Consider the following 59,095-nt stretch of genomic DNA (forward strand, 5'->3'; position numbering starts at 1 on the left):
GGGGGGGGGAGTGGGGGGGCTGGGGGGGAGTTGCGTCCAGCTCCAAGAGCAGCCATGCAGCACATTTTAGATCAGATGTAGTGAAATTCATGTGTTAACAGACATCGGTTTCTCCACAAGGGGAAGGTTATTGGGAAACCTACTCAGACAGGACAGGAGTTTTACCCACCTGCCTTTGACAGAGCTCAAGGACGAGGGGAAAGGCTGGAATCCGGCAACCAACAGGAGGAATGCGCTGTGTGGACAGCTCATAGCTTCTGACCAAGGCCCGGGCATTTTCCACACAAGGCAGGCCATGAAAGGGTTCAGTCCACAGTCCAGCCCCTGAGAAGTGGCATGATTCACACACACTGGATGCCGGGCTTTTTCTTGGGAAGCAGAGAACATTGCAAAGCACTTTCTAAAGTTCAAGGGCTGAGCTAAGCTCCCTCAAGGGCCGAACACATTGAATGTTCCCTTTCTCAGGGCTGAGAATGTGGTTCTGTAATCTCCAGCCGCTGCAGCAACACACACACACACACGCACACGCACACCCACACCATGAACAGTCACATGAAGGCACAGATGAGCTGTGACATGCAGTTCCCCTCCACAGAAATAAATGCAGAAAAGTCTTTGCTGGAGAGATGGCTCAGTGGTTAAAAGCCCTGACTGTTCTCCCAGGGGACCCAGGTTCAATTCCCAGCAACCACATGGCAGCTCACAACTGTCTGTAACTCCAGATCTACACAGATATACATGGAGGCAGAACACCAATGCACATAAAATAAAAATAAGATAAAATCTAAAAAAAGGTCTTTGTGTTTTATTTATTTTTAAAGATGTATTTATTTTATGTACGTGAGTACACTGTAGCTGTCTTTAGACACACCAGAAGAGGGCATCAGATCCCATTACAGATGTGTGTGAGCGTGTTTTTATTTTCATGTGTGTGTGTGTACTTGTGTGCGAGCTCACGTATACCACGTGTGTGCAGCAGCCCTCAGAGGTCAGAAGAGGGTGTTAGATCCCCTGGCACTGGAGTGGTAAGCAGATGTTATGTGAGTGCCGGGAACCGAACCCAGGTCCTCTGTAAAGGATAATGTAATCTTAATTGCTAAAGTATCTCTCCAGTCCTAAAAATGAACAATCAGGCAATCGCAAGACACAAAGTAGAAACTACAGGAGAAAAATGAAACAAGAGACCCAGGCAAGAGGCTGTTCGTCCAGAGGACCCAAGTTTGATTCCCAGCACCCTGTTGGTGACTCACAATATCCTGTAACTCTAGTTCCAGGGGCTCTGGTATCCTTTTCTGGTCTCTCAAAGCACAAGGTGCACAGATATGCTTGCAGGCAAAACACCCATACACATAAAATAAAAATAAAACTTAAAAAAAATAATCAAACAACCTTCAGGTTTTTGTTCATTTATTTAATTGTTTTGGTGTTTAGAAAACATGGTTTCAGCCGGGCGGTGGTGGCGCACCTTTAATCCCAGCACTTGGGAGGCAGAGGCAGGCGGATCTCTGAGTTCGAGAGTTCGAGGCTAGCCTGGTCTACAGAGTGAGTTCCAAGACAGCCAGGGCTAGACACAGAGAAACGCTGTCTCAAAAAAAAAAAAAAACCAAAAGAGAGAGAGAGAGAGAGAGAGAGAGAGAGAGAGAGAGAGAGAGAGAGAGAGAGAACATGGTTTCATGCATCCCAGGCTGGCCTCAAGATTTCTACAATGAGCTTGATGTTCTGATCCTCCTGCCTCATCTCCCAAGTGCTGGATTACAGAGAGGCACTACCAGGCCTGATTTATGCAGTGCTGAAGAACTCAAACTCTGGCTGTCAGGCATTTCGGCAAAAGCCTCTACCACTGAGTCATCTTGCAGGCCCTTCTTGTTTGGTTTTTGAGACAGGGTTTCACTGTGTAGCCACGGTTATCCTGGAACTTACTCTGTAGACCAGGCTTGTCCTGAACTCACAGAGATCCGACTGCCTCTGCCTCCCTTGGGATTAAAGGTGTGGGCCACCATTGCCCTAGCTTGTCCGTTTTTAAGACATGGTCTCTCTGCATATTACAGGGTGGTCTTGTACTCTAAGCCTTCCTCCTTTCTCTGGCCTGCCCCTCCCCCCCCCCCGATTTCTGGAATTACAGGTGTGTGTCACAAACACTATTCCTCTTTACATCCTTTCCAGACAGGGTCTCAAAGTACCTTAGGCAGACTGGTACTTACTAAGTCCTGAGTGATAACCTTAAACTTTGGGTCCTCCTGCCTCCACTTCCGGGACTTCTGGCAAGCACAGGCCTGCTTTCCCATTGCATGGTTCCTTCTGAAGGTCTGTCTGGTTGAGTAGGCAGCAGCCCTACTGGAGGTGCAGGCACATGCTAGTGAGGTCAGACTCCAAGCACCTGGGTGTGGCCTCAGGTGAGAGGAACCTTGGCACAGGCCCATGGGCAAGTTCTGGGCTCTCCCAGCAACTCCTGATGGCCCTTTGTTCAGAGTCCAAGTTCCCAGGTCTCATTCTTGAGTTTACAGGCGTCCCCTCCTAGCAAGTGAGAGTTTGGGCCAGCGAGGGGCATAATCTCCGGCTGCAGGTCTCCTTCCGAGAGGACGCATTCCTGAGACAGGTGGAAAAGTTTCATGACCACGTCACTCTTTTGCGATGTTTTCTCTCTCTGCCTCTGCAGTGAACGTGTCTGATGAGCATTCTGCACACCCTACACACTGAGAAGTTGTTGAGAAGCCGGAGAACCTTGGCGCCGGGTATCAACTTGCTGGCTCATGCTGCCCCCTAGCGGCTCCACGCCACATCTGCCTTGACGGAGCCCAGAGCCTGCAGCCTGCTGGCTGGTTTCCCAGGACCCCTACGCTGGGAATGCATGTCCCTCACAGGAGTCCCGATGCACGTCACCACTTTATCAGCTTCCCTTTAATTCACATATATTTTGTTTTAGTGCAGGGGACGGAAGCCAGTGTCACAAATACACGCTAAATGTACTCAAACCACTGCGCTACACCCCCAGCCACCCATATATTGAAGACAAAGCCTCATGTACCTCCGGGTTTGATCCCTAGAAACATAATCCCAGAATACAGGAGGTGGAGACAAGGGATGTGAGGTCAACGCAATCAGGGACTATATAGGTAGTTCAAGGCCAGCCCGGGATACCTAAGACCCTATCTCACTCAAACAAAACCCAAAATAAAAACCACCAACTCCCCCCCACCCCAGAGAAAAAACAAGATGCAAGCAAGGAAAGCATGTTTAATTTTTCTATGTGCACCTTAGAAGTTACAAAGCACAAAAGTGATTTTTTTCTACTTTACATTTTATCTCTATTAGATGTGTGTTCCTGTGTGTGCACAGGTATGTATCTTTTTTTTTTTTTTTTTTTTTTTTGGTTTTTCGAGACAGGGTTTCTCTGTGTAGCCCTGGCTGTCCTGGAACTCACTCTGTAGACCAGGCTGGCCTCGAACTCAGAGATCCGCCTGCTTCTGCCTCCCAAGTGCTGGGATTAAAGGCATGCTGCACCACCGCCTGGCTACAGGTGTGTATCTTGGTATGCATGTGTAAACCAGAGGACAACTTATGGGAATTGGTTCTCTCCTTCCGTGTGGGTCCCAGAGACAGAACTCAGGTCATCAGACTTGGAGGCAAGCACCTCTACCGGCTGAGCCATCTTGCCAGCCCTAAAGTGAATTTCTTTAAAAGAAAGAATGTTCTAGGTGTGGCCTCACAGAGGCAGTGGTTATGGGCAGCCGGGCTGCAGAGCTGAGGTGGGGGATGGGGGGTACAAAAGGGAGACCAAAGAGATGTGACGTTCCCTGGCCTCATTCTGGTGTGTGTGTGTGTATTTGTAGAGGCCACAGAACCAATGAAGTCTGGAGGGAGGAGGCTCAGCCCCAAATTTGTTCCCTAGCAAATCAAAGGCACTGAATCCAAGTCTGTGAGCCAGTCACAAAAACTCACAGCAGGGTCTGGAAGCAGGTGGAGGCTGCTGACCATCCTCCTCTCCTCCTGAGCCCAGCTCCAAGTCAGCAGGAGTTCTAGCAGCGGGAAGGCTGGGTCGCCAATACCTCAAGTTCCTATGCTTGTATGGTTTGCTTGTTTATTTATTTCTGAGACAGAGTCTCTGATTGTGGCCAAGACTAATCTGGAATTCTGTGAAGATCAAGCAGGTCTGAAGCTTCTGGCCACTCTCCCAAACACTGGGATCACAGGTATGCGCCACCAAACCCAGGTAGGTTTGGTTTTTTGTTGTTGTTGTTTTTTGTGTTTTTTTTTTTTAAAGATTGTAGCTCTGGCTGCCAAATGCAGAGATCCACCTGCCTCCCAAGTGCTGGGATTAAAGGTGTGCACCATTAGACCTGGCTAAAGATTTTTTTTTTTTTAATGTATGTGTGTGTGCCTGAGTGTGTGTACACCATGTGCATTCAGGTTTCAAGGAGGTCAGTAGAGGGCGGCGGAGCTCTCGGAACTGGAGTTACAGGACAAGTAGTTATGAAATGAACTCTGGTCCTCTGCAAGACGAGCCATCTTGGCAGCCCCGCAAACCAAGGGAAGACATTTACTGATTTTACCCCACTGAAAAATTAAAAAGATTTCTCTCCCCCAAATCCAAAGAATATTGTTTTGAATCATTTAAATAGAACCCACTCTATAGATCAGACTAGCCTGGAACATAGAAATCCACAGGCCTCTGCCTCCCAAGTGCTGGGATTAAAGGTGTGAGCTACCATGTCCAGCACAAATTTATAAATTTTCAAAAAAAAAAAAAAACTTTTTGGAGTGGCTGGGAAGGCACACTTCAAACAACTCAGCTTTAGAATCTAAGCTGAGGTCTCAGCACCTTCCGCTAGGCAGCTAAGCATCATGGGTCAGAGACATAGGCATCATCCCGGGACTTTTCTGCACAAACATTATTAGAGCAGCACTAGGGATGGACCAGGGTCCCATTCTGGTGGCTGAGGGGCCTCCTGGTCAGTGGAGGGAGAGGACTTGAAAGTCTGGAGGGTGCTGTGTACTAGGAGGCCAAGCCTCAGTGTCTCAGGCCCATGCATTTAAGACACTGTGGGCTGAGCAGTGTGCTGGTGTCCAGTGAGGTTCAAAAGGAAAGTATGTAAGAAAGGTCAGGAGGGGAAATCAAGTCAGGGAAGGGCCGGCCATCGGGACTCTTCAGCAGCACCCAGCAGCACTCCGCTTCAGGTGGCAGGGCTTGCAGAAGAGGTGGTTATCCAGCGGGTAGCAGCCTTGGTCGGTAGGCTCCACAGACAGGAGGACACTGCAGTCCTGGGGATACAGAAGCAGGTGTGGGTGTCTCCAGGCCTGGATCCTGCCAGAACCAAGCTTTCCTAGGGGATCTCAGCTCCTCCTCCTCCTCCTCCTCCTCCTCCTCCTCCTCCTCTTCTTCCTCCTCCTCCTCCTCTTCATTTAAAGACAGGATCTTAAAGCTGAAACTGCCTTCAAACTATGTAGCCAAGGATGACTGAACTCCTGATCCTACCACTGGCTCAGCTCTGTTTTGAGACAGACTCTCTCTACGTATCCCAGGGTGCTCTGGAAAATTCAGTCTATCCCGGGCTGACCTGAACTCCTTGATTTTCCCACCTCAGCCTCCCAGTACTAGGGTGACAGGTGTTTGCCACCATGCCAGCTTCAGGGTTTTTTTTTTCCAACTTAAATGGGGACTATAAGCCATCTCCCAAGACTGCTGTGGTTTAGTAAAGGGACTCGTATGACAGTCTTTTATGATTAAAAAGCCCTTTCTACTTCTAAGAATACGGTCACCATTCCAACAACTGTAATAAAGACACAGACCAGAGTCAGGTGGTCGCGGGCAGTAGGCGGAGACCCTCTTCCCTCCTGGGAAAATTGGAACCCAGTTCTGTTCTAGGCTGCTACAGTTTGAGATTTTGTTTTGGGTTTTATTTTGCTTGTTTTAATATTTATTTATGTATATATGAGCACACTGTCACTGTCTTCAGACACACCAGAAGAGGGCATCAGATCCCATTACAGACGGTTGTGAGCCACCATGTGGTTTCTGGGAATTGAACTCAGGACCTCTAGAAGAGCAGTCAGTGCTCTTAACCACTGAGCCATCTCTTCAGCCCCTGTTTGTTTGTTTGTTTGTTTGTTTGTTTTTGGTTTTTTGAGACAGGGTTTCTCTGTGTAGCCCTGGCTGTCCTGGAACTCACTCTGTAGACCAGGCTGGCCTCGAACTCAGAAATCCACCTGCCTCTGCCTCCCAAGTGCTGGAATTAAAGGTGTGCACCATCACTGCCCGGCTGTTTGTTTGTTTTTAAGGGTCAGTTTAAGACAGGGTTTAATGCAGCCCCTACTGAAATGTAACTTTCTGGAGTCCAAATCCTGACTTACCAGGCAGCCTCAGCCAAAGTTACTGTGGACAGGAAGTGAGGGTTATTTGCTTAACCAGGCTTTTATGAACGCCTGGTATTGGTGGACTCTATCAGGGCTCTGGAAGAGCTAACAGCACCTGATCTTCCTCATTGGTCTTTTCAGATACACTATCAGCCGGGTGGACCTTGAACTCTAACTGACAAAGTCAGAGACCATAGGAAGCAATCGGCTTCTCTCCCAAGGTCATCTTGGCTCTGCGTTATCTTTTAAAACAAATACAAGTGAATAAATGTTTAGAATTACTCATTGGCTGACTGAGAGGCCCTGCCCTGGGACTCTCCATGCAGGTGATAACACAGAAGAACTACCACTTGTGTCTTTATCACCAGAGCATAGAAAGCGTAGAGCTACAGGGCTGGAGTGGGGGAGGGAATGGAGGGAGAGAGTGAGGGGTTTCTTGGACCCCTACTGCTGGACCAACTACAACACCTGCAGGGTTCAGGCAGAAGGAAAGAATACAGTCCTGAGATTAAGAACTTCAAAATGGCTGGATCCTGGTGGCAGCATACATCTTTAATCCCAGAGCTTGGGAGGCAGAGGCAGGCAGATCTCTGTGAGCTCAAGGCCAGCCAAGTGAGTTCCAGGACAGCCAAGGTTACACAGAGAAACCCTGCCTTGAAGAAAAAAAGTTGGCTGGAGAGATGGCTCAGCGGTTAAGAGCACTGACTGGTCTTCCTAAAGGTCCTGAGTTCAATTCCCAGCAACCACATGGTGGCTCACAACCATCTGTAATGAAATCCAATGCCCTCTTCTAGAGTGTCTGAAGACAGCTACAGTGTATTCATATACATAAAATAAATAAATCTTTTAGCTGGGCAGTGGTGGTGCACGCCTTTAATCCCAGCACTTGGGAGGCAGAGGCAGGTGGATTTCTGAGTTCGAGGCCATCCTGGTCTACAGAGTGTGTTCCAGGACAGCCAAGGCTATATGGAGAAACCCTGTCTGGAAAAAGCAAAACAAAACAAAACAAACAAACAAAAAAGTTGTAGTCATGGCCACCCCCTTCTGATCACAGGTCCCTTTGCCGGCACTGTCCAGCATTTCCTATACCAGTTCTAAGCAGCCTCCCATCGCAGCCCAGCCGGTTCCTTCCCACAGGCTGAAGCGCTCACCAGACCCTCCCCTTCCTGGTCCTATCATTTTGTCCCCCCCTTAGGCATTCTGCACCCAGACACACCTAGAACCTTCCATTTTCTGAGTCTTCAGAGTTGCTCCTCTAACAGTGGGTTGCCCCCCAACCTCCTCTGTATCCCCTTTCCCTACCTCCCCACCTTCCCAGCCCCTGTGATAGGCTCAGAAGATACGTTAGCTTCAGATGCTAACTTGACACAACTCAGAGTTATCTATCCATAAATCACAACTGGGGGGCTGCTCAGATCAGATCAGCCCGTGGTATGTCTGTGGGGATGGGCTCTTGATTGCTAGTTTATGTAGGAGAGCCCGGCTTCCTGCAGGCAGTGTCATCCTGAGGCAGGGGACCCTGGGCTGTATAAGAAATCTTCCTGAACAGATGTCAGACAGAGAGGGGCCAGTAAGCGGTATTCTTCTTCCATAGTTTCTGCTCCAGGTTCCTGCTTTGATTTCCCTTAACGATGGATTTTTTCCTCAACCAATCTGCTATTTTTTTTGTTTGTTTTTTGTTTTGTTTTGTTTTTTTGAGACAGGATTTCTCTGAGTAGTCCTGGCTGTCCTGGAACTCACTCTGTAGACCAAGCTGGCCTCGAACTCAGAAATCCGCCTGCCTCTGCCTCCAAATGCTGGGATTAAAGGCCTGCGCCACCACTACCCAGCAACCAATCTGCTATTGATTATGGTACTTATCATAGCAACAGACAGCATGTCAGGCCAACCAGGAACCTTCTTGGGGCAGTATGCCCCTCCCACAATGGGATCTACTCTCAGTCTCTTGGGGCTTCTAAGGATGTAAACCTGAGCCGTCTGTGCTCATGTGCTGTGTCAGTATTCAGAAAAGAAAGTAAAGGAAGGACCCGGAGGTAGAGTGATAGCCCGAGGCTATCATTTGCCACCGATGTGGTCACCACCCACCATACTGGCACACAGTAAGAGATGTGAGCACACAGTAAACTCTGATACATAGCCAAGTGTGGTCGGTTTGTTTTTGTTTTCTGAGACAGGGTTGATTTCTCTGTGTGGCTGTCCCTGGACCTGCTTCTATAGACCAGGCTGGCCTCGAACTCAGAGCTCTGACTGCCTCTGCCTCTGGAGTACTGGGATTAAAGGCGTACGCCATCATGGCCCGGCTGGCCACGTATGTTTTTATCTCCACTTTTCCCAGCCTCTGCTGCAGGCAGTGAGCAGGAGAGAGAAGGCTGCCCATGGCCCCAGCACGTAACCACCTCAGCTCCACTCACCTCACAACGGTAACAGTTTTCGTGGAAATTCCTTCCCATGCACTCGATTTTGAAGGCATCCTTCCCGTCTCGGGGGATGATGGGATTCTCACAGATGCTGCACACAGGGGCAAATTTCCTAGAAGGAGGGGAAGCACAGGCCAGTAAAGTCAGCTACTCACGCTAACAAAGGAATCAGCTGGCCGAAGGTTTTGGAGGCTGCAGGTCAACCCCTCAACACCCCCCACCCCGTGCGTCCGCCCTCGAGGTTGCTAGGTGACCGCATCTGCGGCAGCCAATGATGTCTAGGAGGAGGAGTCAGTGCCATGAATCCGGCTTCCCAGTGTGAATTTGGAACTGAGAAGAGTGTGGCAGGTCATCTTGTACTTTGCTTAATTAAAAAAAAATTAAAAAAAAACTTTTAGCATATTTATTTAGTTGTCTTTGGAGGTCAAAGACAACATGCAGGAGTCAGTTCTCTCCTTCCACCTTGTGGGTCCCAGGGATTGAACTCTCGGCATCAGGCTTGGTGGCAAGCAACTTTATCCACTGAGCCATCTTGGCAGCCCTGTTTGCGTATTTTTTTGTTTACCTGTTCTTGAGGCAGAGTCTCACTGTGTAGCAATGGCTAGCCTGGAACTTGTCACGTAGAGCAGGCTGGCCCGGGATTCACAGAGCTCGCCCTGCCTCTGCCTTCCAAGTGTTGCTGTTTGCTTATCTTTCAAGACAGGACTTTCTAGCCTAGGTTGACCAGACATGTGCAGCAGTGTCCTCCTAACTCCATCTTGAGTTCAAACAGGGGCAAAGCATGAGTAGTCTCCCTTATATGTCCATATGTATATGTAAATGTATATACACATGTATATTTATACATACATGTATACACACGTATATGTAAATGTATATACACATGTATATTTGTACATACATGTATACACACGTATATGTATACACACATATATGCATATGTATGTATATGTATATCTCCCCACTCCTCCCTCCCTTACTTCCCAGGGGACATGGTCTAGGGTCTGGAAAAAAGGTCCCAAATCAAGTCGTTTTTATTTTTTCTATAAATGTTGTTTTTTAAAAGTTTTTATATTTTGATTTATTTCACGGACACTGGTGTTCTGCTTGCATGAGTGTCTGTGTGTGGGTATCAGATCCTCTGGAACTGGAGTTACAGACAGTTGTGAGCTGTCAGATGGGTGCTGGGAACTGAACCCAGGTCCTCTGGAAGAGCAGCCATTGCTCTGAACCCCTGAGCCATCTCCCCAGGCTCTGTAATTTTTCTTGAGACAGGGTCTCATATAGCCTAGGCTGGCCTTGAACTTGCTAGGGTAGCCAAGGATAAGCTTAAGCTCCTGATCCTCTGGAATGCTGGGATTACGGGTGGGTTTCAGCACAGCATGGCTGTGTGGTGTTGGAAAGAAAACGCTGTACACGCTAGCAGACACTCCACCAACTGAGCCACTACCCAGCTCCCAAATTGTCTCCTTAAATGGAAGCTTCGTTCCACGTTGGGAACTGTGTGCCTCAGTTTCTACTTCTGCTAAAATGTACTCCTTCACTGTACTCCCTAGCCATAAAAAGTCTGACGATTAAGGCGCGTGTGGTGGCAGCCCTCAGGAGACTCTGCGAGGCAGATCTCTGTGAGTTCGAGGCTACCCTGGTCTACAGAGTTCCAGGACAGCCAGGGCTGTTACACAAAGAAAGAAAGTAAGTCTGAGGCTCTCATGGAGTACCTCAGATGAGGAGTCTATCAGAGCTCTGGGACTCGATGCCTCTGGCAGATGCCATGTGAATTAGGTGGGGAAGCTATCAGGCTTCTGTCAGCACAGGAGCTATAGAAAGTACTGGGCTGGTCGTGCCACCCTGTCAGAGCCTGGCCCTGCCTTCCCCAGTCCCCCAGCCCCACAGCCTCCTTCCTACCTGTAGAAGTCAGCCACGCAGTACACCTGGTTCTGGCTGTCCAGCGCGAAGCTCTCGTCGCTGATGCAGCGGGCACAGGTCACGCAGGTGAAGCAGGGCGGGTGGAAGGCCTTGCCCAGGGCCCGGATGATCTCCTCTTGGACCACTTTCCCACACTTGCCGCACTTCTCCAGGGTATCCTGGGGCAGAGAGCCTCGGTTTTGGCCCACCCGCAAACATGCCTGAACCAGGAGGTGTTGCCAGCCCTCTCTGTCTTTATCTTTCTATCGTTCTTCCCTCCCTCCATCACTCTCCCTCTCTCCCTCCCTCCTTTCTTTCTTCAGAACTTCAGTACTAGGGACTGAAATCAAGGCCTTTTGTGTGTCAAGTAAGAACCCTGACTGAAGTATGTGCTCAGCCTGGGACTATCTCAACAAAATTTTCACACACACACACACAGATACACACACACAGACACACATACATAGATACACACACACACACATACACACATAGACACACACACACAGACACACGCAGACAGATACACAGACATACACAGACACAGACACACACAGACAGATACACACACACAGACACACAAAGACACACACACACAGATACACAAACACACACTTTTTTTTTTTTGGCTAGTTTTGAGACAGTGTGTCATGTAGCCCAGGTTAGACTACAGAGTTAGATATGACTTTGAACTCCTGAATCTTCTGCCTCTACCCACAAGTGTTTAGATTTCAGGCATGTGCTATCATACCCAGCCCCCTTAACAAACCCTTCTGTGTTCAACACTACAGATGAATGGTATCCAAATTCTTTTGCTTATTGTTTTGGGCAGGGTCTGCCTCTATAACCCAGGATCCTGAAACTCTTCATCCTCCTGCCTCAGCTTTCTGAATGCTGGGAACACATGGACACCATCATAGCTGGCTCATTCCTCAAAAGTGGAGGAGAAAAGGTCAGGAGTTCAAGCTCACCCTTCCCTCTGTTTCAGTCTCAAAACCCCCCAAAAGAGGCCTGGTGTGGTGGCACTTGCCTCTAATCCCAGCACCTGGGAGGCAGTGGCAGGTGAATCTCTGTGAGTTTCAGGCCAGCCTGGTCTACAGAGAGAGTTCCAGGACAGCCAGGGTTATTACACAGAGAAACCTACAAAACCAAACCCAACCCAACCAACCAAAACTAAAAAGGCAAGCAAATGCCAGCTCCTCTAGAGCCTGAAGAGCAAGAAGAGGCGGCATCTTGATTTGAGTCCAAGGTAATTGATTTTTGAACTGACAGCCTCCATAACAACGAGAAAGAACTCTGAATTGTTTGAAGGCACCAAACTGTGGTTCGGTTGTTTTGAATGCTCTCCATCAGCCCATGAGGCCTGGGCTCCAGGGGGCACTGTTGGGAGGTAGGGGAGCCCTTAGGAGGTGAGACCCAATAGTGATCCATGGTATTGTGGTACAGCAATCACAGGAACTTAACCCTGCCGGCTTGAGTTTTCTCTTTTCTGAGTCTCAGCTTCCTCTGCTGTGAAATGGGCTCATGGTGTCCAGTCTCTTAAGAGATCCGTAAGGGATCCAAAGCTCTGTGCTCAGTGGGTGCAACCTGGGGGCTACCTGCAGGGGAGTACCTGGTAGCAGGGTTCGCACAGGGGGCGCCCATCCTTCTGGTAGAATCTCTGCCCAGCCAACTGGCGGCGGCAGGTACGACAGGTGAAGCACTGGGCATGATACTGCCTCTTCATGGCCTCCACAGCCAGTTCTCGAGGGGACACAGGCTTGTGACAGAAACCACAGACATCTGGGGTAGGGAGACACAGACTGTCAGCAGCCCAGGAAGGCAGGACCCAATCACCACCCAGAATATGATGCCCCAGTGTGTCCAGGGCCCAGCCTCAGAAACTTCCTCAACTGACAAATGAAGAGGGTTTGTTTATTATGATAGAGGCATCAGGAAGGAGGGTGGACCTTTGGGAAGCTAAACTCAAAGACACAGTATTGGGTCCGGTACACACCTTTTATTTTATTTTTTTTTGTTATTTTCAGAGCAGGGTGTCACTATGTATCCTTGGGTGTCCTGGAACTCACCAGTTACAGCAGGCTGGCCTCAAACTTAGTGAGAGGGAGACCTGCTAGCCTCTATGTACAGCTAGCGATGTCTATAATTCCAGGCTAGCCTGGTCTACAGAGCAAGACGGGGAGGGGGGTGTTGGCAGGGGGAGAGAGAAAAGAAAGCAGAGTTGGCATTGTAAAGTATAGCCCAGGCTAGCCTGGAACTCTGTCCTCCTGCATCAGCCTTTAGAGTGCTAGGATAACAGGGTGAGCCACCACACCTAGCATCAGAACCTCTTAGGACTTTTTTTTTTTTTTTTTTTTTTTTTTTTTTTTTTTGGTGGTGGTGGTGGCGGTGGTGGTTGTTTGTTTGTTTGTTTTAAGATTTATTTTAGGTCTGGAGAGATGGCTCAGCGGTTAAGAGCACTGACTGCTCTTCCAGAGGTCCTGAGTTCAATTCCTAGCAACCACATGGTGGCTCACAACCATCTGTAATAGGAACTGATGCCCTCTTCTGGGGTGTCTGAAGAGAGCTACAGTGTACTCATATACATTAAATGAATACATTTAAAAAAAAAGATTTTTTGTTTTTCGAGACTGGGTTTCTCTGTGTAGCCCTGGCTGTCCTGGAACTCACTCCGTAGACCAGGCTGGCCTTGAACTCTCAAACTCAGAAATCCACCTGCCTCTGCCTCCCAAGTGCTGAGATTAAAGGCATGCGCCACCACCGCCCAGCGAGAGTTCTTCTTTTTCCCCAGTATCCTTTCCTCTCTCCTATCTAGCGTTAGGGGGTTGAAAGGGTGGAAGAAAGAAGTCACAAAGTAGCAAAAAGATAGCTACAATCTACCTTAAGTCTAAAGATAAATAACAAACTTAGAAAAACATTTGCCTTCTGTCTCCGGGCTCCAGGAAGGAGGTCACTTGACTCAACTGTGTCTTCGGTGCCTGGGGCAAGGCTCTGAGTAAGCACTTCCTGGCTAAATTAAACAAGGCACACAGAGCTGTAGAGGCTTCTAGAAAACAGCTGGAACGTGCTGGTGGGTGCCCGTGGGCTGGGATGACTAAGGAAGGTGATTTGACAAAAATACAAAACTTAAAACATCAACCTTTTTATAGGTTACTTCCTCTTCTAGGAATTTACCCCAGAGAGCCCCCTACACAGTGAAATAACCTGGTAAGGTGACTCAGCTCTGTGCATTTACGGTAAGAAACCGTCTACAAATCCATCAGGAGGCGGCTTTGTAACCCATCAGGCTTACAGGCTTATGTTCCTACTGAAGACTGCCACACAGTCTTTAAAAAGGGGGGTGGGGCTAGGAGCCACAGCAGATACTGATGGGAAACGCTGGGGAAAACAGCAATGAAGAACTGCCCCAAAGCTTAAAAGACAAAAGCAGAAACTGTGTTTATTTGTGTGTGTGTGTGTGTGTGTGTGTGTGTACCGTGGTAGAGAGGAAGAAATAAGGTATCACTATGTAGCCTCTAGGTGACACAGAACTTTTTCTACAGACCAGGCTGGCTATATAAAGCTATATAGGCGACTCAGAGACCCTCCTGTCATTGTCTCACAAGTGCTAGGACTAAAGGCACGTGCCACCATGTGCCACATGTGCTTGGGTGGCTTGATTTTTTTCATTATTTTTTTATTTTTAAGACAAAGTCTTGGGCTGGAGAAGTGGCTCAGAGGATAAGAGCACTGACTGCTCTTCCAGAGCTGCTGAGTTCAATTCCCAGCAACCACATGGTGGCACACAACCATCTATAATGGAATCCGATGCCCTCTTCTGGTGTGTCTGAAGACAGTCACAGTGTACTCACATACATAAAATAAATACATCTTTGATAATAATAATAATAAAAAGACAAAGTCTTTTTTAGCCCAGGTTTAGCTCCCAACTTACTACAGAGCTAAGGATGAACTCAAACTTCTAATACTCCTGCATCATACACCCTGGTACAAAATAAACAATGAGAAAATAACAAAAAACCCTTAATTTTTATTTATTGATTGGTTGTGTGTGTGTCTTGAGCAGAGATCAGGGGAACAACCTCTGAGAGTCTGCCCCACCACACGGACTTATGGACAGAAGTGAAGTCACTAGTCTTGGTGACAAGTGCCTTTACCCCCTTAGCCTTTTTGCTACATCCCTCACCCCACCCCCACCAACAAAAAAGGAATTTAAAAAGCAAGCTAGGCATAGTGGCTCACATCTGCAATCCTAGCATTGAGCCTGAGGCAGTAGGATTGCCACAACTTTGAAGCCAGCCTGGCTTCATAGTGAGTTCCAAGTCAACCAGTACCAGCCATGGAGTAAGGTCTCATCTCAGAAACACAGAGAGACAAAGAATATTTTTTGTTGTTGTTGTTTTTGATGTTTCAAGACAAGTTAAGTCTGGCTGTCTGGGACCTCTCTGTGAAGACCAGGCTGGCCTCCAACTCACAGAGATCTGCTTGCCTCTGCCTTCCAAGTGCTGGGCCACCACCGCAGGGGGAGAAAAAGAAGTTTTAAAGGACCATGCCTACAATCGTAACAGTCAGGTAGCTGAGGCAGGAGGATCTCAAGTTGAACTCCAGATCTGGTTAGAGTGAGACCTCAAAACAAATAAACACAGACTAGGGAGGTCCAGCCAGGACTACACAGGGAAACCCTGTCTCAGAAAGGAAAGAAGGGAGGGAGGAAGGAATGAAATGTAGCTTGGGTGATTGAGTACGGATGAAGTGCTGGCTTCTTTCTATCTGCAGTACCATATGAGCCAAGCACAGAGGCAAACACCTGTAATCCTAGCTCTCAAGGGGTAAGGCAGGTGGAGAAAGAGAAGGTCATCCTCGGCTACATACTGAATTCAAGGCTAGCCTGGACTACATGAGACCCTATCTCAAAATCATCATCATCAACAAACCAGAAGCAAGCCCCTGGCTACAATGGAGATTCAGCTGTTACACACTGTATAGATAGTCCCTGTCATGTGAGTGAGGGGGGTTGGGGGGAACCCTTCTCTCCCACACTTCCCACAAGAAGCCCATTCTGACCCTGAAGACCCAGAGAGTAAGCACACAGCCATACCTGTGGATGCTTCTCTCTCTGGAAGAGTGACAAGCTCTTCTGGAGGAGGAGGAAGCTCCTCTTCCGAGGGTCTGACGTGACCAGGTGGAGGCTGGACAGAAGATCCCTTTGATGGAGCCTGGGGGTGGGAGGATACATATGAGGAGATAGAAAAGAGGTTGGCTGGTGGGGACCCCACTAGATCCTCCCAGCTTGACTCTTTGTCTGGGGCGGGATGCACTCCAAGTACGATTAGTCCCATTGTACAGATGAGGAAACTGAGACTGGAGGAGCAAGTGCCCAGCTTCTATAGCTCAGCAGGAAAGTTACCATGCAGCAAGAGCCAGAACCTCCCTGCTCCATGTCTGGAGCTCTTTCTGTCAAAGTGACTCTCTCATTCTGGCTAGTCAAGCGCTCTACCATTGAACTAACTATACCCCGAATTTTCTTTCTTTGTTTTAGTTCTTTTTTTTTTTTTTTTTTTTGATTTTTCGAGACAGGGTTTCTCTGTTTAGCCCTGGCTGTCCTGGAACTCAGAAATCTGCCTGCCTCTGCCTCCCAAGTGCTGGGATTAAAGGCGTGCACCACCACCACCTGGCTTGTTTTAGTTCTAGATAGTGTCTCACGCAGTTGCTCAGGCTGGCCCTGAACTTACTTTGTAAGATAGGCTATGTCTTATGATCAACCTGCCTCAGCCACCTCAGTATCTGGAATTACAGTCCTGCAACCATCCTGTTTCTAAGGACATCGTGGGTATGAAGTGTCCCAGCCACCAACAATGGCTGGAGGTGACAGAGACCTTAACCCAGCACTCCACTCACATTGATAACCCCCTCTATGAAGGGCAGAATTGATTAGCTTCTTAGGCAGTGTAGAGATTTCGGTCAGAACCAGAACACGTCCTGGAGCAGAGGGTCCCAAGGGAACAAAGGGGCTGGGGGACACGTGTCACCAGGGACTCTGAAAATTCCAGTTTCCACCAGCTGTGGAATTCGGCTTTGAAGACAGACTGTCTTCAAGCAGAAGGAACCAAAGCACCTCCACCTTGGTAATGCTGGGAAGGCCCCCAACCCCCAGCTGCCACCATGGGTGGGGGAGCCTTGGGGACACTCCTGTACCTGTAATGGGGGTGGAGGTGGGGGTGGAGGCAGGTGCAGTTGCTCCAAGTCAGAAATGAGTGATGTCCCAGGCAAGACAGGAGGCTCCTCTTCTGGGAGAGGCAGGTAGGCAGAAGGGGGCGGAGGAGGAGGGAGGAGGTCTAGGTCCTCATCATTCAGGGAAGGAGGTGGGGGAGAGCATCCTACAACAGGAAGAGAGAGGGGTTGCCCAGGGTCCCCACAGGGCACAAGGCAGAGCTACTCACCCAGAAGGCCAAGCAACAGTGGGTAAAAGTTCAGGTCTGGCTCCAGTCCACCCTAATGCTGCCCCTGGCTTGCTGTGGGTCCTTAGGCAAGGAAATCAACTCTTTGAATCTTAAATTGTTTTAGAAAGTGAGCCCCAAGTCCTATGGCTCTCGTCAGGGGGATGGACAGGTGATGATTTGTCTACACTGAGCAGCTGACCCAAGGCCAGAGCTTAGATGTGACGGGCACCTTCAAGGTTGTATGGCCAAGACTGTAGCAAGGCTGAGAAGACAGCCATGGGCCTGGCTGATGGGACCCGCCTCCCTATTTTGGGGAGAGGGGGCAGCATCTCTCTACATAACCCTGACTGTCCTGGAGCTTACTATATAGACAGGATGGCCTCAAACTCACGGAGATCCACTTGTCTCTGTCTCCTGAAGCTGGGATTAAAGTGGGACCCTGTTATTCCCAGCTCCCTGATGGGGTCCTTATACACCGCTGGTGGGATGTAAACTAGTCTAGCCACTATGGAAGTCAGCCTGGAGTCTCTCAAAACCCTAACAGTTGGGCCTGGAGAGATGGCTCATCAGTTAAGAGCACTTGTTGTTTTTATAAATTACTCAGGTTGGATTCCTAGCACCCACATGGTGACTCACAACTGTCTGTAATTCAGAGGATTCTAGATTCTAATTCCAGAGCCATTAGGCATGCATACAGGAAAGCACACATATACAGGAATAAAAATAAACATATCTTTAAGACAATCTAAGAGCTAAATGCAGTGGTGTATAGTTTTGATCATGTCACGCAGAGGCAGAAGCCGGTGGATCTCTGTGAGTTCAAGGCCAGCCTGGTCTACAGAGAAAGTTTCAGGATAGTCAGGGGTTTGTAAATATTGTCTCAAAAAAAAAAAAACCCAAACCAAAACCAAACAAACAAAATCAAAAAACAAAACCAACCCCCCCCAAAAAAACCCAAACAAACCAAAAAAGTAAAAACTAAGATAAAAAACTAAAAACAACAACAAAAAAAACTTAACAGTTGAGACAGTAATATGGCTCAGTGGGTAAAGGTGCTTGCTACCAAATCTGAGTTCCATCCCTGGAACCCCTGTGGTAAAAGAATAGACTCCATACGGTCCCAGGGCATGTGCCCCCTCCCCCATCCTGTGTACACACAATAAATAAATTAGAATACAAGAATAAAAAGCAATAGATCTTCTACGTGACCTAGCTATACCACTCCTGGGAATTTGCCCAAAGGCCTCCAGAGACACTTGCACCTCAGCGTTCAGTGTGGTCCAGCTGCAGAGCCAACCTAGGTGCCCACAACAGCATATAGATAAGGAAGAAAATGTGGGTTTTCTTTCCCCAACAAAATATTTTTCAGCTCAAAATTCATCCCATGAGAAAGATTCTCAGGAAAAGAATAAACAAATAAACATTCTATAAAAAGAAGAAAGCTAGGTATTGTGGCACTACACATGTGTAATCCCAACACTTGGAAGCTGAGGCAGGAGAAGGCAGCTCGGGTGGCATGTCCCTGCCTATAATCCCAGCATTTGAGTAGATGAGGCCGAAGGGTCAGGAAAGGAAGGTATACATTAAAACTTACGATCATTGAAACTGGATCTGGAGAGGCACGGGCTCTCCCTACTCCTGTGTAAGTGGGGGTTCCTGTGTTCGTGTGTCTGTGTGCATGCATGTTTGTTTGTTTGTTTTGGTTTTTTGTTTGTTTGTTTGTTTTTGGTTTTTCGAGACAAGGTTTCTCTGTGTAGCCCTGGTTGTCCTGGAACTCACTCTGTAGCCCAGGCTGGCCTCAAACTCAGAAATCCGCTTGTCTGCCTCCCAAGTGCTGGGATTAAAGGTGTGCGCCACCATTGCCTGGCTGTGTGCATGCATGTTAAGCTAAGCACACACTGTACCAACCCAGCTGCATCTCCGTAAGACAGCACACACAGACATTGCACAGGACCATCCCCTACCAGCAGAGGTAGTGTGGACTCCCCAGGGTGAGCTGACCAGGAGGAGGCCAGGACAGGAAAGTTAGGTCCTGGTTGTTGAGCACAGGCTTCTGTGTTCCTGAGGGATGAGGGGAGGGGGAGGGCTGGCCACCATGGCCATAGCTGTCTCCTACTGTTCAGGGTCCACTGTCACTACCAAGTTCACTACTGTGACCCTGCAGTCAGTAGGGTGTCACCTTCCTTAGAGGAGGTGACAAGGTAGGGGTGGGGCCAGGGTACAAGGTGTCTCAGGAAGGAACTATGATGAATTCTGTCCCCATCAGGTACAGGACAAGTACTGCTAATAGTGTCCCAGTGAGGCCAGCATGCTGGCACGGGTCTTTTTAGTCCCAGAGCATCGGATGCAGAGCAGGTGGCTCTCTGTGAGTTCCAGGCCAGCTTGGTCTATATATTATGAACCTTTCCAACAATCAAATGAAAGAGGAAGATGAGGGAGAGGATGGGAAGCTTAGTGGGTAAAAGGACTTGCCTGACAACCTGACTTTAATTCGATCTTTAGGACCCAAAGAATGGAAGAGGAGAACAGGCTCCTCTGAGTTGCCCTCCAACCTGTGGCATGTGTGTATCTGTGTGCACATATGTACACATAGACAAAGGTGTGTGTGTGTGGGGGGGGGGTGATAATGTCCAGAGAAGGACAAAGGCAAAGCAAAGAAGGTTCTAGATTTCCCAGAGTCAGAAAACCTGGGCTCTAGTGTCAGGCCTCTCCTCACTTTTCTGGAGTCAGGTTTCCTAGCCCACCCCGCTGCCATCCTTACCCCCCACGCCTCCCCAGAGCTGAGGGGACCTTACAGACAGATGTGTGTTCTAGACAGTGGTCCCTGACTAAACTGAGTCGCAGAATCATGGGAGCCTGGGGGGAGCTTGTACAAACCGCCAGCTTCTGGTGATTTCCCCACTGCTGGTCTAGGACCAGACTTAGATCACTGTCAGGCCGGAAGTCTCACCTACCAGGCAAAGCACTAACAGCATGCAAGAAACGCTCAATTCTCCTCCCGTCTCCCCTTTCTGACTGGTCCTCACCATGTTGCCCAGACTAGCCTCAAGCTCCCTCTCAGTCCTCCATCCTCGGCCTCCTGAGTGCTGGGATGACAGGTCTGTACCACCATACCCAGGAGAAAAAGCTTCTACTGCAGTTGACAACATTCAATCGTGTGGCAGAAATTTCCCTGCCCAATCTAGTTCCAGCGGGAAGCCTATGATTGGACAGGAAAAAGGGAGGCGGGTCTATGGGTGGCAGAGAGACAGAGACGCAAAAGTTGAAATGGCAGTGGACGTAGACCCACATGATTCAAGTAAATAGGAAGATGTGAAATCTAAAGGTTAGGAATAATGGGATCACTTTCTAATCTGTGTGGGCATCTTGTGTATTGAGATTTTATTGATATATATAAATTCCATTGGTTAACTTTAAGCATCTAGAGTTTTTATTTACTGGGTTACTGGAAGGTGGGTCCACCGACAACCGGGTAGTTATGGCTGTGAAGGAATTAGAGGCTCCAGGGATGAGCGAACCGGAGCTGGAAACACAGCGACCTGTTGTTATGGGGGCAAGCTAGAGAGAACAGCCCGGTGGAACCAGCTCAGGAGCTCCGGCCCATCTGGAGAGCCTACTGAGATGAGGACGCCCGGCTGGGGCCAGGCAGCCCGCAGGCGGTAGCCAGCATTACTGCGGGAAGTCGGTGGCTAAGGAGCCAGCCGGACATTTCATTTCTAATATCTCCCGCTACACAATTGGATATTTCAAAACAGTTAACAGGATTCTGAATGGTCCCACCACAAAGAACCTAAGCATCTGGGGCAATGGATATGCTAATTACCCTGACCTGAAGATGATATGCTGCCCACAAGCCATACAAGACACTGTATCACATAAACATGTACAATTACTGTGGGTCGAAAAAATTGTATTTTGTGGGGCTAGTAAGGTGGTTCAGTGGGTGAAGGGGCTTGCTGCCAAGTCTGAGGGCCTGAGTTCCATTCTCAGGGCCTACATGGCGGAGAGAATTGACTCCTACAAGCTGTCCTCAGACCCCCACATACAAATGCTACCACACACATACAATATATAAATGTAATCAAAAATTAATTTTAAAAATGGGGGCTGGAGGACTGGAGAGAAGGCTCAGCAGTTAAGAACCGTAGAGTGCTTACTGCTCTTACAGAGGACCTGAGTTCAACTCCCAGCACCATGTCAGGCAGCTCACAATCACTTCAGCTCCAGGGGATCCTGCGCCCTCCTCTGGCCCCTGGGGGTACTGCACTCACGTTTGCACAAACCCACATATAGCTGCAACCCACGTGACACAGGTATACACAAATAAAAATAAACTAAATCTGGGGCTGGTGGGGTGGCTCGGTGGTTAGTGAGTACTGCTGTTGCAGAGGACCCAAACTCAGTTTCCCAAGAGGCTCACAAACAGCCAGCCGTAACTGCAGCTCCAGAGGGGCCCACCTCTGCCCTCCATGAGCGCCTGCACTCACGTGAGCACACACATACAGGACACATGTACATAACAGTAAAAATAAAATAAATATAAAAGCAAAGGAATGCTTTGAAAGAAAAATAGTTTTTGTTTGTTTTTTGGTTTTGTGGTCTGGGGATCAAAACAAGAGCTTCAGACTGGACAGGCCAGGGGTGCAGCTGAGCTACAGTACCAGCCTGGGATACGGCTGAGGAGGTGTAGTACGGCTCAGGAGCCTTGGATTCAATCCAGAGACTGGAAAAGGATGAGAGGAGAGAAGAAGTTAATTAAAAGATGCTGAACGGTGGTGGTATGTGCCTTTAACCCTAGAATTCAGGAGCCAGAGGCAGGCTAGTTTGAGACTAGCCTGGTCTACAGACTGAGTTCCGGGACAGCCAGAGTTATCACACAGAGAAATCCTGCCTTGAAAAAAAAAGTTAGTTAAAAAAAAGAAAGAGAGGGCTGGAGAGATGGCTCAGTGGTTAAGAGCACTGACTGCTCTTCCAGAGGTCCTGAGTTCAAGTCCCAGCAACCACATGGTGGCTCACAACCATCTTTAATGGGCTCTGATGCCTTCTTCTGATGTGTCTGAAGAGAGCAATGCTGAATACATAAAAAATAAATAAATAAATCTTAAAAAAAAAAAAAAAAAAAAAGAAAGAGAGAGAGATTCACAAAGTGTAATTACTTCCCAGAAAGGTAGGAAAAATGCAAATTAAAGTTTCGACTTCAGCTTTGAGGTGGGGCCCAGCTAGCTGTGTTGGAACAAGCCCAGAGGTGACTACGGTGTGATTGATGGGCTGATGGGAGTGTGGGAACCTGGGAGCCGTGCTCCTGAGTCAGGACCTGAGCTCTCCGAGGCCTCACAAGCTGTATCCTCTCCCAGCTATGTCTCGCTCCTGGGACCATGATCTGAGGGGGTCAGCAAGAATGTAAGCGGGGAGAGAAGGTGGTTCAGTGGGTGAAGGGACTTGTTGCCAAGCCTGACAGCTAGAGTTTGCTCCCCGAGTCCCCGGACGCTTTTCTGTCTCTTTTCCCTGCCTTGGTTGAGTTGGCCTCTCACCCATATGTGTGGCGGTTTGAATGCAAATGGCCCCCATAGGCTCAAAGGGAGTGACACTATTAGGTGTTGCCTTGTTGGAGGGAGTGTGTCACTGGGGGAAGGCTTTGAGGTTTCAGAAGCTCAAGCCAGGTCCAGCAGCTTACTCTGTCTTCCTGCCGCCTGCCAATCCCCATGTAGAACTCTCAGCTTCTTTCCCCAGCACCATACCTGCCTGCACACCGCCACGCTTCCTGTCATGACAATAACAGACTGAACCTCTGAACCTGTAAGCCAGACCCAGTTAAATGCTTTCCTTTATAAGAGTTGCTGTGTCTGTGGTATTTCTCACAGCAATAGAAATCTTTACTAATATAATATGTGTCACACACACACATACACACATTATAAATAAATTAAATTGAGCCGGGCAGTGGTGGCTCACGCCTTTAATCCCAGCACTTGGGAGGCAGAGGCAGGCGGATTTCTGAGTTCTGAGGTCAGCCTGGTCTACAGAGTGAGTTCCAGGACAGCCAGGGCTACACAGAGAAACCCTGTCTCAAAAAACCAAGAAATAAAAAATTAATTAATTAATTAATTTAATTAAATGAAAAATCAATCCCAGAGCTAATAAGATGGTCCAGTGGGGAAAGACATTTTCTACCAAGTCTGGTGACCCAAGTTCAATCCCCAGGCCCCAAATGGGGACCGGAAGGAGATAAATCACAGACACACAGACACGCTGTGCACTGAGCTCCCTGCCCTGTAGCACAGCAGGAAATAAATCTCACAGCAGGCCAGCAGCAACGTCTTCAGAGTCTTCCAGACCCTTTGAACCCATGTTGACCTCGGTCTTTGCACGTTTCCATGCCCCCCATCCAGCAGAGGCCTCAGAGGAGCTGCCTCAAGGAGCTGCAAGAGGAGTCACTTCTCCACCTTGATGGCACCAGGCTCCATTGTGATCCTCTCTCTTTTGACATTTGGTATATTTTTGTCAATTCTTTTTTTTTTTTTTTTTTTTTGGTTTTTCGAGACAGAGTTTCTCTGTGTAGCCCTGGCTGCCCTGGAACTCACTCTGTAGACCAGGCTGGCCTGGAACTCAGAAATCCACCTGCCTCTGCCTCTCAAGTGCTGGGATTAAAGGCGTGCACCACCACCGCCTGGCATTAGGGAGGGACACTCTCTTACCTCCATTGGAGAGCTGAGGTTGGGCTTCAGGGAGTGAGGCATTGCTCCTGCCAGAGGGCATCCAGGTCTTGGGGCTCCTGCCCACTGCAGCCCCAGGTGTCTTTGTGGGAAGGGTCTCCCATGGCCGAGCACGTCGGGCTTCACAAGCTGCCTGGCTCGCTTCCTCAGTCACTGCTACGTCTCGGCGTGGAGGTGCCAGGGTGATAAAGACAGAAGAGGCCACCCGCTTCTCAGGCTTGGAGGCCATGATCGGCTCCTGCTGGGGCTGGGGAGAGAGGGGTTCAGGTTGTCATGGGGTACCCCTCTGGCCACCTAAGAGCTTGTTCAGAGTCTCCCTTCTCCCACAAGACAGCCTCACTGTACTGGTAGGCCCAGTCTAAACACTCGGCCTCACCAGAGAGGGGACTGAGGCAGGAGAATGGTGTGGTCTGGGCCAGCTTGGGTTGCACAGTGAGCAGAGAAGGCAAGAGGAGGAAACAGGAGGGACAGCGGGTGGCCTTCAGATAAGCCAGGTAGCCAGGTCACAGGGGCCCAGACACTCTGAAGGCCACGTGCTCCAGAGCACTGGACAGCCCTGCAGGAGTCAGATGTCTTCCCTGACAGCCCAGGCAGCTCACAGGCGCAGGCCCTGATACCCGCCCACAGCCCCTCCCTCACCTGAGATACTGATTTCCTACTGGAAGACAAGGTCCAAAGTTCAGGCCAGCTCCACTGGAAGAAAACAGGATCGTAAGAGTGGCTGGATGAGGAGAGGACAGGATGTACTCTGTCCCCACGCAGCCCGGAGCACCCGACGACACATCATCGTATTTCAGTCAGCGAGGAAACCGATGCGAGAAGTCAAGTCCCTTGACCGCTCTCTTCTCTTCTGCCCATTCCATCCAGTCCCAAACTGTCACATCCTTGACACTGTGTGTGTGTCTGTGTGTGTGTGTGTGTCTGTGTGTGTGTGTGTCTCTGTGTGTGTCTGTGTGTCTCTGTGTGTGTGTGTGTCTGTATGTCTGTGTGTCTGTGTGTGTGTGTGTATGTCTGTGTGTGTGTCTCTGTGTGTGTGTGTGTCTGTGTGTGTGTGTGTGTGTGTGTATGTGTGTGTATGTCTGTCTGTGTGTGTGTCTCTGTGTGTGTGTCTCTGTGTGTGTGTCTGTGTGTGTGTGTGTCTGTGTGTGTGTGTCTGTGTGTGTCTCTGTGTGTGTGTGTGTGTGTGTGTGTGTGTGTGGTGGCTGTGGGGAGCTGGAAGACCTCCTATCCTACCTCCTAACTAACCTTCATCCTTCCAGAGCATAAATCTGATTGTTTCTCTCCTGCTTAAAAGCTTTTTAAGACTGAGTGGGAGGGCTGGGCTGTGGTGGCGCACGGCTTTAATCCCAGCACTTGGGAGGCAGAGGCAGGCAGATTTCTGAGTTCGAGGCCAGCCTGGTCTACAGAGTGAGTTCCAGGACAGCCAGGACTACACAGAGAAACCCTGTCTCGAAAAAAAAAAAAAAAAGACTGGGTGGGAGGGCTGGAGAGACGGCTCAGAGGTTAAGAACACTGACTGCTCTTCCAGAGGTCCTGAGCTCAATTCTCACATGGTGACTCACAACCATCTATAATGGGATCCAATGTTCTTTTCTGGTGTGTCTGAGGACAGCCAAGGTGTACTTATGTACGTAAAATAAATCTTTTAAAAAAAATGAAGAAGAAGACTAGGTGGTGGTAGTGCACCCTTTAATCCCAGCAGAGGGAGGCAGAAGCAGGCAGACCTGAGTTCAAGGCTAGCCTAGTCTACAGAGGGAGTTCCAAGACAGCCAGGGCTAACCAAAGAAACCCTGTCTCTTACACACACACACACACAAATAATAAAAGTTTTAAAGGATCCCTGTTATCTCAGAGGAATAAACTCTAAAGTTCTGTGACCTCACCCTCTCTCAATCCCACCCATCTCTCTGATTTGGGGATGGGACTCAGGGTCTTGCGTAGTACATGCCGTACAGACATGCTCTACCACAGAGCCACACCCCCAGCCCACCTCAACTTCTTTTAACCACCTTAGCCCTTTCTTTCGAGCCTTTCTCTGTTGGAGGATGTCCCTACAGGGTTAATTTTAGCTCTTTCAAGGGCCCAGTTCAAACCTCACCTCATCCACGGAAGTGTCCCCTGACTCCCACCCTGGGGCGATGTTTGCTTCCTCATGTCGGGGATAGCTCATCCTAGGACCTGCTGGCTCTTTATGCATGTGTCTGAAACCCTCAGGTCACCTTGCCTACCTTCAGAGGTCTGAATCAAGAGCCAGAGCTCACAGTGCACGGGCTGAAGCACGGATCTGGGCAGAGGAAGCACCCTCATGTTGGGAAGGACAGGCAGCTCCTGCAGATAGCAGCCTCTGAGGTGGAGGCTTAGGAGGGTCACTGTGGGTGAACTGGCTGCATAGCACCAAAGTCCTCCCTGGCACTCAATCATAGTTCCCTGGCTAAAAATGTGCCTCTTATCTCCCGTTCTGGCTCTGTGTGGGCAACCATGACTCGACCCTGAAGCCCAGTCACGGATGCTTGGGGAGGTAGATGGATAGTCTCAAGCAGTGGGGTTGGACAGTGGGGAGGGGTGACAGACTCAGGGACCCTAGTGGGATGTGGATCCCACACGGTCACTCACAGCTCTGCCTCATTCTCAAGGTCCATCGGCCTCCTTGGGTCCTCTTGTGGGTTGACATCGACAAACACCAAGAAAATAGCTCTGGGGGCGTCAGGCACTGGGGCACATGCTTTTAATCCTAAACATGCCACAGGCAGGAGGCAGGGGGATCTCTGTAAGTTGGAGGCCAGCCTAGACTACATAGTGATTTCCAGAATAGCCAGGGCTACATAGAGAAACCCTGTTTTCCAAAAGGGTAAGCCGGGCAGTGGTGGGCTCTTGCCAGGCAGTGGTGGCGCATGCCTTTAATCCCAGCACTTGGGAGGCAGAGGCAGGTGGATTTCTGAGTTCGAGGCCAGCCTGGTCTACAGAGTGAGTTCCAGGGCAGACAGGGCTACACAGAGAAACCCTGTCTCGAAAAAAAAAATTGTATGTATGTGTATACACACACACATATCACCAGGAATTATGGCTCATACTTTTAATCCTAGCACTCAGAGGCAGAAGAGCAAGCAGATCTCTTCTGAGTTCAAGGCCAGCCTGGTCTACATAGCAAATCCCAGACTAGCCAAAAACAAACAAACAAACAACAACAAGAACTGTAACACATACTTGTAACTGTAATCTCAGCACTCAGGAAACCTGTGACGGGAAGATCATGAGTTCAAACCCAGTCTGGGTAACATAGTTAGACCCTATCTCAATTCCACTGACATTTATAAAGCCAAAAGCTCGGACTTCAAACCTCAGCTGTAGGGAGCCTCTGTCACGCGGTCCTAACAAGAGTTCAAGTGGATTTTCCTTGGCCCTCCGACAGGCTTGGAATCCTTTCAGGCTTGGAATCCTTTCAGAGAATCCAGCAACCTGAAAGTCCTGGGGCATCCTCGGACTTTTTCTTCCCTGGACCATACAAGCCTCCTCCCCCACTCCAAGCTCCACCCCTTCTCCCAAATAGCCCAATCCAAACCAGTTTCTTGCGGTCAACACGTTCTAGGCGGGTCCTCAAAGACAAGCTGTGGCTCTTCAGGAACCCTCCTCCACCTCCTTTCCCCCTACTCTGACCCCCATTCCGTTCTGCCTGCTTTCTCGGAAACATCCAGCGTGGAGGCCAGATGTTCGCAGCTGGGCAGCCATACTCGCCCTTTACGTTGTCATGCAGCGGTGGGGACCTCGGGGATGGAGCAGCGCTGGGGATTTTTAAAGCCCTGTCCGGTCTCATAAGGAGAGCCTGCTGGCGCTTCCCTTTGGCCCCACTGCCCCAGAGTTCACCCAGGCGGGGGTGGGGGTTGGGGGAGCATTGTATGACAACTTCCCAGCAGACCCACCACCCCCATCCTTCCTCCCCCGGAGGGCAAATCAGACACCCAGATCCAGTTGGGTAAGCGGAGAAAGTGGGAACAAAGGGAAAGAAAGTCATTTCCTGTCAAGAGGAAGGAAGGAGGCTGAGAGCCGGCCAGCCAGCCAGCCAGGGCCGGTCTTAGGCTGCAGCCCCTGGGAGGGGATAACTTTTGCCCGCACTCTGAGGCCCCCTCCGAGTCATTTCTAAGCATTGCTCTTTCACACAAACCCAATAAGCGATCTAAACTTAGGGCCAGAATTAAACTTCGCTGAAGTGGGAGAGTCTATGTCCCCCACTTACTCCCACAAGACACCTTGCGATCTCAGAAGGCTAAGGGTTTCCTCTTTCCTACACCAGAGAAAGAAGAAGCACAGAACTAGGATCTCCCCCAGGCTACCGGTCTTTTGTACTGGGCGACCTTGATACGGTCACTCAACCTCTCTGGGCTTGGCTTTTTATTCATCAAGAGAATAGAATTCTGCCCTGGAGGCTTGTTGAGAGGAGGCCAGCTGGTCATTCAGCTCCAGAGGGGCAGGCGGAGCCCAGCGGCTGGAGGACAGTGGTCTCCATTGTTAAAAGCAGGAATCTGGGCGCTGCCCAGTCTCTCCCCCTGGGAGCTCAGGTCTGGGCTGGAAATGGGGGAGTAGCTGCGCACACCTTGGGGATCGCCCGTTTCCACACCGCGCCAGGCCAGGCGAGGAGACCCCAGGACCTTCCTTTCCCACTCCAGACTGGAACTAGGAACAGGATCCGATAGGAGCAAGAGAGCTCGGGAACTATGCGCGCTGGTACAGCAGCAACGCGGGACAGTTGGCCGGGTCACCGCAGTGACTATAATTCGATCCATATGCGGAAAGCTGTCCTCTTTGTGAGGGAGCCTCTGCCCTGCTCAACCCGTCCCACTCGAGAGCAGGGACATGATCCCCGTGTGGTACCCCCACTCAGCTTCCTAGAGTCTCCAATGGCTGAGATCCTGGGACACACAGGGACAAGAGACAGTACCCGCCCCGATCCCTCCAGCAGCTCCAGGCTGGGTCCAGTACGGTGGCCCAGAGTTGCCCATGTGGCCACTTGAGGTTGACCCTGCTCAGGGCGCACAGCCAGGACCCCCACGCCGCACCCGCTTACCTGCCGCGCTCCCCATGCCCCGGCCTCCGCCGGCTCTGCGCCTCCGCCCCTTGCTCCCGCCCCAGCCTCCCTCTGCTCGCCGCCCCGCGCGCGCCTTACCATAAAAGGTGACGCTCGGGGAGGGGGCGCGGGCTCGCCCTACCTGCCCCCCCACCTGTGGCCGCGCCCCCTCCCTTTGTTCCCACCACTCCTCCCCTTCCCTGTGGCTCCTCCTCCGCTGCCCACCCCCACGGTGCACCGCGGAGGCGCGGGGCGGTCGGAGGAGTGGGATCCTTAACCACCCTCTCTCTAGGTCACCTGGATGAGCGGCCCCACCTGCCTAAGCTGGTGGAGAGGGGTACTTGCACCCAGACTGACTCTGAAATCCTTCAGGGTCATAAGTTAGGCTAGACGCGTGACCTGGGACTGTCAACTCGTTTCCCTAAACCTAATTCCTAAAATGGGGTCCGCACTGCCCACCTCTGCAATTTGGCCTGGAGTTAAAGCGATAATGCTAACATATACTGGAGTTGCGGGGCGTACTCAGAGAATGCCTGGGGTAGGGATCTTCATAGACCCCAGTGAGGCAAGTCACCTGGATCTGGTGTCCTGGGCTGTCACTGCCAGTCTGAGCCTATGAATCCTTCTACAAGTGGGTCTCAAGTCCTGTGGTGGAAAGAGGCCCCTACAGGAGACAGGGGAAACAATCAGGTCACCTGTTTGCTTCCTGGCCCTGTCACTGGCCCCTGAAGAAGCAGAGCACAGAGCCCTGGGGCCTGGGTAGGAGCTGCTCTGGGCTGCTCAGGTCCCTAGAGACCTCAGGACATTGCTGGGGAAAGGAATCTGGGTCTGATTCCCAGGCAAACAGATTGTTCTTTTGATTAGAGGCACAATGGGGGACTGGGCAGGGGAGAGCTGGACCCAGAGTCATCTGGGGGGTATAGCCAGGCAGGATTGGGTCCCCTTCTGCAACCTTCGCCCCGCCCCCACAACCGCTTCTCGAGGTGGTCCTGAGATTGCTGCGGAAGGGAGGTGTCAGAGTGGGGTGCCTTGGTGCTCAGCTGAGCTCCATCCTCCTCCTCCCCACTAGGCCCCACACCCCTGAATGGCCTTCCCAACCTTTGCCATTAGGTTTTTCCATTCGATTCTTACCACCAGTGTGGAGTCACGACTACAGTCACTACAGTAGCTGCCATTTCTAGAGACTTCCCTTGTGTCCCTTTCAAACCTTTCATCTAACCCTTCCAGATTCTACTCCAGGACTGATAGGTCCCACCCCACAGACCAGACACTGACGCCGGGGAGGATCGAGGCTTGTGCAACGGACGCTGGACAAGGCTAGACTGACTCAAGCCAGACCAGAGAGTGTCCCTTAGACACCCGGATCTGCTAGTCCCAGAGGCTGGATCGCTGCCACCAACCCCAGATAAGAGCCGAGGACGGAACCCAGAACTACACTGAGGCTACCGGTACCCAAGGGCTCCTTGGGTGCATTCCCAACCTGGCAAGGGCCTCTTCTCTGCGGCAGGTGTGAAGAGTCTTACAACCTCTGTTGAAAAAGGGGGCGCCACTGAGTCAAAACGATACCGAACAGCCGGGCAGTGGTGGCGCACGCCTTTAATCCCAGCACTTGGGAGGCAGAGGCAGGTGGATTTCTGAGTTTGAGGCCAGCCTGGTCTACAGAGTGAGCTCCAGGACAGCCAGGACTATACAGAGAAATCCTGTCTTGAACCCCCACCCTCTCAAAAAAAGGTACCGACCTACCTGTTTACCCCACGGCTCCATCCAGTGGAACAATGAGACGCCACACCGAAGTGTTGGTTGGGGCCTTAGCCAAGGTCAAAGGGATTAATCTAGGAGCCAGCTCTCCACACCCACTATAGCCTCGGGACAGTCTAAGGCAGTCTGGGGGTCTAGCTGCTACTACTCACCGTCTGTTCTGCACCCCTGGCCTCTGTTCTACCTCCCGCTGCTGATTTAAGCTGGGATATTGTCCTGGCGAAGAGTCGCCCGCACCAGCCTGGCTATCAGTGGCACCGATAGGCAGGTGCCAAACTTCCTGCAATGGAAACCCAGGAAGTGCACTGGCAGAGAATACACGCCCTCTGGTCTGCCAGCTCAGAGGCTCTGCTCCCCTCCTCCCTCCCTGCCAAGCTCAGACCAGCTCTTTCCCCTCCCCAGAAGTCCCAGTAGACAAGAAGGGAGTCCTCTACTTGTCTACTGGAGAGAGACCGTGACTGCTGAGTCCCTGCAGGCAGAAGGAGAAGGGCTTAGGAACAAGATCCAGGCAGCAGGTGATATTTGCTGCCGTTTGGACCCTTCTGTTGGGAAGTATAGCTCGATTGCCATCCACAGTGATGGGATTGAGGCCCTGTAAACATGGTCTGAGCGCTGGTTACCTGGTAGGGAAAGTCGGGAGCCAATAGGAACCAGGCCTGGCCATTCATCCTCGACTACATAGCGAGTTTATGAATGGGTTGTACTGGGACTGAGCACAGACACAAATGGTGTGGGGGTGAGCTAGGATGGATGGTCAAGGGGTGGAGACAGAGAGGTGTCCGGTGGGAAGGCATCCCATAGTTATGCTGTGATGAGGGACCACAGAAGCATTGGCCAAACCAATTCTTCATCATCTGGTACTGACTGACCTTGAACAAGTACCACCTCCCAATTTGATTTTGGATAGGGTCTTCCTATGGAGACTTGGCTGGACTGAACATAGGCTGGCCTCGAACTCACAGAGATCCACTTGCTTCTGCCTCCCGAGTGCTGAGATTTAAGGGGTCTGCCAGTATACAGCACAGGGAGGGACAGTCTTCCCTCAGTAGGAATGTCAGAGGCCAGACACCAAGGGAGCACACTGGGAGTCTGTTTATCATTGGCACCCTTCCATGGAAGGCCTGAGATTCCCACATCACTCTTGCCTGGTTTCTGGAGCATTCTGTCCACTGCATCCACAGTCCAGCAAGATCCAAGTACTTGGATCAACTGATTGGAGGACAGGAAGGAAGTGTCCTCTCTGGGAATATGGTCATATGCTCCCAAGCTCCCCGCGCCACATCAGGGACCCTGGGCCTGGGAACATGAGAGAATGCCCCTTCAGCTGTCTCTCCTTGGTGAGGTTGGGTAACCCAGATCCAACTGCCTGGCCTCAGTTTGTTCCTGCCAAACCAGTTAAAATTACATTTCTGGGTCAGGTATGGTATCACATGCGCACATGCATGGAGTGTGAGGTTCTAGTCCTTGACAATAGTCACAGGAAGATTCCGGTCTCGTCATCTTCCCATGTATATGCTTGAAGTTGAAGGAGGCCAGATTTCCCGAACACACTTTCACAAATGCCCTGGTGGGAGAGGGCGGGGCTGTAGTAGGCTGGGCTCGAGGGGTCCCAGATGGTGGCAGGGATGAGCTGGAGCACAGCCATATCCAGAGTCATTATTCCTGAGTGACACTGGCAGCCTGTTTGATCTTGGACAAATTGATTCTCTGGACCTCACGCTCTTCTCTTGCAAGTCATGCCCATGGCCTTCTTGTAAGTGATGGGGAAATTGTAGGTAGAGGTTGTGCCGGATAGATTTATGTCAACTGGACACAAACTAAATTCATCTGAGGAAGGAACCTCAATTGAAAAAAAAATGCATCCATAAGATCAAGCTGTAGAGAATCCTGTAGGACATTTTTAAAATTAGTGATTGGTGGGGGAGAGCCCAGCCCATTGTGGGTAGTGCCATTCCTAAGATGGTGGTCCTGGGTTCTATAAGAAGGCAGGTTGAGGAGCCAGCCAGCCAGTGGTGGCGCACGACTTTAATCCCAGAACTCAGGAGGCAGAGGCAATCGGATCTCTGAGTTCAAGGCCAGCTTGATCTACAGAGTGAGTTCTAGGACACCTAGGGCTACACAGAGAAAGTCTGTCTTGAAGAACCACAGATAAATAAAGTAAATAGGGGGCTGGAGAGATGGCTCAGTGGTTAAGAGCACTGACTGCTCTTCCAGAGGTCTTGAGTTCAATTCCCAGCAATCACATGGTGGCTAATAACCATCTGTAATGGGATCTGATGCTCTCTTCTGGGGTGTCTGAAGAGACCTAAAGGTAGGGATGTGGGTTTATAGGGGGCCCCCAGGTTTATATTCCCTAGTGTTAGCACAGCACCTGCCTTCTTTTGGGGGAGACCTCCCTTTTACTCTCAGCGTCTGAGGCTTTAGTAGGATTGACATAACTTGCCTGGTCATGGAAAGGTATAGAGATGAAAGAGCCTGGGATTGCCCAGTGGTGGTGGCACACATCTGTATCTCTGTGAGTTTGAGGCCAGCCTGGTCTACAGAGCTAGTTCCAGAACAGCCAGAGCTACACAAAGAACCCTGTCTTCACCTCCTACCCCACCCCACCCAATGCCTGGGATATAGGAGGCTTGTGGACTGACACTGGGACTTTACACAAGCCTCTGTGTATCTGCCTCACCAGGCAGGGAGGACCGTCTTCCTGTGTCTTGACTATGAAAACAAATGTAATCTTCTGCTTTGGGGGCCTGAGCTGATTCTGGCCAAGCTTGCCCAAGCCTGCCACTTCCCACAGCTTCTGAGTGGGTGAGCAGGGCTCTAGACTGAGGGTGGGAAATGGGGGATGGGTCCTTGAGCCTCAAGCCTTTCTCTCTGGCCCTAGGCCTTGCCAGTGAGAGCCCCTCTACCAACAGCAGGGAGGCAATCCTGGCCTCAGTTTCTCAAAAGGGTCCTCATCTGTTTTCTTGTCCAGAGACCCTGTCTAAAGCCATCCCTAGCCCTCTCTTACTGAGGATTATCCCTCCCTCCATGGCTTACCAACACCAGTGTTCCCAGTTCTGTAGCCTGAACCTGACATGGCCCTGCTGGCCTCCCCAGCTCTCTGAGCCCCAGGCAAACTCAGTATGAAGGTAAGCAAGCTCAGGTCGGGCTGCGCTCACTTGGGTGAGCTCCCTAGAGGGAATGGGGGTTGCATAGGGATTATGAAGGATTGTGGACAGAGAGGGCAGCCAGGTTATAGGCAGGAAGCATTGCCAGTAAGCATTCCTGGCCAGCAGCCCAGAAAGATGTCAGACGAATGGACCCCGGCACCCTGTCTATAATAATTAAATGTGCTTTCCTTTCTCTAAATAAACATTACCCTTTTTTTTTTTTTTTTTTTTTTTTTTTTTTTTTTTTTTTTTTTTTTTTAACATTACCCTTTTGTAAGAAGTTCACGTTCTTTTCCCTTCCAAACATGTTCGTGCATGTGCATGTGTGTTCGTGTGCATGTGTGTGTGTGCATGCATGTGCATGTGTGTGTGTGTGTGTATGCTCGTGTATGTATGTGTATGTATGTGTGTGCATGTGTGTGTGCATGTGTGTGTATGTGCATGTGTGTGTATGTGTGTGTATGTGCGTGTGTGTATGCTCGTGTGTGTATATGTGTCTGCATGTGTGTGTGCATATGCATGTGTGTGTGCATGTACATGTGTGGGGGCCTGCATGTGGAGGGAGGCCAGAGGTTAACCAGAAGTGTCATTCCTTAGACACCATCTCCTCATCTTAGCTTTTGTTGTCTTGGTTTTCTTTCTTTTTTTTTTTTTTTTTTCTTATTCACTTTACATCTGGCTCACTGTCCCCCTCCAGGGTCATCCCCCTATCCCCTTCCCACACTAGTTTTTGTTCTTTGAGACAGTGTTTCTCTGTGTAGCCCTGGAATTCAACTCTGTAGACCAGGTTGGCCTCAAACTCAGAGATCTGCTTGCCTGTGTCTCCTGAGTGCTGGGATTAAAGGCGTGCGCCATCATTGTCCTGCTTACCTTTTTTTTTTTTTTTTTAAATGTCAGGTTTATATTTTAAGGCTTATTTCTAAGGCTGGAGAGATGTCTCCGAGGTTAAGAGCACTGACCATTCTTCCTTCCAGAAGTCCTGAGTTCAATTCCCAGAAATCACATGGTGGCTCACGACCATCTCTGATGCCCTCTTCTGGTACGCAGAGCTATATACACATAATAAATAAATCTTTAAAAAGACTTATTTTATTCATACTTTTATTCATCTGTGTGTTTCAGGGGTGTGTGTGCCAGGTGCATGAGGGTTCCTGACAGTAGGCATCAGATTCCCTGGACCTGGAGCTCCAGGCCTTTGTGAGCCACCTGCCATGGATGGGAACCAAAGTATACTCTTGACCACTGAGCCATCTCTCCAGACCTCCCCTCTGGCCTAGATCTCATTAAGAAGCAATTCTCCCAGCATTGAGATTACAGCTGTGTGCAGCTGTGTTGACCTTAGCTCTACTCTCTGCTAAAGCTCAGATTCACCTTGTCCCTGTGCCTTACAGTCCGCTGTCCGGACAGCCCAACACTGCTGGTGTCTGACCATTGCCTTCTCTGCATAGTCTTCTGTGGCTCCCCACTGCTCTTGAGGATACCCCGAACCCTTTACCTGGCCAGTGCGACCCAGTCCCTGCTCACCAGCTCCTCAGACCCCACTAGAGCCCTAAGGCCGGAGCTCTTGGTCACACTCTGCCATTGGCCTGAGATCTTTTCTTCTCCGGTGGAGCTGTTATTCCAGATGCTTCCGAGTCCCTGAAACATCAAGGAGAGGAATCCATTGACAGGGAGCTTCAGACTCATTACCTCCCTCTGCTCATCCCACCACCGCCTCCCATCAGGGAACGAAGACCCTGAATTCGAGTGTCCAGGGCCCTGCCCTCCTCCGTGGCTGTCTCTGTCAACTCCATGGTCTGTGAGGTTTCTCCTCTCAGGCTGGAGTGTCCTTCCCATGGCTTCTGCTTTTGCACTTAATTCTTTGGTCAAATATCCCCCTCCTCAATGAAAGCACTGTGGAAGGCTGCTCTTTGCTGCTCCAAGGACTCTTAGGTGTACCCCCTCGGTGAACATCCCCCCATCCCCGCTGTAACACCCTCATTCGAAGTGTGTGGGACCCTGTGACTTGCCTAGGCTAGGATCTGGCAAGGCCAGTGACGTTACTTTCACTCTTGGCTTATGTAAAGTTGGAGGCTTCTCGCCGTCCACATCCCCCTCCCTCTTCCTCCTTCCCTGACTCTGAAGGGAAGGAGCTGCCGGGTTGTGGTGAAGTCCGTGTAGCAGGAGCTTGAGGGAGGCTCTCAGATTTAGGAAGTCTCTGAGTCACAGCTGACCTCTTGACCACAGGCTCGGAGCGAGAGAACGCAGCTGAGCTGCACGGAATGCCTGACTCATGGAGGGCGTGAACTGACAAATGTCTACTGTCTTAAGCAACTACATACCTGGGGCAGTCTGTTACACAGCCGCAGCTGACAGATACACCTTCCCCAGCCCCTTAAACCCACCTGTCTATCACCATCCTCTAAACCAGCTCCCCTTTCCTCAGCCGCACTTATTGTCACGTGGTATCACACTGGCTTGTCCCTCTCTATGGAGGATGACCTCCCTAAGTGAGAGTAACGAGCCCTCCAGCTCCAACAGAGGCTGACTCCTTACAGGTACTCTGGGCTGATCGACTGGTTACAGATGCAGAAACTACACCTTTAATCCCAGCACATGTGAGACAGAGGCAGACTGATTCTTGAGTTCAAGGCCAGCCTGGTCTACAGAGCAAGTTCCAGGACAGCCAGAGATACACAAAGAGACCCTATCTTGATAAACAAACAAAAACAAACAAAAAAACAAAACTGTCTTGGTCAGAGTTGCTGTCGCTGTGATGGACACTGGGACCAAAAGCAAGCTGGGGAGGAAAGGGTTAATCTGGCTCACACTTCCACATCATGGTCCATCACTGAAGGAAGCCTGGACAGGAACTCAAACAGAGCCAGAACTTGGAGGCAGGAGCTAATGCAGAAGCCATGGAGGGTGCTGCTTACTGGCTTGCCCTCATGGCTTGCTCAGCCTTTCTTTGTTTCCTTCCTTCCCTCCTTCCTTCCTTCCTTCCTTTCTTTCTTTCTTTCTTTCTTTCTTTCTTTCTTTCTTTCTTTCTTTCTTTCTTTCTTTCTTCCTCTCTCTTTTTTCCTGAGACAGGGTTTCTCTATGTAGCCCTGGCTGTCCTAGAATTTACTCTGTAGACCAGGCTGGCCTCCAACTCTCAAGAGATCCACCTGCCTCTGCCTCCTGAGTGCTGGGATTACAAGCCTGGGCCACCATTGCCTGGCCCAGAGATTTCTCCTCTCAGGTGACTTTAGTCTGTGTCAAGTTGACATAAAGCTATCCAGCACACAAATGAAACAAATGAACAAAGAAAGAAAGAAAAAAAAGAAAGAAAGAAAGAAAGAAAGAAAGAAAGAAGGAAGGAAGGAAAGAAGAAAAGCCAGGAAGGATCTTCAGGAGGGGAGGAGTGCTCGCTCCAATCCCAGCTGCCCTAGGAGTGTCCCCAATCCACGCAGACACTAAAGACCCTGGTCTTTCACTTTATGTTTGTTTTTTATTGCTTTTGTGGTGCTCTGGCTAGGACCCAGGGCCTAGTACTACAGACTGTCTACCACTGAACCATACACTTCCATGGTTTGTTTTACGTATATGAGTATACTGTGGCTGTCTTGAGACACACCAGAAGAGAGCATCAGACCCCATTACAGATGGCTCTGAGCCACCATGTGGTTGCTGGGAATTGAACTCAGGACCTCTGGAAGAGCAGTCAGTGCTCTTAACCATTGAGCCATCTCTCCAGCCCTTCTTCCTTCTTTCCTTTCCTTGTCTCTCTCTCTCTCTCTCTCTCTCTCTCTCTCTCTCTCTCTCTCTCTCTCCTTCCTTCCTTCCTTCCTCCTTCCTTCCTTTCTTTCTTCCTTTCTATCTTGCCATCTTTCTTCTTGTTCCTCCTCCTCTTCCTCCTCTTCCTCCTCTTCCTCTTCCTCCTCCTCTTCTTCCTCCTCCTCCTCTTTTTCCTCCTCCTTCTCCTCCTCCTCCTCTTCTTCCTTCTCCCTCTCTTCCTCTTCCTCCTCTTTTTCTTCTTTTTGGAGACAGGGTCTCTTGCATCCCAGTCTGGCCTTGAACTTGCTCAACTCAGTATGTACCTAGAGAATAACCTTGAACTTCTGATGATTCACCTGCCTCCATCTCCCAAATGCTGGGATGACAGGTATACAAACCCATCCCTAGTTTAGACAATGCTGAGAATCGAACCCAGGGCCTTCTGTGTGCCAGGCAAACAGTCTACCAACTGAGTTCCATCCCTAGGCCATTTTGGTTTTTTGCAGGGGGTTGGGGGGCATTCATGCATTAGAGACAAGCATTTACCACTGAGCTATACCCCCAAGGCTGGGTGACCAAATGTCTAAGACTCTTGCCAGACACAAAATACATTTTAGAAAAATAATTTGATAAGAAGAGAAATCTCTCCCAGCCTGCCTGTTCCAATTCTTGTTTGGATAATGGTCCCTGTGCCCATAAAAAGGAAAGGACAGCTGAGTCCAGTTCTCTCCCAGATGTTGTCAGTATATTCCCAGCCAGGCCGTGGGCTGAGACCAGAATGCCTTCCAGCACAAACAGCGGGTTTTGTTGGAACCCAGAGCCAGTCTGGGTCTGGCGGATACTGGCTCTTCGCCCACCAGATGAGTCGTTTCCTCTAGACAGGGCAAGTTGAGGGGTGGAAGCCAGATCACACAGCAGAAGCATTGATATTGTATGGAGTGGGGTTTTTGCTGCCCTCAAGCTGTACTTGATACCACCAGGTCCCCTTGGCTTCCACTTGTCCTGGTCGCAGCCCTGCCTTGGTTGGGGAGGAGAGGACCAGAGGCCAATAGTTCTCAGGTGGCAATGGTGGTCTTTTTGTTTTGTTTTGGGGTTGGAGACAGGATCTCATGTATGTAGCCCAGGCTAGCCATGAAGTTGGGATGTAGCAGAGGATAACCTCGAACTCCTGATATTTCTGCCTGCACATCACAAGTACTGGGACTGCAGGTGTAAACCATCATACCCTGTTTATGCTGGGGACTGAACCCAGGGCTTCGTGCAAGCCCTGTACTAACCAAGTTGCGTCCTCATCACACTCAGCCTATATCTGGAGAGAGGAACAATCTCAACAGTGTGTATGGTCCTCAAGAGTCTCTCCAGGCCTCACTGTCTCCTTGTCACTCCCACACAGGCCAGCTCTGTGGCCCCAGGGAGGCCTCTTAGTGGATCGGGCATCCCTGTTCTGTGTGTCTCCCCTAGTAAAATCCCCACAGAACCAAACTGCTCGATGCTGGGCCTAGAACAGGCCTGATAGGAGCCTCTGGCAGAAACACGGAGGCCAGAAGCACATTCCAGAGCCGCCTAGGACGGACCTGCCTGTTCCTCTTAGGCAGTCCTGTTAGTCCCCTGGATCTAACTTCCAGAAAAGGGAGCAAAGGGCATGCAAAATGTGAGCTGTTGGGTGGAATGGGGTGAGGAGCAGGCTGCCTGTGTTCAAATCCTGCCTGAGCTGGAAGAATGGCTCAGTGGTTAAGAGGACTGCAGCATGCTTCCCAACACCCATAAGAAGTAACTCTCAGACGCCTGTAACTCCTGTTCCAGGGGATCTGATATCTTCTCCTGGTCTCTGACAACTCTAGAATCGACAAGCACAATCCTACACACACACACACACACACACACACACACACACACATACACACATACACTTTTTGTGTGTCCTCAAGCATAGGACATAACCTTCAGGACCAGGGCACAGTGGTCCTATAATTTCAGCAATTGGGAGGTTGAGGCAAGAGTTTATGGCCATGAGTTCAAGACCAGCCTGGCTACATAGGCACATCATTTCAAAAATGTCAGACAGCTGGACATGGTGGCACACACCTTTAATCCCAGTAGTTAGCAGGTAGAGGCAGACAGATCTTTGTGAATTTGAGGCCAGCCTGGTCTACATAGTGAGTTTCAGACCAGCCATAGTGAAACCCCCATGTCAGAAACAAAGCAGAGAATCAGAAAAGGAAGGGGGAGGGGGAATCAAGAGGGTCAAAATAGATTAATAAATGTCCAGTACTTGAATACTTGGTAAGCATCCAACATATGGTATTAATTTAATTTTTTTTTTGAGATAGGGTCTTACTATGTGGCTGTGGCTGGCCTGGGGTTTGCTATGTAGACCAGGTTGGCCTTGAACTCACAAGAGATCTGGCTGCTTCTGTTTCCCAGTATTAGGATTACAAACATGAACCATCACTCCTAGAGGTAGTAACTCTTCTTATTATTTATTTATTCATTCATTTGTTTATTTCTAGACAAGGCTTTCTGTGTAACCCTGCCTGTCCTGGAACTTTCTCTGTAGACCAGACAGACTGGCCTTGAACTCACTCAGAGCTCTTGCCTCTGCCTCCCGAGTCCTGGGATTAAAACGTTAGTAGTGCTTTAGCGATTCTTTAGATGGGCTCAGAGGGCAATAGCTTGTCCGTAGTCATGCAGAAGGTGGATGGAGTGGGTACCCAGCCCTTTTTGTCCCTGATCTTGGCCCTGAACAAGGCTGAGATGAAAAGGACCCTCGTTGCCTTGAATAAGTTAGGATCAGGGGCTGGGGACCCGAGAGCAGGTCCAACCTGGAATTCGACAGAACAACTTGGTCACAGGTGGGCACTATGTCTCTGCCGCTCTACCACACCTCCTTGACCATCAGTGTGACACCGCTGCACCACATCCCAGACTAGAGGCAGGAGCAGCAAGCATAAACTATGCGAGAAGCCAGTTGGCACAGCTGACTAGGAGCCCTTCCCTCTCTGGGTCACACACGACAAACAGCGTGTTCGTGTTTGTGGAGAGCAAGAGATTTCGACCTATGGTCATGAGCCATTGTCTTAGTTTGGCTCCCAAAATCACACAGGAAGCTGCATGTCCAGACGCTGAGAATCCCTACCCCCAATTGTTTTTTTTTTAAAGATTTATTTATTTAGTTTATGTATTCACCATTGCTCTCTTCAGACACACCAGAAGAGGGCATCGGACCCCATTACAGATGGTTGTGAGCCACCATGTGGTTGCTAGGAATTGAACTCAGGACCTCTGGAAGAGCAGTCAGTGCTCTTAACCACTGAGCCATCTCTCCAGTCTCCCAACTGGGTTTTAATTAATCAATAAAGAGCCAATAGCCCAACTCTGGCTGGGCAGGGTGAAAGAGGCGGGACTTTTAGGATTTCCCAGGCACGAAGTGGAGAGGAGAGAAGGAACAGAATCACCATCATGTGGAAGCAGAGAGATCAGGTTTAAGAGCTGCAGGAGAGAAATCATCCAGCAGTGTAGGTACAAAGGGAAAGTGGCCCCATGGGAGGGCTGCCCAGAAAGAAACAGGGCAGCAAAGATAAAATAGAGATTTAGAAAATGTTAACTCAGGAATACTGAAGGGGTGTGTGTGTTAGCCATGGGGAGGTTTGGAAGTGACCAGTCACTGAACTAGTCAAGGCATATATGAAAATATAAAGGTTGTGGGGTGTGTGTGTGTGTGTGTGTATGTGTGTGTGTGTGTGATTCCACAGAATCCAGAGAACTCTGGTGGGTGGCAAATAGTGTAATCACCTGACAGGAGCTTGGAGCAGATTAACAATTCACTGCTACATATGAGGCCTGGTACTTTTTGTTTTTTGAGATGGGCTCTTATTATGTAGCCCTGACTAGCCTGGAACTCTCTATGTAGACCAGGCTGGCCTTGAACTCTATTTGTCTCTGCCTACCTAATGCTGGGATTAAAGGTGTGGATGTGTGCTACCAGGGCTGGCTTTTTTTTTTTTTAAAGATTTATTTATTTATTTTATTTATGAGTACACTGTAGCTGTCTTCAGATGCACCAGAAGAGGGCATCCAATCTCATTACGGATGGTTGTGAGCCACCATGTGGTTGCTGGGATTTGAACTCAGGACCTCTGGAAGAGCAGTCAGTGCTCTTAACCACTGAGCCACCTCTCCAGCTCTGGGTGCTCTTTTCTTAATAAGCTGTCTCTTCTCTTTTAGTTTTAATTTGATGTATGTGTCTGTGAGCATGAAAACAAGTTCCCAAGGAGGCCAGAGGCATCATCATATCTCGTAGAACCGCCTACAGTTGTGAGCTGTAGGATGTGGGAAACCTGCTGATTAAGTCCATCACTGACTGCATAGCCTTCTGGGGCCTGGTGCATAATGGGGGACTCCGTTTGTTAACACGGTTTCTCCTCCTCTGACCTTGACTGGGGTATTCTAAGCCCTCAACACTTGTCTCTACCTGAGGAGTGTCACAGAGCCTCAGTTAATGTATAGGATCAATTTCCTTCCTCCTACAAAATCTGTTCAGCCATCACCTGAGATTCCTGAAGTATCTCCCCAAGGCTAAGGAGGCATTCCAGGTACCCTAAAGCCCCAGCCAATGACCTTTGCCTGTCCTGGATGTCCTGCACTCAGACCCCCAAAATGTTATAAGCCTTCAGTCACCCTAAGTAAAGATGATCTGCCTGCTGACTGTAGGTCCCGGTGCAGTCCTTCACAGTAAGTACTCCCAGGGCTTCTGAACCCCCTGTTCCATGTTGGCCAAATTGGCCAATGATCCACAAGGACGGGGAGAGAGACCCACATGTAGGGATGACACTCAGATCCTCAATTAGAGTGTTTCATGCTTGTAACCCCGAGCAACTTCTCCAGCTCCCAACCATCTGGATAACTGCATGTTCCTGGTGTAGTTCTTTGCCCTGGGACATAAGAACCTGGTAACTTCAGCCTGTGTCCTTTGTGCCCCAGGACACTCAGGGCAGGGCCAGGTCTGAGACTCATATCCCAGAACCCTGCCAAAAAAGCTGCCGGCTTCAGGAAGACTCTTTTTCTTCCTCCGCAACTGTGATCCTAAATGCAGGTTGAGAAAAGTCACCTTTATTGTTCTCTGAGAGAGCAAGGTGGGGGAGGGGTGGCCAGAGGGCAGGGGTCATTCTGAGGTCACAATTGTCCTCTGTCCTCTTGCAGAGCCAGGAAAATTGGGTGTGATGAAGCTGCCCATCTTCAAGAGAGGGATTCACACAGAGGCCTTCATGTGCCCACCTCTCTAGGTCTCCAGCTCTGGCCATCCCCTTTCTCCAGAGCCCCCATGGCCTGCTGGAAAGTCTAGGTGGGGACCAGCTCTGCCACTCAGTCTTCAGGCCACATCTTGTGGTCAAGACCTTGCTGGTTAGCCTATGCAGGCCCAAAACTGACTTCACATCCTCTACAGGGCAAGTCAGGAGGGGACCGTGCTTCTGCCTGGGGCAAGTGTGGAAGGCCGGGGCTCGCATGGACCTGTCCGTCATTATTCTCCTCCTGCTGTTACTGCTGCTGTTACTGTAGGCCTCTGGGGTGGAAAGCCCTGGGGGAGGGTCAGAAGGGACACATCCCTTAGTCTCAGGTCTCTTATCATCAAGACCTTCCTACTCTCTGGGACCCCTGGGTTGCCAGCTGGAGTTGGTCCCAAGCACCCAGCTCCCCACGCCTAATGATCTCAATGACAACTACCTTCCCGCCCCTTGTCAAAATTAGGCCTCTGGGGGTGCTAGGACCCTTGGGAACAGGATGGGAAGCTGGGGTGTTCATAAAGGTACCTACCTGTATCTGACAGAGGTCGATTAAGGCGCGAATACCTGATAAGCTCCACAGCTCACCCAAAAGGGAGACAAAGACACCCAGGAGGTCCAGCCAGCGGCCCACGGTCATCAGCAGAACAAAAAGGCCACTCATGCGCACCAGTACCGTCTGGACCTGGCCCTGTAGGCTGAAGCGATGCTGCCGCTGCTCCTCTGTGAGACGTACTCGTCACTATCTCGGCCGGCACCGTCTGGAGGTCAGCTGGGGCCAGCCTGTTCCACTCCTCAGCTGCTTTCCCCAGGGATTTTGTCAGCTTCCCTGACTGCCTTCCCCCAGCCTTGCTTCCCTCTCTGGGCACCTACAGGACTTCTTGCCCACCCTTAAGTTCCGCCCTGATTGAAGACAGAGCCCTGCCAGTCGATGGCAGCAATCTAAGGTTCTTCTCCTTTCTGCTTGTCGGTCTGAATCATCTGTGGTCCAATCTACTTCTGCCCAGTCTCTCTCTCGTCCCACCCTGGTCCCAGGCACCTTCCCCTCTCGCCGAAGCTCACTCAGTGAGGCTCATGACTTTTGTTCTCAACCAAGCTCCACTGACCATCCAAAGCGACCTAAACGTGTCAATAAGATGACATCATCCCTCTGCCTAGAATGCTCCCAGGACTTCCTATGGCTTTTAGAGAAGAACGCTAATGGAAGCCTTGTTCTCCACAGGCCAGATCTGACCAGCTACTCCCTCCTGCTTAGGACCCTGCCCAGCTTGGTTGGCCAGGGCTCTGGGATGGGCCTTTCTGAACTTGGCCAGCCTTGACCCTAATCCCTGTGGTCCTTAGGGGAACAACCCTGAACCACAGGCAGCGGTTCTGCATGGCCACGCCTTCACTCTGTGCTTTGGCCCACAATCCCTTTCACCTCACCTAGTCCTCAAGACCAACTTAGGTACCAGATCTTCAGATATGACATCACTGCTCTGAGAAACCCACAGTAGAGTCTAAGTCCCTACCCGGACTGGGTGGCTGGGATGGGTAGCCAATCAAAGGGACCCAGCTTTGGGACTCTTACCCTGCATGTAGATGACCAGCAGCGTGTAGCAAATGGTGAGTGGGGTCCAGAATCGCACGGCCTCTGATGTGCTCAGGAAATCCTTGTTGATGAGGGCCACAGCTGCTAGATCACTCACAGCAAAAGCCACTCCCAGAGCCCGGCCCAGGAACCTGGGCATGGCATGCTGGCTGGCCAGCAGGCCCAAGCAGACCCCACAGTAGCGCTGGCTGCTGTGCAGTTCGTAGAGGCTGCAGATGTGACGGTTTAGGCGCCGGGCACCCAGGCCGAGGAGTGTAGCCAGCCCCAGGCTCAGCAGCAGGTTCAAGGAGCGGTGTGGGGCGCCTTCCTGAAGGAAGCTCAGGCCACAGCTTAGCCCGCAGCCCAGGGAGAACTGAGACACAAGGAAGAGTTGGAGCCGCTCCTTGTCCTGGGAGCCCTGCAGGGGAAGAGAGCCCAGGCAGGAGCCTGGCATCTGAAGGGTGCTTTTTTTTTTTTTTTTTGCTCATCCAATTGGCTGGAGGGTAATAGGTCTAGGCCTTGAAGACTCGTCTTCCCAGACAAACCGTGTGCTCCTCCTTCTCAGTTGCCACACTTGTGGAGATTCAAGAAGACCCTTACTCAGCCGGGCGGTGGTGGCACACGCCTTTAATCCCAACACTTGGGAGGCAGAGGCAGGCGGATTTCTGAGTTCGAGGCCAGCCTGGTCTACAGAGTGAGTTTCAGGACAGCCAGGGCTACACAGAGAAACCCTGTCTCGAAAAACCAAACCAAACCAAACCAAACCAAACCAAACCAAACCAAACCAAACCAAACCAAACCAGAAAAAAAAAAAAGAAAAAAAAAGAAAAAGAAAAAAAGAAGACCCTTACTCGTTATGGCCATCAGGACAAAATGGGCCAAAGCCCTCAGGGGACTTAGCCAGGGCTGTGAGAAAAGCTCAGCAATACAAGATTTTTTTTTGGGGGGGGGGAGATCATGTGTCCCAGGCTGGCCTCAAACCCAATAGTCAAGGATGACCCTAAATTTCTCATCCTTCAGGTCTGAGTTGTCACCATGACAGTGCAAAGGATCAAATCCAGGGCTTTGTGCGTGCCACATTTACATGGTGATGGTGGGGGGACTTGGGTCCCTCTCCTGCTGCCAGGTAACAAACTGCAATCTATTTTCCATCTGAAGGAAGGGGGGGGCTTTCACTAGGCCTATTTCCCAATCCAGGAGATGAAAGTGACCCAGAGTGTCCCCACGCTGTTGTCTCACCTTGCCCAGGGACAACAGTGTGGACACAGCCCGGAGGGAGAACTCCAAGACCACAAGGGCGGCGACCCGGGCCCCTATCATGGTCAGGAACAGAGCCAGACCAGCCAGATGCACCATCTCCAATGAGGCCCATTGCGTTTGCAGCCGCTGCTTTTGGGGCTGCCGCTGGGGGTCACTGTGGGGGCAGAATGGGTGCGGGCTGAGAGGCAGGAGGATCATGGGGTCCTGTCCTGGGAAGGTTGCCAGGGCTCCAGCTCCACTCGCAGCCCTCTCCAAGAGAGACCAGACTCCGCTCAGGGACCAACTGCCTGGGCAGGGCTGGGTGGGACCGACGTGGGCACTCACTTGACACAGGCCACGAAGAAGTAAACTTTCAGGAGATTGTTGAGAACCGAGACTCCAAGGGCCCCGATCAGGCCTGAGCCAGACAAAGGAGAGGGTGAAGGGGGCGTTAGGATTGTCGGGGCGGAGGCCGGAGGAGCGCACGGTGCAGCCCGGAGCCGAGGACCTCACGTGGATGGTGGGGCCCACCTTGCACTCCGCCCACCCGAGGGAGGGATGGGGCCCAAGTGTGCATCCCGGAGGCGCTCACCTTGCAGGAGGCTGTCGAAGAGATTGGAACCCCACTCAAAGGAAGGGAGGTTGGGGAGCCAGGAGGAGAGGGAAGGCAGGGAGAACATGGCAGCCTCCAGGAATCCCAGCCTCAGCCTCGGGCCAGGTCTGCGCTGGGACAGACCCAATGATATCACCGGTCAAAGGTGTCTCCAGAAGACAGGGGAGGGACTAGGATAGGGTCAAAGGCCTGGGGGCGTGGCAGGAGAGCCAGCCGCGCTGATCTTCCAGGTTGCAGGATTCAGCAGCGCTGTCTGCCCGCAGCTACTGGTGGCTTCCCATTCAGGTCTCAAGGGCAAAGCAGTTAACTGGTTCTGGTCTGTGCCCGCTAGACTTCAAGGCCACCATGCCTTCCGGAAGTCCTTCCTCGGCCAGCTCACCTGGCCTTCCCCCTCTCGGGTGTGGCTCGCATTCAACCTGAAGTGTGAATTGGCCCTCTCTCAAGTTCCCAAAGCAGGGGTTCTCCCCACAGTGCCAAGGTCTCTTCAGGCTTCTAAAAACCAGTAGTTCGCTTTCTACAGGCCACAGGGAAAGAAGAATTTGGAATCCCCTTAAGGTTGAGTGTAGTCCGCCTCGGGGTCACACTGTTCCCCTTGAGTCCACTAGGTGGCGGGCTTTGCCTGGGCAGGTGGGCGCTGCTTTCTGGGTCCTTCCTAGAAAGGGCTTGAGAGTTGAGGATTTGGGGTGGTGGGGTGGGGCAGGGACAGGGAAGCAGAGGGGAGTCACCAAAGTACACAAAATATAAAACTTTATTGGAGTGTTCAACTGGAGTAGTTTTTCCCTCTTGGGATATGGTTGGTGATTGAAGGTGTCTGACCAAGAATGTCCACTTTCATAGTAGAAAGGCTACTGGGTGCCTTACACACCTGTTCCTGTGTGACTGCTGTCTGGAGAGAGGGCCCAGAGTCTGTCGTTGGCCCTGCAGTGGCTCTGCTCTGTGACCCACGTGGACGTCTTCCCTAGGCCTGAGCTCTTCTGGATGTTCGCAAACCGGAAGCCTGAACTCAAATCCAGAAGCCTGAACTCCAATGTTCCAATGCCCTAATGTAGTCCCTCAGCCACGTGTGACTGTAGAGGGAGACTGCGGAAGCTCCCCCAATATGCGGTCCCTGTGAGGGTCCTATCCAACATAACTGGGTTTCCCTGTATCCCTCTTCTCCCCCCCGCCGCCGGCCCTGGGGCCCCCCCCCCCCCTCCTCCTCCTCCTCTTCCTCTTTCTCCTCTGGCTCTCATGGAATCCAGGCTGACTTCAAACTCACTATGGAGCTGAGGATGATTTTGAACTCCAGATCCTCTTGCCTCTACCTCCCCAGGGCTGAGATCACAGGCGTGTGCCATCAGTTCATTCGGTGCTGGGGATGGAACCCGGAGCCTCCTGGTGAGCAGCGGATGGGCAGTCTGCAGACTGATCTATGTCCCCAGCCTGAGGAAAGCTGATTTGACTCTGATTCAGAGAAAGCTGCTCATTTTAAAGTCAATAACTTTTAGACCTTGGGGAGAAGTCAGCCTTGGGCTGGGGGGTATACCACTGGCAGATCATGTGACTCACACGCCCAGGCCCTGGCTCCACCACTGCACCACAAATAACTGAAAGAAAGGCAAAGAGAGATGCTAACACTGTCAATACCTTCTCGGGCTTCCGGGTTCAGAAGGTAGGAAAACAATTTTTTTGTTTTGTTAAGCCATCGAGGCTTCAGAATTTGGTTTGATAACTGGCCTTGGCCAACTAGACTCTGGGGACACCAAGGACTCCTTTGTGGTACAACCATGTACTCACATGTAGTGGCCTTTGAGAGATAGGAACCCCAGTAGCCCTGATGTAGCCTTGTCCTTGTTGAGAGCACCATATGGGGATAGGCAGAGGTGAACTCCAGTCCTGGCTATGTCGTGGCAAAGGTATGTGGCTCCAGTCAGAGAGACAGCTCCCCTCAGCCTCAGTTTCCTTATGCTGAGAGAGACTCCTGTGGTCACACACTGGAGGACTGAGGGGCCAGTGCAGCTGAGTGGCTCTCTTAATGGGGAATCTTTACAGGCAGGCATTACTGTGGCAGTGAATGAGCTAAGGCACGTTAACTCAGGGGAGAGAGAGGAAGCAAAGAGGTGGTGACTCGGGGCATACTGGTCCTGAGACTGGATGGATCCCAGTCGTCCAACATGCCCCGCCGCTCTCCCCCTGACCTGTGGCAGGGCCTGACTCAAGCTGGCTCTGAGGCAGGCCATCATTCCACCAGATGCCAGTGGAATGAAGTGGGATGAAGGACGAATCTAGGTGCCCTGGTGCTGGGCCCTCGCTGCCAGTTTCCGCAGCTCATCCCAGAAGAACATACTAAGGATGGTGTGGGGACCCAAACGCAGGTAGGCAGGGCCCAGGCCCTTGTAGAGTGCCAGGGGTCCCTCCTGTTGACAGGTCTTCACCAGGCAATCAGCAAGGCCCCTGTACAGCTGGCCCTGGGGACAAACATGGGGGAGAGTTGAAGGTCCCAAATGACATGACAAAGTGTGTCTGGTGGTGTCAGAAGCAGCTTCTGTTCCCGTCTGAGAGGATTACTGACTGTGATGCTAACAAAAAGGAGCCGTTGCCTGCCGGCAGATAGCCTCTTCCAGGGGTACAGCTTGGATATCGGCATACACCTTTGTCCTCACACTTCCTGTCAGTGTTATGACCGGAAGGCCATGATTCCAACCCTGTCTTTTTTACTGATCATCTGGGCCACCTCGGCCAGGTCACTTGATCTCTCTGAGTTGATTTCCTCGTCAGGAAACAGAATAAAATCCAGTCAAAGGGCTTGGGACTTGCCTGTTAATGTGTTGTGAATATGGTCCATGTCCCCTGGTGGCTCTGTGTGTGTGTCCCATGTCCCCACTTCTCCCGTTCCCCTCGTCCCCTGCTCACCCTGCCGGCTCTGTCCGCCGGCTGATTGTACAGCCGAGTGCTGACAACGTCGAGTGGTGTCATGACTGCAACCACGGCTATACTGCTGATCATGCCTCCAGCCAGGGTCACCAGCCAGCTGTCCTCCAAAAACCACTGCAGGGGATGGCACAAACTGCTGACTGCTCACTGCCTTTACCCATCCCAACTGTGATCTCCCCACTGCCCCAAGCCCATGAGGGCTGGAAGGGCTGGGGTGGGCGAGCAAATCGGACCTCTCCAGCCATTTCCAACTCCTGATGCCAATCCTGCATTCCTCCATGATTTTAGGGTTCACTGATGACCCCCCAAACTCCTGTTGGACACAAAGGCTAGGTCACAACTATAATGGCAGAGCCAACAACTTTATTCTCCCCCTCCCTCCCTCCCTCCCTCCCTCCCATCCTTCCTCAAGCAAGGGTATTGCATCCTCTCTTGGTCGAGACAGGTCTTGCTATGCAGCAGGGTGTTCTCCAACTTGTAATCCTCCTGCCTCCACCTTCTAAATTCTGAGATCACAGGTGAGAATCTCTATCCTAGCTGCAACCCCTTCCTCTCCTTCTTTCACTCCTTCCTTTCTTCTGTCTCTCCTTCCTTCTCCCTCCTCTCCACCCCCCTCCTTTTTTTCCTTTCCTATTTCCCCTGTCTTTCTTTTTCTCATTCTCATGTAGGTAGCCTGGGTCTACTTTGAACTCTATGTAGCCGAGAACCACTTAAGCTCCTTGACACCCACACCACCACCCTTGGCCTCAACATCCTACGTTAGGAACATAAGCGCATCTCACCATGTTCAGCAAGACCAGGTTTTGTTTTGGGCCCCATCTGTCACCAACTCTGTGTGAAAGAGGCAAGAAACCCCCCACTCCCTATGTGTGTCTGTGTTCCCAGCCCCTTACCTGTCGATCCTGAACCCATGCCTTGGCAGAGGTAAAGGTGGCCAGCTGGGCAGCTGAACCTACTGTGACTCGGGGCACAGCCCCACCCACACCCCGCCACAGCCCCAGCATGCCCTGTTGGCGCCAGATGGTCTCCAGGGCACTCAGGACACCCTGCAGGGAGGAGATGGTTTGGGTCACTAGACAGTCATAGCACCTGCACAGCCTGGAGCCCCAGGTTCCGGGGACGTTGTCTTACCTGATGCTGGTGCTGATGCCCCACAGCCACGGCAGCCACTGTCTGGGCCTGCAGCTGTGTCTTGACCTGCAAGTACAGAGCAGACAAGAGTTCTAGGATAGAGTCTGGGGACTGAGCTAAGCATGTCTGAGCCCCTCCCCTGACCCCACATCTGAAGCTCAGAGACAGCCTTGGTTGGCCAGAGTTTACTTTTATTATTTTAAAATTTGAGACAGTGCCTCATGTACCCCAGGCTGGCCCCAAATAAATTGTGTCACCATGACCTTAATTCTGATTTTCCTGACTCCACCTCTCCAGAGCGGGGATTATGGGTAGGCAGGCTGTGCCACGCCTGGCTTATGTTGTACTTGGGAACAAACCCAGGGCTTAGTACATGCTAGGCAAGCACAATGCCAACTGAGCCACCTCCTGAGGCCTGGGCACGCATCTCGGTGTCTCAGGTTTCTTAAGGAGATCTTTGGGACTCTGTGTTGCTACTCTCAAGGACAGAGTAAAGTGATTGTTCAGTGCCTAGACCAGGACACAACTGCCCTCTGCTCTGTGACAGCTTGTATTCTTACCGTATGCCAGACTCCCTAGATGCAACCACAGGCAAGTGAAGACTAGAATCCACCTACTTTATAACCTGTTCCCTCTCCCAGCTAAGATTAATGGGCATGGACCCCCAAAGAAGCAAGGGTCAGAGTGAGGGCAGATTCCACGTCTGAGCCAGATATTCCCAGCGAACAGTCCCCTCCCAAACAGACCCACCCAACCCAGGGCCACAAAGTCCACTGGTCACATTGGTAACGGAGTTGTAAAGGAAGGAGAAGACACTTACCAGGTAAGCAGGACTCCCCACAAAGGCTCCCAGTGCCCCAGCCACAGCGCCTGTGATCACAGTGCCTCCTGGTTGCTGGGTGAGGCCAGCCTGGCATGCCAGGCTGTAGCAGTAGAAACGGACACCATTCATGAGGCCCTGGTAGAGAAGGCCAGCGGCCAGCCCCTTCTGAAGGCCCCACAGCCCGTCTGCCCGGGCAACGGCTGCAACAGAAGACACAAAACCCCGGTAGGGCCGTGGGTAGGTGCCTGGGGCCTGCAGTTCCCCCTGCAGTTGCAGACGGGTCTTTACCACTTCCAGAGGATTGGTGAATACACAGGCCAGGCAGCAGGCTGAGGCACCCAGCACTAGGTCCACAGCTGGGGACACCATCTCCCTCGCATCCGTGGCAGGAGCCATCTGTGCCTGGGTCAGTGTCATGTCACAGGCTACAGGTGGTAGTGTCTAGGCAGTCTGCACCCCTGCATGGCCACAGGGCTGGGGATCAAAGGGAGCCAGAGCCATGTCTAGAGGACAGAGATCCTGTCACTGGCTAGAGGCAGGCCCCTGGTTGTCTTGGAACTCCACCTGCTGTTCATCAGCAGGGCTATGGGAATCTGGACACACCTCCTCTGGCTCAGACCAATCCCAGCTGCTGCTGCTGGTCAGGGCGGGCCTGGGCCCTGGGATCTGGAGGAAAGGTCACTTGTGACTGGAAGGACAGTGGGCAGGAAAAGCTAAGTAGGGGAGGGCACTCCTCCTTGTCCTCTAGACTTCCTGTGCCATCTCTGGTCCCTGTTCGGCTCCAGCTAAAGCCTCAGGCTTGTGGTCGCTTGGCCCTAAGCATGGTCAACCTGCAACTTCTGCCATTTCTACAGCTGCCAGATTATAGCCCCCTCCCCCCCCCCCCCCAAAGGTTTATTCACTTAATATCTTTTTGTTTGACTCACAGAGATCCACCTGCCTCTGCCTCTCAAGTGCTGACATTAAAGGTATGCCCCACCAAGCCCAGTTTTATAGCTCTATTTCAACAAGAATGAACATGAGGGAGGACCCCAGAGCCCTGCAGAGCCAGTGGTGAGGTGGTCCAGTTTTGTGTGAGGCGGTATCTCATTCTCAAGGACTCACTGTGCTGCCCAGGCCGCCTTCAAACTCCTGGCTGGCTCTATCTCCCTCTGCCCCACACCTCACCCTCACCCCCCAGCACTGGCAGCACAAGCATGCAGATCCATGCCAATTTTGTCTCTTACCTTTTTTTTTTTTTTTGGTTTTTCGAGACAGGGTTTCTCTGTGTAGCCCTGGCTGTCCTGGAACTCACTCTGTAGACCAGGCTAGCCTTGAACTCTCAAACTCAGAAATCCGCCTGCCTCTGCCTCCCAAGTGCTGGGATTAAAGGTGTGCGCCACCACCACCCAGCCTGTCTCTTACTTTTTTATGTACATGGGTGCTTTGCCCACATGCATGTGTGTGTGTGTGTGCCCATGGAGGCCAGAGAGGGCGCTGTATACGCTGGAACTGGAGTTACACATGGGTCTGAGCTACCATGTGGGTGGGTGCTGGGAATTGAACCCTGGCTCTCTGGAAGAGCAGATAGTTCAGTGCTCTCTAACCACTGAACAATTTCTCCAATCCCATTAATTTTATTTTATTTTAAGACAGGGTTGTTCTGTGTAGCTTTATCCTGGAACTATGGAGACCATACTGGCCCAGAACTCCCAGAGATCTGGCTCCCTCTGCTTCCCAAGTGCTGGAGTTACACCACACCCAGAAAACACCATTGATGTCATTGCCTTTTTAAAAAAGACAAGGTCGGGCTAGAGAGATGGCTCAGCGGTTAAGAGCACTGACTGCTCTTCCAGAGGTCCTGAGTTCAAATCCCAGCAACCACATGGTGGCTCACAACCATCCATAATGAGATTGGATACCCTCTTCTGGTGTATCTGAAGACAGCTACAGTATATTCATAAAATAAATAAATAAATAAATCTTTAAAAAATTTATAAAAAAAAAAAGACAAGGTCTCATTATGTAGCTTAGGTTATCCTGTATGTGTGCACATGCGTGTGAGGGGATACACACATGACCCAGAGGGCAACTTTGGGGGCCATTATTTTAAAAAGGGTTACTTGAGCACAAATCCTGCTCCACCACCAGTCGACGTGAGTACTGGGTGCCTAATGGTGTGCACAGCACAGACTCCGGGACAACCGGACGAACCACATCTGTGCAGCTTGCGTGTATTTAAAAACTGGTCAACTGCTTATTTCTAGAATTTTCCATTTCCTAGTTTCACTGCTCATGACGGCGGGTGACCAGAGTGTGGAGATGGTGTTGCCCAGGAGGGGAGGGTGGGTCGAGAAAGGCCTCTGGGAAATTGACGGGTGAAAAGCCTGCTTCACCCAGTGAAAGGCGGTCCACACCCGTCCTGCATCCCCAACTTCTAGTGCCTCAGCTGTGCTCACCCCAAACTGCAGAGTCCCCGTGTGGGATGGAATGGCATGCCGAGAGCCCCATGAGGAACAATCCTGGTGGCTCTAGCCATTTTCTTTAACAACCAGGCCACCAGGCTCCCTCTTGTGGTGGCCATGCAGGAAACCGAAAGGCACAGTGGGGACTTCCAGTCAGCAAGGCCAACCTGGGGCTGATTCTTAGCGCGCTCGTGTGTGTGTGTGTGTGTGTGTGTGTGTGGTGTGACAGCAGACAATGAAGATAGGGGGCGGGGCACTACTCCACCCACCTCACACTGAAAGGAGGTCAGTGACAAATCTCAGCAATATAACATCAATTTTATTTTAAAAAACAAAACCCAATCCATCTGACCTGTCCCTCAAGGAACCTAATAAGAGACTTCAGGGAAGGACCAGCTCCAGCCAAGCAGGGGTCGGTGGGTCGTCAGGTGTCACAGAAGCCACCAGGCCCATGGGCTCTGCTCCCCTCTCAGCCTATCTCCTTTGCTCCTGGCAAGAGGAGCCAACTCATCCCTGGTCCTACAAGCTCTGCTGTATTTGAGGAAGAGGAGAGGCAGGGCTGTGGACATGCAGGGCCTCCTGGCAGACATGGAGGGCTGCCAGCTGGGCCCAGGCTGTGCGAGGCAGGCCGCTGTGCATGGGTGGATTCGTGAGAGGGGGCATGCACACATCCCTAGTGATCACCTTTCCCTGTGCGGTGGGGACAGTGTTCAAAAACGAACAAGGGTGGCTGGGCACTCAGGACCCCCGGGGGGCTCTGACCATCGCCCAGGCCCCTGACCCAGGAGAGGAAGATGGCACACCTACCCACTTGTCTCTTTGCTCCTGCTTAAATGGATGCTATCGTTCTCTCTCTCTGTCACCCTGAGCAGACAGTGAGGACTAAAGTGGTGGCCAGGGGACACTAAGTGTCTACAGAGCCCACAGGGCTCAGACTTTCTGCCTCAGTGACCTCTAGTCACTGCAGTTGGGCAGGATGTCTACGGTGCCAGGCACTGACTCTGAATTCCTGTCTCAAGCCACACTAAGTGGTTCTGCTACCCCAAGGCAGGAGTGGGCTGTTGACCCCTGGCTCCAAAACACCATGGTGGCACACCGCAGTGCAGAAGCCGGCCAGCCCGCCTCCTTCCCGTCTTCCCCCAGTGTTGCTCGGCCACGCCTCAGCACCAGGGGTCCCGGGAGGCCCTGCCACGGCACAGGCTGTCGCTCCGCTGCCAGGCACTGTGGATGAGGCTCAGGGCGTCCTCAAATTTCTGCTTGATGGAAGCTTCCTGGATTGCCTTGTGAGGAAGGTCTACCTGTGTTTGGACAAGCAGAAAGCACAAGGGCTACAGGCTGCTCTCCCAGGAGCCACGGAAGGCCGTCAGGGCCCTGCACACCGCTTTGGGAACACCTTCCATGTTGCAAGTTCCCCTTGTGCTCGGCACACAGACCCTGAGCTCAGCTCTCGGGTCTATATGGATTTCACCAGGTGAGGGGGTCTGTTCTTGACTGTTTTCCATCTCTCACTCAGTTTAGAGCTGCCGCAGAATGGCAGGGTGCAAGGAGCACAGTGCATAAAACAGTACCTCTCCCTGGGTGTGGTGGCACATGCCTTTAATCCCAAGAGCCAGAGGCAGATGTTTCCCTGTGAGTTCCAGGCTGGCCAGAGCGGCATAGTAAGACCTTGTCTCAAAAACAAAACAAAACCAACCAACCAACCAACCAACCAACCAAACAAACAAACAAACAAAAAATCCCAAAAGTCTCTACTTCTCCAGGGCTGGGAGCTCCTCCAGTTCTGGGGTGGGAGAGGGCCTGTCATGCATCTCACCAGGCCCACCAAGAGCCCCACAGTGACTGGAGCTCAGGTCAGGAACGGCAGCTCCTGGTGGTATTTTTAGTTTTGACAGACACATTGACAAAGGGGGCTTGCCTCTAAGTTTCTATCTGTCTAGAGTTGTTGGCAAATTGCTGTCCCCAGAACCCTTCAGGAGAGGCCAGGCCCCACCCCAAAAATGGCCAGGTACCTGATAGATGGCTTTCCACCCAGAGCTCAGGGCAGTCAGGAACCGGTCCAACTCGGAAGTGCAGCTCAGGTAGATGACCCAGGGCTGGAGCAGCTGTGGGCTATCCTGGGAGAACTCCTAGGGGCAGCAGGTTCCAGGTGAATATGCATGGATTTCCTTGGGCAAAGCCTCTGCCCCCATTCCTGCCCACTCACCAGGACACAGTACTCCTTGCCGAGCTCTGTGGAGACAGCAGTGATGTCTGCCAGCCTGGCTGTGCCCAGGGAGCGAAAGAAGCTGGTTTGGCAGTCCTCGTGGCATGTGAAGAGGCGGTCCTCCGTGATCACCAGGCAGCAAGGGATACAGGGGCTAGGAGCTATGCCCTGGGGTATGACCTGGACATTGTCAGAAGGTGAGAGAGGCAGGTTGTTCCTCTAGGGTGGCCTGCACCAGGAATCCCCTGTAGACTCTACCTTAGTAGTGTAAGAGGGTGGGGGTGGGGTTGAGGGGGGGGATGGACCAGGCTGGGTGGATGATGGTAGACACAGGCAGGCTTACTCCTTTGGACACGGCCTGGCAGAGATGTTGCATCCAGTCAGCCATCTCGGCTTCGCTGTCGGCACTTAGCTCCAGGCAGGGCCGGTCAGCCAGAATGACCTGGAAGGCGTGGGGTCGCTCCGTGGTGTTGGATCTCCGGCAGCCACCGCACTGCTCCCCACTGGGCCAGAGGAAGAGGGTGAAATGGGAGGGCGGAGGCAGGGGTAGGAGACCCTGTGGTGGGCTGATGTGTGCAGATACTGGGCCGCGGGCTCTAGGGATGCTTGCATATGCTTGGCTAGCCTACCGTTTTTTTGTGTGTGTAACAGCTTTTTTCTTTTTCTTTTAAGACAGGGTCTGATATAGCCCAGGCTGGCCTGAAACTTGTTATGTAGCAGAGGATGACCTGGAATCCTCCTGCCTCTATCTCCCACACTGGATTTGACATCCCGAATCTCCAAAATTACCAACCCCCCTGGGGGTTCCCAAAAATGGCAAGGAAAGACTACAAAGCCACTCACTGCACCTCCTCAGAACCAGTGCCCGCCCACCCACTTCCTCTGCTGCCCGCCTCTCATTGGCTGGAATTCTTGGGAGGGGGTTCTTGTCTCTAGGCAAAAGGGTGCCTCCTCGTGCCTCCTGCCTCCACAGCTTCCCCACAGCTTGCAAAGACCAAGGCACCAGTCAGGGTTACGATAAGGGGAGAGGGGGACGGAAGGACAGTGGACTCCAGACTTCAGACTTGGCCACTGCTGGCCTCCAGGCAGGACACCTAGCCATGACCCCTGCATAGTTCCCTTTCCCTGGGACACTTACCCCATGTTCACCGAGAGCAGGGGGATGACGTCCGTGCGGTCAGGATACTGGTAGAGGATCCCATTGCTAGGGGGCCACAGTTAGAGTGAGGTGAGGCCTGGCTAAGATCCCAGGAATTCCCCACACACTAGCTGGGAACCAGGGATCTGCTCTCTATGGAGAGGGTGAAAAAGGAGTCTGAGCGTGGCCATGGAGACCATTGCCCCTGGAAGTCCTAGGCACAGCTGAAGGTCTGTCACCAGGGCTGGCTCAGGCTCCTGGGAGTCCTGGGCCCAGAGAACTGCCTGGCTAGAGAAGGTCTATACCCCTGGGTGAGCCCTGGGCACGGAGGAAAAGGGAGCCCCCGCCCTTGGGCCTTTCCCACTAGGGACTTGACATATGCTTGGGCCCGCAGCTGCTGGGGCTCTCACCTGAGCACCACGAAGCAGGCCTTCCAGTGTTCCTTGCCCAGGTAGGAGGTGCTGGCTTTGTAGTGCAGCATGCCTTCTTTGGTGATGGTGCCCTCCGCAGGTGAGCACTGACAGGGAACGGGGCCCAGGGCTTCTTCCATGGGGTCCTCCCAGTGCACAAGTCCGTAGAAATGCACGGTCACGGTGGATGCCTGGGGGTGGAGGCAACAGACAAAGCAGCTGAGGTCAGGCCTCCGCTTACCCAGAACCCAGCCCCAGGAAAGGCCACCATGAGAACAAGGTAACCTCAGGACACAGCCAAGTGGACAAGAGGATAGAGCCTAAAGGAGGAAAGCCCCTCCCACCAGGGAAAGCCCCTCCCATCAGGCAACTGGGAAATGCCCCGGGGAAGGCCAATGGTGTGCCACTGGCATCTCCTCCCAGCCACTAACCTCACATTTGGATTCCTGGGCGACAAATTTCGCCAGCGCCAGCTTCTCCATGGTGGCATCAGTCAGGATGCTGGGGTAGGGTGGTTCCCGGCAACCTTTGATCATAGCTGACTTCAGAGATGCCAGGAAGAGCCTGTTTAGGGAGCGCAGTTTGCTGTCAGAGGCTTGGGGACAGGTCCTTGGCAGATAGGGCTTTGTCCTGGGAATGCCTGGCCCAAAGACCTCACAGGAGGTAAGGGCCGAGGGTGCTGGGCTGCAGTAGGCAATGACGGGGTCAGAACCCTGCATCACTGGATGGTGCCCAGAAAAGGCCCGACCTTTGCTAGTGTCCAGGTGGCCTTGGATTCTGACAGTAGCCCACCAGATTGCTGGACAGTAGGATCTGACCACTCCATCAGTACAGAAATGACCTCATTACATGGAATTCCCATGGCCGTCGTCCAGGACACACTCGGGACAGCAGGCCAGCTCTTGTGCCTCCCCTCCCATCGGACCTCACACACCAGCCCCCGTCCTCTCCGTGGGTCCTGAGGTCACCTGAGCTGACGTGAGTCAGTCGGTCAGTGACTGTCCACTTCCCTGCCTCTCTGAGCAGACCGCAGGCTCTTGGGGGAACAGATTGCTGCCTCCTTCTACCCCCAGCCAGGGCCATGCCCATGGCAGATGCTGGGTCTCCTGTCCTGTTGAGGGGCGGGGGCTGACACTCACTCAGCCAGGGCCATGTCAGCCGTGTCCAGCAGAAACTGCTTCCTGCGGTTGGTGCACACCAGCTTGACAGTCTGTTGGTCGAGGCCAACCTGCCAGAAAACACACAGGACTTGGTCGTTGCCTGGCATAAGGGGCGTACTAAGGGTTGGCTGAGATTGGGAAGGGAGAAACCGCATGTTTGGGGTCATTACTAAGAAGGCCTCTGACCAAGACTGGGGTCTGAATGAGTTAGGGAAGATGGTCAGAGATCTGGTGCAGGAAGAGGTGTCTTGCCCTTGACTCCCGTCTCCAGCACATTTGCAGAGGCCTCTGGATGTTGGCACTCATTGCCTATGCTCTACAGCTCTGGGCAAGGGTAGCCTGAGATGCCCCGTATTTAGATGGGTATACCAACGGCAGAGCCTGCACTCACCGACACATAGTCAAGTTCATTGTAAGAAACAGCCTCTTCCACCAGGTATGGCTTCTCTGTGGCCCCTGAGAGAGGAGACCGGAATGCCTCTTACCCTGGCTGGCCTCTTTCCCTCCCCCAGCCCCATTTTCAAAGACCCCGGTCTGCAACAGTGACAGTGTAGCAGGATGACAGACAGGGTGCTCAGCCCAGCTAGCAATACCTCCCTTGGGTCATTATTTCAAGCCTGCGGTGAGTGGGGGGTTGGGAAGGAG

At 51.5% G+C, this 59,095-nt stretch overlaps 4 protein-coding genes across 13 annotated transcripts in view; all 4 read right to left on the reverse strand.

Moving 5' to 3' along the window:
• Nucleotides 1–4,310: 4,310 nt before the first annotated feature.
• Fblim1 (filamin binding LIM protein 1) lies at nt 4,311–28,908 on the reverse strand. Its single transcript, XM_028754009.1, has 9 exons — nt 28,886–28,908; nt 24,466–24,519; nt 23,809–24,073; nt 16,869–17,050; nt 15,772–15,889; nt 12,286–12,455; nt 10,674–10,852; nt 8,763–8,880; nt 4,311–5,259 (listed from the first exon to the last, which is right to left on the reverse strand). The coding sequence occupies exons 3-9, from the start codon at nt 24,053–24,055 to the stop codon at nt 5,146–5,148; spliced, it is 1,128 nt and encodes a 375-aa protein (XP_028609842.1). The 5' UTR covers nt 24,056–24,073; nt 24,466–24,519; nt 28,886–28,908; the 3' UTR covers nt 4,311–5,145.
• A 14,029-nt stretch (nt 28,909–42,937) lies between these two features.
• Tmem82 (transmembrane protein 82) lies at nt 42,938–46,693 on the reverse strand. Of its 5 annotated transcripts, none has more exons than XM_028753978.1 (6): nt 46,208–46,680; nt 45,961–46,033; nt 45,616–45,790; nt 44,377–44,794; nt 43,339–43,529; nt 42,938–43,102 (listed from the first exon to the last, which is right to left on the reverse strand). In XM_028753978.1, exons 1-6 carry the CDS (start codon nt 46,293–46,295, stop codon nt 43,046–43,048), a joined length of 1,002 nt encoding a protein of 333 aa, XP_028609811.1. In that variant the 5' UTR covers nt 46,296–46,680; the 3' UTR covers nt 42,938–43,045. The 5 variants fall into 5 exon arrangements, 4 of the variants coding, with proteins under 4 accessions (XP_028609811.1, XP_028609812.1, XP_028609810.1 ...); XM_028753979.1 differs by having other exon boundaries at nt 42,959–43,102; nt 43,395–43,605; nt 46,208–46,693; XR_003709559.1 differs by having other exon boundaries at nt 42,986–43,102; nt 43,339–43,605; nt 46,208–46,686.
• A 265-nt stretch (nt 46,694–46,958) lies between these two features.
• Nucleotides 46,959–51,649, reverse strand: Slc25a34 (solute carrier family 25 member 34). 4 transcript variants are annotated; one of them, XM_028754005.1, is made up of 6 exons: nt 51,093–51,649; nt 50,273–50,338; nt 50,035–50,187; nt 49,121–49,255; nt 47,487–48,675; nt 46,959–47,225 (listed from the first exon to the last, which is right to left on the reverse strand). In XM_028754005.1, exons 1-5 carry the CDS (start codon nt 51,510–51,512, stop codon nt 48,493–48,495), a joined length of 957 nt encoding a protein of 318 aa, XP_028609838.1. In that variant the 5' UTR covers nt 51,513–51,649; the 3' UTR covers nt 46,959–47,225; nt 47,487–48,492. The 4 variants fall into 4 exon arrangements, with proteins under 4 accessions (XP_028609838.1, XP_028609839.1, XP_028609837.1 ...); XM_028754006.1 differs by lacking the exon at nt 46,959–47,225 and having other exon boundaries at nt 47,768–47,814; nt 48,005–48,675; XM_028754004.1 differs by lacking the exon at nt 46,959–47,225 and having other exon boundaries at nt 48,543–48,675; nt 49,121–49,454.
• Nucleotides 51,650–53,838: 2,189 nt separating this feature from the next.
• The window catches only part of Plekhm2 (pleckstrin homology and RUN domain containing M2), a 40,391-nt gene continuing 35,134 nt past the window's right edge, over nt 53,839–59,095 (reverse strand). For 2 of the 3 annotated variants that reach the window (XM_028754035.1, XM_028754034.1), the window contains 9 exons: nt 58,842–58,906; nt 58,430–58,518; nt 57,722–57,854; nt 57,291–57,481; nt 56,881–56,946; nt 56,086–56,245; nt 55,743–55,922; nt 55,549–55,665; nt 53,839–54,837 (listed from right to left, as the gene is read on the reverse strand). In XM_028754035.1, coding sequence (XP_028609868.1) covers nt 54,700–54,837; nt 55,549–55,665; nt 55,743–55,922; nt 56,086–56,245; nt 56,881–56,946; nt 57,291–57,481; nt 57,722–57,854; nt 58,430–58,518; nt 58,842–58,906 — 1,139 coding nt within the window. In that variant the 3' untranslated portion in view covers nt 53,839–54,699. The remainder of the gene's footprint in view (nt 54,838–55,548; nt 55,666–55,742; nt 55,923–56,085; nt 56,246–56,880; nt 56,947–57,290; nt 57,482–57,721; nt 57,855–58,429; nt 58,519–58,841; nt 58,907–59,095) is intronic. The other variant, XM_028754036.1, reaches the window with a different exon arrangement.

This window comes from Grammomys surdaster, unplaced genomic scaffold, assembly GCF_004785775.1.
Source record: "Grammomys surdaster isolate TR1022 unplaced genomic scaffold, NIH_TR_1.0 125977, whole genome shotgun sequence".
NCBI lineage: Eukaryota > Metazoa > Chordata > Mammalia > Rodentia > Muridae > Grammomys > Grammomys surdaster.

Excerpts from the sequence above, each read along its gene's own strand:
- Tmem82 (XM_028753977.1), bottom strand. The coding sequence starts at position 46,295 with ATGTTCTCCCTGCCTTCCCTCTCCTCCTGGCTCCCCAACCTCCCTTCC. Across the intron at positions 46,034-46,207 it reads CTTCGACAGCCTCCTGCAAG|GCCTGATCGGGGCCCTTGGA; the intron begins GTGAGCGCCTCC and ends TGTCTGGCTCAG. Across the intron at positions 45,791-45,960 it reads TTCTTCGTGGCCTGTGTCAA|TGACCCCCAGCGGCAGCCCC; the intron begins GTGAGTGCCCAC and ends CTGCCCCCACAG.
- Fblim1 (XM_028754009.1), bottom strand. The coding sequence starts at position 24,055 with ATGGCCTCCAAGCCTGAGAAGCGGGTGGCCTCTTCTGTCTTTATCACC. Across the intron at positions 15,890-16,868 it reads CACCTCCACCCCCATTACAG|GCTCCATCAAAGGGATCTTC; the intron begins GTACAGGAGTGT and ends TCCCACCCCCAG. Across the intron at positions 5,260-8,762 it reads AAAACTGTTACCGTTGTGAG|GACTGCAGTGTCCTCCTGTC; the intron begins GTGAGTGGAGCT and ends CTGTATCCCCAG.
- Slc25a34 (XM_028754003.1), bottom strand. The coding sequence starts at position 51,512 with ATGACACTGACCCAGGCACAGATGGCTCCTGCCACGGATGCGAGGGAG. Across the intron at positions 50,339-51,092 it reads TGGGGAGTCCTGCTTACCTG|GTCAAGACACAGCTGCAGGC; the intron begins GTAAGTGTCTTC and ends CTGTACTTGCAG. Across the intron at positions 49,455-50,034 it reads CATGGGTTCAGGATCGACAG|GAGTTTGGGGGGTCATCAGT; the intron begins GTAAGGGGCTGG and ends TGTGTCCAACAG.